The 72,089-nt window shown below is 40.2% G+C and overlaps 4 protein-coding genes across 4 annotated transcripts; 3 read left to right on the top strand and 1 right to left on the bottom strand.

The window, feature by feature from the left end:
- Window positions 1–13,271: 13,271 nt before the first annotated feature.
- LOC148103496 (uncharacterized) lies at window positions 13,272–19,810 on the top strand. The gene is made up of 2 exons (XM_087838124.1): window positions 13,272–13,808; window positions 19,663–19,810. The coding sequence occupies exons 1-2, from the start codon at window positions 13,300–13,302 to the stop codon at window positions 19,808–19,810; spliced, it is 657 nt and encodes a 218-aa protein (XP_087694250.1). The 5' UTR covers window positions 13,272–13,299.
- A 9,921-nt stretch (window positions 19,811–29,731) lies between these two features.
- LOC102778482 (uncharacterized) lies at window positions 29,732–34,564 on the bottom strand. The gene is made up of 4 exons (XM_087838123.1): window positions 34,554–34,564; window positions 31,244–31,358; window positions 31,001–31,174; window positions 29,732–30,355 (listed from the first exon to the last, which is right to left on the bottom strand). The coding sequence occupies exons 1-4, from the start codon at window positions 34,562–34,564 to the stop codon at window positions 29,732–29,734; spliced, it is 924 nt and encodes a 307-aa protein (XP_087694249.1).
- A 1,256-nt stretch (window positions 34,565–35,820) lies between these two features.
- LOC148103495 (Fc receptor-like protein 5) lies at window positions 35,821–47,188 on the top strand. The gene is made up of 5 exons (XM_087838805.1): window positions 35,821–35,851; window positions 36,412–36,447; window positions 36,665–36,925; window positions 37,005–37,250; window positions 46,965–47,188. Exons 1-5 carry the CDS (start codon window positions 35,821–35,823, stop codon window positions 47,186–47,188), a joined length of 798 nt encoding a protein of 265 aa, XP_087694931.1.
- A 19,777-nt stretch (window positions 47,189–66,965) lies between these two features.
- On the top strand, window positions 66,966–70,151 carry LOC148103494 (coxsackievirus and adenovirus receptor-like). The gene is made up of 3 exons (XM_087838855.1): window positions 66,966–67,035; window positions 69,157–69,516; window positions 69,755–70,151. The coding sequence occupies exons 1-3, from the start codon at window positions 66,966–66,968 to the stop codon at window positions 69,913–69,915; spliced, it is 591 nt and encodes a 196-aa protein (XP_087694981.1). The 3' UTR covers window positions 69,916–70,151.
- The last annotated feature ends 1,938 nt before the right edge of the window (window positions 70,152–72,089 follow it).

Below are 72,089 nucleotides of genomic sequence, written 5' to 3'. Positions count from 1 at the left end.
GCACCAGTGAAGAAAATGCATTCATCATCACAGAACATGCCGTGAGGAACACCTTCAGGAGGGTGAACACCAGGAAGGCAGCAGGACCAGATGCAATCCCTGGCCGGGTCCTGAGAGCCTGCGCTGACCAGCTAACACCGGTGTTCACGGAGATCTTCAACCTCTCCCTGGCCCAAGCTGTGGTTCCCACGTGCTTCAAACAGTCCATTATAGTTCCTGATCCAAAGAAACAACAGCCCGCTTGCCACAATGACTACCGTCCAGTAGCACTGACCTCAATTGTGATGAAGTGTTTTGAAAGACTGGTGAGAGATCACATCACTTCTTCACTTCCTGCCACCATCGACTCACTTCAGTTTGCTTACCGGACTAATCGTTCCACAGACGATGCCATATCTCACCTGCTCCACACATCCCTGAGTCACCTGGACACTGGCAGAGGGAATTATGTTAGGATGCTGTTCGTGGACTACAGTTCAGCATTCAACACAATAATTCCCTCCAAGCTTTTCACCAAGTTGACGGATCTAGGACTCAGCTCATCACTGTGTCAGTGGATCCTCAACTTCCTCACAGACAGACCCCAATCAGTGAGGGTGGGAAAACAAGTCTCCCCCTCCATCTCACTCAGCACTGGAGTGCCTCAGGGCTGCGTTTTAAGCCCCCTGCTGTACTCACTGTACACTTATGACTGTGTAGCCACATCAGACACCACCTCCATTGTCAAGTTTGCTGATGACACTGTTGTTGTAGGCCTGATCTCCGACAACATCGAGACGGCCTACCTGGAGGAGATTAGGAACCTGGAGACCTGGTGCCAGGAGAATAACCTCCTCCTAAACATCAGCAAGACTAAGGAGCTGAACGTGGACTTCACCACAAAGCAGGCAAGGAATTACAAACCCCTCATCATCAGTGGCACGCCAGTGGAGAGAGTGGACAGTTTCCGATACCTGGGTGTCCACATCACTCAGGACCTGTCATGGTCCTGCCACATCAACACCCAGGTTAAGAAAGCCCGTCAGCGTCTCTTCTTCCTCAGAAGACTCAGAGACTTCCATCTGCCACTGAAGGTGCTCAAGAACTTCTACTGCTGCACCATCGAGAGCGTCCTGACGGCAAACATCTGCACCTGGTTTGGGAACAGCACCAAGCAGGACAGACGAGATCTGCAAAGAGTGGTGCGCTCAGCCGAACGCATCATTCAATCAGAGCTCCCTGACCTGCTGTCCATCTACACCAAGCGGTGCAAGTCCAAAGCTAGGAAGATTATGATGGACCTCTCCCATCCCAACAATGGACTCTTCTCACTGTTGAGGTCTGGGAAGCGCTTCCGCTCCCTTAAGGCCAAAACAGAGAGAATGAGGAGGAGCTTCTTCCCCCAGGCTATTCGGGCCCTGAACCAGGTGTAGGACTGGACTCTCCCACACACATCACTATAAGACTGGACTCTGACACACATCACATCACCACACGCACCACCACACATTTCCTATAATTTCCTATAATTTATAATCTTTATAATCTCTTTCTGCTGTTTGCACATTTTCATTTATTTATTTATTTTTATTTTTATTTTTACTGTAAATTCCTAAGTTAATTTGTAAATTTTGTAGTAAATTGTAAATACTGTAAAACTTTTTTTCTGTCATTTAATGGTCGGGCATTGTACAGCTACAAGCATTTCACCCCCATGTCATACTGTGTATGGTTGTGTGTGTGTGACAAATAAAATTTGAAATTGAATTGAAATTGGCTCTAATTTTGCCATTTCCATGCCTCAAACTTTTTCGAACTCCTCCTTGGGATTTGGTCCTATAAGCTTAATCTTTGGTCAGTGTCAACTACACGCCATGTTAAATTGCGGAGTTTTCACAATAAGGTGAGGCCGTGGCGCCATGGCGAATTTCGATGACTCGCCATGAAAATCTTATTGCCTCTCATTCTGTCATACATTGTCCGATCTGGACCAAAGAGCACACATATGATAAGGCTCCACCCCTGAACATATTTCAACTGCAATATTTGACATCAGGGACAGCGCCACCTAGTTGGAACAGGAAATGTCATGTTTTACACTTTGGTTTACAGTATAGTGATGGGTGACATCTGCAGCCTCAAATTTCTCCATGAAAGCATTAAGGAGTTGGTCTTGGGTTACAGTGAAAACTGTGACTTTTCGCGAAAGGGTGTGACCTCAGCCAGAGGAGAGCTGCCTCCATCCTCAAAGACCCCACACACCCCCTTTGAATATTGAATTTTGAACAATCAAATGACCCCCTTTCAGCAAGCACAAGAGAAAAAACACTCCAGCAGAACCAGCTTGATGCTTTCTGGTGGGGGTAGCTGTAGCTCAGAAGGAAGTGCAGTCCATTCAGTAGTTTAAAGATTGTTGGTTTAATTTCTTTCCTCTTCAGTCTGCAAAACAAAGTATCCTTGGGCAAGATACTGAACCCTGAGTTGCTCCCAAAGCGTTCATTGGAGTCTGAATGTTATGTAGAAAGCTCTTAGATCAAGAAGAAAGTGTTTGGGTTGTGAAGCATGTTGTATAGAGTGCTATAAATAGAAAAGCAATAAAATAAAATAGTTAAACTCCCTTTTTGCATGTGTAGTTAATGAGTCATGAACCTGCAGTCCATTCAGGCTGCAGATTCTCCAGGATGGCACATCTCCAAGTAAAGTGGGACATGGACGTGGACCTTTTGAAAAGTGTGAAGTATCCTGTTATTTCAGCTAACAACTTAAGACTCAGTCTGACAGATGTGTTGCTGCCTGTTTTGATCAAAGACTTTCACACAACCATAACAGTCACTTAAATTGCTGCTTTTTATAAAAGCTACAAATAGGGCTGGGCCATATTATACCATTCACGGTAATATCAGTATAATGTTATGCAACGATAAGAAAATAAAATATTGCAATAGAATTTGGGTAAAATGCGCATGCGCAGTGCTTTAAGGTCCCAAAGTGAAACGAACACTGTGGCACACATAGAGTTAAAAACTGTCTAAACTATTTAATCTTTAATAAAATGATCAGTGTTACTGCTTTACCAGGTGTAACAATTACGGACTTAGAAGTTAGCAGGAAGTTAGCGGAAGTTATTGCGCTGTTTTCGCTAGTTACCTAAACATGATATACCATGTTCTGCCTGAGATATTTCTGAAAAATTAAAACGTACAGGTCTTCTGTCACCTGACATTTTGAATTTTTTTATTTCAGTCAACAACAACAGCAACAGATTATAATTTAACATAAAGTACTCAAACAGTAACCGAAAAAAGAATAGGCTGAAGCCTTGTGGCTTATAATTATCCTATCCTTTACCCCCATAGAATATCAAATCCTTAACCAAGAAAATAAATAGCATTGATAAATAAGTTACATAACAGTTTGAAAAGAAATCAATAATAAATCAATAAATTAAATCAACACAATTTTTTTAATCAAACCAAATTTCTATAACCTTGTATAATACAAATTTTTAAAATCTTCCAGAAGAATGACAAAGAAAAACACATCTTCAGTTCATCATTAAGTCCATTCCATAATTTCACTCCCAAAACTGACACACATCTATACTTAACATTGGTTCTCACTTTAGGTATTTCAAACTTATAAGACCCCCTTAAATCATATTTTCCATCTCTTAGTTGAAACATACTTAAAATACAAATTGGAACATTCTTTGTCATCACTCGATATATCATTTCTAAAGTTTTAGAATATATAATGTCCATGAATTTTAACATAGATGATCCTACAAAAAACTGGTTGGCGGACTCCCTATATCCAACTTTATTTATTATTCTAATAGCTCTTTTTTGCAATTTAAATATTGAATCCAAATATGTTTTGTATGTGTTCCCCCAAATTACTGCACAATAGGTCATATAAGGCAAACAAAGGGAAGTATACAATAAATAAAGGTAGTTCTTATTCAAAAAATCTCTTGTTTTATAAAGAATAGAAATGGACTTGGATAATTTCCGTTTCACATGTTCTATGTGGGGCTTCCAACAAAGTTTATCATCAATAATTACTCCTAAAAATTTTGTCTCATATACTCTTTCAATTTGAACATTATTTAAATTCAGTTTTACTTTAATATTAGTTTTACTACCTCCAAATAACATAAATTTTGTTTTACTTTCATCCAATGATAGGACATAGTTTATGTCCTTTCCAGAGCAAAATAAGTTTGTATCATCAGCAAACATCACATATTTTAAAGTATCACTGGCTGTACAAATATCATTTATATAAAGTAAAAATAACTTAGGTCCCAAAACAGATCCTTGCGGAACTCCACAAGTTACTTTTCTAAGTTTAGATTTCATGTTATTAATACTCACATATTAGAACCTATTATTCAAGTAACTATTTAACCAAAATTGTACAACACCTCTTAAACCATACCTTTCACACTTCTGTAAAAGTAAAGACTGATCTATCGTATCAAAGGCTTTACGTAAATCAATGAACACATCTATTCCAAACTGTTTTTCATCCACAGCCGTTGCAATATTTTCAATAAATTCCATCACAGCTAGAGATGTTGAGCGATTTTTTTCTGAATCCATACTGATGATCATTCAATAAATCATATTTATCAATAAAAGAATCTAGTTTGTTTGCAAATAGTTTTTCAAGAATCTTTGAAAACTGAGGCAGTAAAGATACCGGTCTATAGTTTGACACAATCTGTTTATCACCAGTTTTGTATAGTGGGATCAGCAATTTTCATTTTATCTGGAAAAATTCCAGTTTGAAATGATTTGTTACAAATATATGTTAACGGTTGAAGGACACTATGAAGAACTTCTTTAATTAGCGACATGTCAAGGTCGTCACAATCCATGGATTTTTTACTCTTGAATTTACTCACCACTTCTACAATGTCACTCTCACAGACTCCACCAAGAAACGTTGAGCTACATTTACAAGAAGTAGAATCTACTTCATCATTTCCTCCTGGTACAGAAATCTTTTTTGCCAAGTTGGGACCTACATTAACAAAGTAATCATTAAATTCATTAACTATGCTCTCAAAATTCTCAAGCACTACATTACCTCTTTTTACAATACGTGTTGGAGAACATATATTATTTAGATTTTTTATTATCCTATTTAATACACTCCAGGTAGCCTTAATATTGTTTTTATGTTTTTGAAGTAGCTGTTGTTAATTTATTTCGATATTTCTTATATTTGTCTTCATTTCCTTTGTTCTATGTGTCAAAAAAATCCTGTATAACCTATTTTTCCTTTCCAGGCCTTGTGTAAACCACGTTTTTTTCTTTTTATAATTTTCAGAAAACTTTTTAATTGGACAATGGCTGTCATAGATTGACAAAAATATATGCAAAATGCATTATATGCATCATTAGTGTCTTCCACATAAACTTTCTGTCTGTTTCAAAATCCGCAATTTGTTCTGGTGTTTTTATTCTACCTCTGTAATCCATTTGCTTTTCCTCTTGAAAATGAAGTTGATTGTTCATTTCAAACACTGAAAAGACAGGCAAGTGATCACTTACATCTGTGACTAACAGTCCACTATGTATCTTGCCCTCTATCTTATTAACAAAAATATTGTCTATCAAAGTGGCACTATCCATCATTATTCTGCTCGGCTTTAGAATCAACGGATGGAATCCAAAACTAAACATTGTATCAATAAATTCTGAAGTCTTATTATGGTCGTTTGCCTTCAATAGATCAATGTTAAAATCACCACAAAAAAAACGTCACCTTCTCCTTGTGTTTTTCTAATATTACAGAAATTTCTTTGGTAAACTGATCTATACAGGATGCAGGTGTACGATAAATGCAGCTAACTAATATGTTTTTAGATCTTTCAACCTGAATTTAAATAGTTAAACATTCCATCAAGTTATCATTCACAGCAGTCATATTGTTAACAACTTTACATTTAAGATATGAAATAACAAACATAGCAACACCTCCTCCTCTTCTATTCTTCCTATTTTGCCTAAACATTTAATCTCCGCAAGAGCTTCAGTGTTTACTGGAATTGATTCTGAAACACTAACAGAGCTGTTATCTATCTGTTATGTCAGTCAAATTTACCCAGATAGTCTTGGTTGAGATCTGGTGACTGTGACAGCCACGGTATATGATCACCAGTGTTGGGTAAGTTACTTTAAATTAGAAACTTAGTTACATTACTAGTTACTTCTATCAAAAGTAACTCAGTTACTTCAAGTTACCTTTTACTTTCAAAGTAACTAGTTACTAGGGAAAGTAACTTTGGTTTTACTCAGAATTCTCTTATTAATGTGTTGCTTCCGTAACTGGATACCCAGCTTGCCTCCACTTTCTCCCATCCACCTGCTGGCCTCCACCACTTGCTAATGTTACTGAATCTGTGGAAGCTCCGTGATAGCCACCGCATGAAGTAACGAATAACGAGCCTATCTAAATCCCAGTAACGAGTAACGCGTTCCTGGTTTTGGCATAATAACTAGTTACCGTGCTCGTTACCACAATAATAACGTAGTTACTGTAACATGTTACTTAATAACGGGTTAGTCCCAACACTGATGATCACACCATTTTCATAATGAACTATTCAGTGACCCCTCTTCAAATACTTTGTCACAGGACAAACATAATCTCTCATGGCAACTTTGTAATCATTTTGCAACTCTTTTGCCTTTTACATGTGGGCCCTAACATGGTAGCAAAGTGCAACAATGTCTCTCTGTATGAGGTCAAGAGTTTAGGGTATGGCTTTAATTTTTTCCCTGTCTGTAAATGACAGTACAATGGCATGAATAATCCTTCACATTTTACCAGTATAAATGTAAAACAATTATATGGGGGCAACATAAAAGACTCCTCTTATGACTAGTCAGTCTGCCCCAGGGCAGCTGTGGCTACAACTGTAGCTTGTCTCCACCAGTGTGTGAATGTGAGAGTGAATGAATAGTGGAATTGAACGGCGCTTTGAGGCTTTGAGACTATAATGCAATCCATTATAGTAATTACACATCATAATAACGCAGAAGAAAAGAAAGCAATTCATTCTCAAGTGCTGTTGATTTCAGGGGATTTTCCAACGTGTTTTGGTTCAAAAGCCACAAATATGTGGCTAATATCTGTTGAAGACAACAGACCAGTGTCTTTCAAGACTAAGCAAGGTCTGCTTGCTTGTTTCATGACTTAAAAACAAATATGTGTTATAAAGTATTATGAAGTACATACTTTGTTGGTGGAATTCATTTTCAGCACGGTGCCAAAAGTGGACTGAATCTGGCTTCGGTAATCCCTCATATTGCTGGCCTCTGCCAGCAGGAAAGTGTGGCACAAGAGCCATGCAAAGGGAAGCTCTCTTGGAGGAAGTGGCGCCTGGAATGTGTGCTGTAAGGATGAGACGATACCCCCAGGCACCGCAAAAGTAATTAGGAGTGTGGTGTACAGGTCCTTCCGCTGAAGGTACTCCTGCATGTGATTCTCCTGTATCTGCCGCCAAAGCTTGACCATAGTGTTTCCTTTGGTTCTGTCTCTCAGAAAGAGCGCAACATTCTTATCCACACCACGCCTGCAAGGACAGTCACAGCCAAGTTCTTGATGTGGAATTGAGTAAGTGATTGAAAACTTTTACAAAACAACAACAACAACAACAAAGGAAACCCTACAAAAACAAACTTATAGCCTTTAAAATACATATAAACATGGTGGTCATTTTAATCACTTGCTAGTCAGGATTGCCGAGAACATGGATTTCCCCCCCCAATGTTCAGCACAAAGTTACGTCCACACACACACACACTCCCCACATGCACACAGCACATTTCCAACCCTCCTCCACCCACCTGCATTATCAGTAAACCCCCTTCCCCACATACACAGGAGTTAACATCAAAGTTTGCGGTGATTTATGGTGGCAGACTTCAAGAAATAGGAAATCTTTCCTTTTCCTTACAGTGCAATTATTTTACATTCAGTATTTCAAATTTTTTAAGCAGATGTTTCTGTTAATCCTCAACTCAACGTATTAGTCATATACTACATTTTTTTTTGTATCTAACAAGCCTACAAACATGCACCGTCATTCACCGTATGTCTGTGTGTGCAGGCGTGTGCACTCGAAATGCGCTCTGAACCTTACTGCCTATGCTCTGAACTAACCATCAACAGCTAGCTGTCAATGACAAAGATCTGGGAACAACACCAACATGACGATATCAGATCGTGCGAGTTAAGTAGGAGGGATGGCAGATAGGTAAACGATGCCAAAAGGTGTGACTGTATTTAAGCAAAAAGCTACTTAAATTACAATTCAGTGAAACTGGCATTGGTCCTAGACAGTAGGCTACATCACTGGAAGCCTCTGGCTTTTCCTCACAGAAGACCAACTCCAGTCAACAAATCATCAGCTAACTTAACAACACAGGTATTTACCTCCTATGGTTAGGACTTTTTTTCTTTTTGCAAGCGGTTGGTCATGACCAACAATTAAATAGCGTAATCTGTCCACCTCTTTTCATGTCTGATTTAGTTAGCACCGACGACTGTGCTAACAAACATACAGCACGTTTGGTATAGAAACCTGGTTGGGTAAGTATGCGGCAAATGGGGGGGATTTCCCAGGATGATTAAACATGCAACTGTTTTGCTGGTAATAATTAAAATGATAAAAGAAATCAACAAGCTATACATGCAAGATAATTCATAATTTTATTGGGGTGGGTTATATTAGCTGGGTCTAGAAAGCATTTGAAACCCCCCCAAAAAAGAATAAGAAAAATCATCCTCTAATATATTGAATTAAATCAGGTAGTCTATTGTTGTTTAATCTCCATTCAAAAAATAAACTATTATCATCACAAATCCATTCTCATCCATCCATCTTCTTCCGCTTATCCAATTCAGTGTCGCACTGGGACATACCCAAGCCACCATAGGGTGAGAGGCCGGCTATCTCCTGTACAGGTCACCATCTATCGAAGGGCTCACACAGAGAGACAACTGCTCAAGAACGGTTCCAAACTTCCTCTAACATTAACATCAACAGGAAAAGCTTTATGGGAGCTTAATAAAAAATAGGTTTTTTTTGTTAGATGTAATACAGTGTTGCGTGCAGCTATTTATCAGTATTTTTTGCACTTTGATGAACACAAAACATGTTTCTTTTGATGTTGGATCTTTTCTGCTGTGGTTTTGGTTTTGAATGTGGGGCTTTTGTTACATTTTGCTTTGGTATTTTTTATTTGTTTTTTTTATGTTACACAGTTGATTCTCGGTCAACAGAAAACTCTGAGAGAGAGATAACGATAAGGGAACAAGTCTAAACAAAGACAGTAGAATCTTACAAAACTCAGATGTTTTCCAGAAACCGTTGGATTGAAAAAAAAAGAAGAAGAATACTTTAATTGTCCCTCAAGGGGAAATTTGGTTGTATCGTTTTCCAGAAACCGTTGGATTGAAAAAAATAAGAAGAATCCTTTAATTGTCACACAAGGGGAAATTTGGTTGTATCAGAAGCAAAAACAAAACCCCCACACATATACAAAAAGAACAGGACACAAAACAGAAGACACATTTTTTTACATATGTACATCATGCACAATAGTTACCAGAGCAGAGTACTGTACGGTTGTTAAAATTAGCATACAGATAGTGTGCAAACAGAGCAGGATACTGAAAAATGTTTAAATAGTTAAGAATATTTAGAATAATTAGAAAAGTGCAGATTATGTATTGTACCTGTGCATTAAAAAGTAGACATGAAACTTCCAATAAGTTAGTGTATATATAAGCTGAGAAAAGTAATGTGCAGTTATAACAGTAGAAGTTGTTACAGCACTGATGTAAACATCTGTTTGTTGGGAGCAGTTCTGATTGTACAGTCTGACAGCTGCAGGGAGGAAGGACTTGCAGAAATGCTCCTTCATGCATCTAGGAGGAGCGTTTCCACAGGTCCTTCCTGCAGAAATGCAGGAAAGTGAAAGATTTACATTACTAATGATTGTTGAGTATGAAGCCTGCAAGTGTGGCTTTTATTGTTGGAAGCTCTCCTTTCAACAGCAGTGTTAAACTCAGAGACAGATGAAGAGCAAAGGGGTGACTTGGAGTGATGGGAACACTAATGACAAAAAAAAATAACTACATGCATTCTTTTTCCATGTGTGTTAGGATTATCAACAAAGAGACCATGGTTCACATGCAACCTTTTTGTTTTATATTTAATTTTTTCTTTTCACCTTTACATCCATTCAGGAAGAACCCTGGCACTAGGTTTTGGTTAGATTGAGAAAAATGTTGTTTAGGTTAAAACAAACTTCTTCACAACAGTAATGCTGTTCATTGACAGATCACATATTTAAATCCCACTCAATAACGTATAACCCACTGAGTCAGGTCATGGGTGTCAAAGGATTACGCTTAAGGCTTCCTTAATGAGCCATGCCAGCAGTTCTGGCTGCATGGCTCATAGCCTGCTCTGTTCATGCACTAAAGGAAGAGAACAGGCTGAAACCATTTAATGCACAATTAAAAAACTGAAACTGAGATTACCGAAAAACCACTGAACAACACAGGAAATCATTCCTGCCTGTGGCCATCTCTCTGTACAACTCATCCACTTAACACACTGTTTACTGCAATACCTACACCCTTTTTGCACATGGTCTTCCTTTTTCAGTTATTTATTAATAAGTGTATTTTATGTATATATATGCATGTACATATTGTGCTATTCTTACTTAGTGTATTGTCTGTCTTTGTTACTGTTTGTTTATACTGGAGCTCTGTAACCAAAAATAATTCCCCTAGGGATCAATAATGTATTCTGATTCTGATTCTAATTCTAAACATATACCAACACAAATCTTAACATAAAACCAGGGTTCACAAAATGGTGTACATATACAGATAGTATTGTGTATTGACTGGTTTCCGGAAAGCATCCAAGCGTTTTCTGATGCTAAGTCAGCGTTAGCTAATGCTGCCCTTCTGGCCCACCCATCCCCCTCAGCGCCAATTGCGTTGACCACCGATGCGTCGGACATAGCGGTGGGTGCGGTGCTGGAACAGCGGATCTCGGGTGTCTAGCAACCTCTCACCTTTTTCAGCCGTACGCTGCGTGACAGCGAACGCAATTGCAGCGTTTTTGACAGGGAGCTACTGGCGCTCCACCTGGCGACTCGTCATTTCCGTTTTTTTCTCGAGGGTCGTCACTTTACCGCGTACGTGGACCACAAACCCTTGACGTTTGCCATGTCCAAGGTTTCTGATCCATGGAGTGCACGCCAGCAGCGCCAGTTGGCAGCAATTTCTGAGTTTACCACGGACATTCGGCACGTGGCTGGTAAATCCAATCATGTGGCTCACTGTCCCGTGCGCTGGTTTCTCCCGTCTTTCTCGGCATAGACTACTCCGCCATGGCTGCCGATCAGAGCGGTGACCCGGACATCCTCGCGCTTAAATCCACCCAGACGGGCCTCATACTGGAGGACAGACCCATGCAGGACGGTGGTCCCCTTCTCGTCTGTGACGTTTCCACCGGCCGCCCTCGCCCAGTGGTTCCCGTTTCCTGGCGTCATCGAATTTTTGATTCGGTACATGCTCTCTCTCATCCGGGGGTCTGGGCCTCTGTTAAACTGGTCAGCTCTAAATTTGTTTGGCCAAGCCTTCGCAAATCTATTTAAGGAATGGGCGTCGGCGTGCATTCCCTGCCAGCGTGCGAAGGTTCTTAAACACACCAAGGCGCCCCTGGAGCAGTTCTTCATACCTGGCAAACGTTTCGATCATGTGCATGTCAATCTGGTGGGTCCTCTGCCGCAGTCACAAGGTTTTACGCACCTTTTGACTGTTGTTGACTGCACCACCAGGTGGCCGGAGGCGGTCCCCCTGGCGTCCACTACCGCAGCAGTGGTGGCCAAGGCGTTTTTGTCGACCTGGGTCTCGCGTTTCGGCCCACCCGCGGACATTACGTCAGACAGAGGCCCCCAGTTCATTTCCGAGCTTTGGTCGGCCATGGCTGATGGACTAGGGGGAAAAGTCCACCGCACAACCGCATACAACCCGCAAGCTAATGGGATGTGTGAACGGCTCCACCGGTCGCTTAAGGCTGCTTTTCGCGCCTCCTTAAAGGATGGCAATTGGGTTGACCGCCTCCCCTGGGTTTTGCTTGGGCTGCGCTCTGCGGTTAAGGAGGATCTCGGCGCTTCCCCAGCTGAGCTAGTGTTTGGTCAGCCCCTCCTCGTGCCTGGAGAATTCTTGCCCGAGAACCCTCCCCCCTGCTTCAATCCATCTGTGATATCTCTCAACCCGCTTTTGCCCTCGCTTTGGGTTCCTGGCCCGGTGCACCATTGCGTGCCTGGCACTTTTGTTCCAAAGACTTTAGAGACTGCTAAGTTTGTTTTTGTCAGGCACGATGCCCACAGGACACCGCTGCGGCCGCTGTATGACGGCCCATTCAGGGTTATCGAACCGGGCCAGAAACATTTTGTTTTGGATTTTGGGGGTCGAAAGGAGACTGTGTGTGTTGACAGACTTAAACCTGCACATGTTCTTCCGGACAGTAATGTAGTGCTGGCCCAGGCCCCTCGCCGTGGCTGCCCTCCTTCGATGGGGTTGACAGACTCTGGTTTTCCCCCCAGGACTACCCCCGGACCACCGGCGTTTGAGCCTTCTTCTGCCTTTCCTGCTCACCTTCACCAGCCTCGTTCACAGGATGGACCTTCCTCTGCCTGTTCTCTCCCTCCCAGGTTCAGTCGTTCAGGCCGTTTGCTTAGGCCCAGGGTCCTTGACTGAATAGAGACCTAACTGTGTGTTCAGGGAGGGGGGGGGGGGGGGGGGGGGTATGTGTGGCGGACCACCAGGTGGCTCCACTCACACTCAAGTTGAAGGGAAGTGCTGGGGTGGAGATTTTGGCGCTTACCATATGTGATGTTCTGAGAGTCAGTTAATAAAGTTGGAGTGACTGAGACACTGAGACCTCTCCTGTCATTATTACATACATCCACAGTATAAACAAATATTAAAATTAGAGTAGTTAAATAGCTGAAACTGATTCATGGATTTTAGGATACTTTGGTGTTTCTTTTGCTCAACTTTTGCTTTAATAAAAGACATCCCTGCACAGACACAACTTCAGCCCAGTTTGAGAGTGTTTGTCATGTCATGTCGTGTCTGGCTTTCTCAGCCTCATAAATATCCAGGGCTGAACCTGGCAGAAGGCAACATAAAAAGAGGAATTGTACAACCTCCTGTTAGTTCTGTACATTTTCACAGAGTATAAGCAGGATACAGCACATAAGACCGGCAATGGAGACCTTAATCACAAAATTTGCTTCTAGAAAACGACGTGCCTACATGGCTATTATTGTGATTTTTATCACCACAATTTTGTTTAGCAGAAACTTTGAATGCACTTGCAAATCACAAGTGCTTGACTGCAGCATTTACATGTTTTTGCCTTCTATAATAATATTCGGTTTAATGCTGTGGACCAACAGTTCCTTTCAGAGAATCTGTAGATACACATGTGATAAAGAATGTAAAGAATTAGGTAAATGCCAAACATTTGGTAAATGGCCCAAATTTTTCATTTCTTTCATCCGTCACTTTTTAAAGGGAGTTTTAGTTAGTTTGCTTTGGGCTGCATATCTGTTTTTCAGTGGAGACTGGTACATCTGCTGTCTGAGCAATCTCTCTAACAGAACTGAAGAGGCACTGTTGCCTTGCAAAGACAAGTGGAAGCTGACTTTTGAGGAGCGATTACACATCACTGAACTGAATTTATTTGGCTTCATGGATAAAGCTGGTTATCATCGGTACTGAAAATATATGAAATGCCTTTCAATGCACAGAGGAAGAATATATAGTGTAAACTGGATCTACAACAGAAACTATAAATGAAATCAAAAAATTAAACCAAAAAACACAAATAAAATGCAAACTACTCATGCTGTGTAATGTAATTGTGTAACTGTGTTAATGCAAACGTTCACATTTCTTTTTCTTTTCAGGACATGGGATCATCCAACACTGAGCACCAAAACTTAATGGAGGAATTTTAAGCCCGACAAGATAAATTCATGTACAAGTCATTTTTTTCTCTATTTCTTTTTTTGTCATTCTTGTTTAACCTGTTAAACCTGTAAAAGTGTGGGATGAAATTTTAACTCTGTTTTAAATCATCAGTATTATATTTACATATTTGCTCTGCACACATGACTTTTTAGCTCCAACACTTAAAAATGTACCAATGTACCAAGATATTATTACTGGAGCATGACTTAAATGCCATAGTGTAACAGGCACGGTACACGATGGACAGGTCATCAGTCTGTTTCAGGCCAAACACAGCCAGACAAACATTCATATCTACAATCAACCACTGATGCCATTAGCCTAGGGAGAACTATGCAGAGCCCACACTGAAAGACCTCAGCCAGCCACTGGATTTAAAACCAGGACTTTCTTGCTGTGAGGCAAAGATATTAACCACCACATGACTGTATATAGCTTTGTACTGATTAAATGTTATTTTTTAGATCATTATTATTATTGTTGTTGTTATTATTATTATTATTATTAATATTATTGTTGTTGTTGTTGTTGTTGTTTTTGCTGGTGTGGGTTTATCTGCAATATTGATATAAATGCTGGTATTGTTATTGTTATGTCATCTATTATAATTTGTATTGTTATAATTACTTTGGTTAATAGGTTATGTATTATGTTTAATGTATGAAGTACTATTAGTGGGTAATTCTGCCTCTTTTGAATAAAAAAGGAATAACAATGAAATGTTATTTCTCCTTCCTACTCTCTCATTCATGTGTATATGAAAATGTTATATACCATATACAGTGGTGGGAATAATTATTTGACCCTCTTTGTAGGTTTGCTCAAGAAAAAAAAGAAGAAAAACAATTGAGTCATCGAGTGAAATAAGAATTTTTTCTCCAAGCAGAACATGGCATGGTTAGCACAGCGGTGAGGAATTTTTTGTAGTTGTTAGGTTTACAAACATTTCATTTCTTTATAGAAACACTCTTATTGCTTTAGGTTTTTGGCTGCTGGTTAGCATCTCAGTGGTTCAGCTCCCTCCACAGATTTTCTACAGTGAGGTCTGGGGACTGGCTACTTCATAACCTAAAAGTGTTTCTCCTTAACCATTACTTTATTCTCATTATGTTTTTGGTTTATTCTCCACCAGTAGTTTTGACTGTGGTCCTAATTGCCTTCTGATCAGTAGCAACTTCCCCATGAGGCAAGATCTTGCATTGCTTAATTGCAAGTTGATTCATAGACAGTTCACATTTCTAAAAAACAAACAAAAAACCAGCTTGTAAGTGTGTACTTACACTGCAATTAAATGTAATTTCTTGGCATTTCATTTCAAACTACAAGTATATTACTTGAAAGGCGAAACACCATAAGTAATAGCATAAATACTTTTAAGTACAATGTAATGTCATAGTAATTAGCAGAATAATATTGCCTATTTATATTTTAATTATCACAAAACCACCTCAGAAAACTTGCGACATGGCGTAACTCAGCACGTCGGAGCAGTATGCATCACGTGATAGAGCGGTTGTGGCGAGACCTGTCGACGGTCTGGTTGAGCATTTGGAGCCTCGCTCCCAACCCGGCATTTCATCTCCGAGGAAGTTTTCCCAGAGAGAAGTAAAGCAAGTGTGTAAGTTCATCTCTGAATGTTTGTAAAGCATTCCTGCGTTAAGCTTAACAACCAATATATGGAGCGACTGCCTCTTCTCTCCCCCTCCCTCTCCTGCTGCTACTTAAATCATGAAACTGATCAATGATCAGCTGATCGGCTTTTCTGTTGCAAGTCCGTCTCTCATGTTTGTTTATTGCCCACTTTGCACCAGAAAGAGGAAACCAGCCAATAAACAACAGCAGCACGTTTAAGCTTGATAAGCTGTTGTTAGAATGTATTTATTATTACTTTCTACACCAGGATCTTTTTCTACGTAGCTGACGGCTGGTAACTGTGCAGGGGCGGATCTAGCAAAGTTTAGCCAGGGGGGCCGATAGGGCATTAACAGGGAAAAGGGGGCACAAAGACATACTTTTCTTTCTTATTCTCATTTAAAACGTCTAGCTTTTAATAAATAATTATCTGAATCTTACAACCAAAGTTTTAATCTGATGTAAAATATATAGAAGTCCATTACTGTATATAGTAACTATTAAGTCTAATATACCCTAGTAAGCTATAGTACTTTTGGGAAGATACAATCAGTGCAGTCTGCAATTCTGTTGAAGAAAGATGTTGAATCTATTTATTATTGTAGAAAAATAATTTATTTCTGTGCATTTTGTTTTTTACACGTGCATTAAATTAAAGTTGATTACGTCGATCAGGCAGAGGGTGGGGGGGTACTTCCTTTTTTTTTTTTGCTAGTAATTGGCAACCCTATTAGTTAGGTTGTTTAATATATACTTTAATTTTAATAAGTACTCTTTAAAACACCAGAATAGGAAGGATGGTACAGTTTTAAGTTTATTAGCTTGATGAGTGTTGCTGAACTATGAAACATTTGCTTTGGGTTTTGTTTTTTTAAAAACTTGACTATGAACTTATACTAAAATGCAGCAAGATATTAAAAAAAACATTTTTATTAATTAAACATTACACTATATCGGATTCACATCGGTATCGGTAGATATGCAAATTTATGATATCGGTATCGGACATAAAAATGTGGTATCATGCCATCTCTAGTAATAAGTACATTGTTAGTAAATCATCTAAGGTTAACTTTATTTATTACAATAATCTGCAGCTATCCCAGTTTGACCAGTAGATGGCAGCAGAAATTAAGTGTAAATCAAGATCAGATTTAACCTCAACATTGAAGTTTACCAGAAGCCAACGCAAACAGACCAGTGCCTCCTTTTTGACTCCTACCACCCTCTGGAACACAAACTTGGAGTAATCAGGACTAGGGCTGCCACGATTAGTCAACTAGTCACGATTAGGTCGACTATCAAAATCGTCAACGACTGATTTAATAGTTGACGCGTCATTGGAAGCTTTGTAAGATCCCTAAAGATGCAGGAATAAGTAGTAGGATTTAAGAGTGTAATAACAGACTGAAACAGAAGATGGCAGCACTGCATGCACAAGGATGTCAGCTGCCGTCAACCCCCGAAGAAGAAGAAATTCTGTCCCAGAATTCATAGTGCGGCCCTGCTCAGTTTCCAACAATGACGGCAGCTGGTTAGTTTTAATATTACTCTTATTATTCTTTCTGGGTCACAAAATAAACGTTTAGCATATTTTCAGGCGAGAATGTAGCTGTGTAAACCTCAAATATCTGCTCAGTTTATCAAGACACCACATATTTTCAAAAGCGCTCCGACGTTTTTGGAGACGTCTGTTACCCACCAGCTCGATAGCTAGCCGGGGGCAAGGCTCACTACAGCCCGTGAGAACACCGGACTCCTGGCAGATCGTTTTCAAACCCACCGCCGTCTTTTGTTACTCAGGTTAAATATATATAAGTCAGTTAGATAACTTAAAAATGTTATTGTTTGGCTTTTTTAGTATTTTATTTGTTCCTGAGTAAATCGGTTTGGCTGAGATCAAAGTTTTAGTTTTTACACAGCTGAATAAACGTCAAGCAGACAACTGATCAGAAATGTGAGATGCTCGAGAATATACTCCGGTGTCCTGTTATATTTTAGATAGCAAGGAGTTTATTAAACTTCACCGAAACAATCTGCAAATTTCATTAAAATTTAATAAACTATCATCTTGTCTTTATTATTAGTTAGCACATACCTTAAACACTTAAAGCTGTAAGCTAATGATAGTTATATAAGCAGATGCTGCTTGTGCAATAAGCTGTACGTTTTACGTCCAATGGATGATGATCTGATTAGTCGACTATTCGCAAAAATAAACGGTGACTAGTCGACTATCAAAATAATTGTTTGTGGCAGCCCTAATCAGGACCCTACAAAACTGGGCAGAGAATGAGAAACACGGGCATGTAAAGGAAGCTCTTAAAACACATGGTTATCCTAATTGGGCTTCAAATCAGAAAAGATTTGATCCCCAAGTGCGATAGGAGAAGGAGCAAGTGCAGTTTTTGCAAAGCTATATGTGGAAGGAAACCGTGACCTATGACAAGCTATTGGCATAAGATGTAAGTACAACTCCTACGGTTTCATATGCAAAAAAAAACATGCGCTAGCTTACGTGGTTGCAGATCTACCGGGATTTAAAAATAGTTACACAAAACAGAGCGTGCCCGCTCCGATCGGTTTTAAAGGGTTAACCTCTTAAGCCCCAAGCCTAACTGATCTCCTGCCTTTTGCCCCCGTATCAGGGGGCGTTGGGGCTTAAGAGGTTAAAGTGCAATTCGAAAAAGATTTTTGAAATGAAGTTTATTAATGTGCAATTCAAAAATGTTTTTTGAAATGAAGACTTAAAAAGAATTTTAAAAATCAGTTTATTAAATTGGAATTCAAAAATTAATTTACAAATGCAGATTTTATTCTACAATTCATTAATTAAGCACAGAGTTTTTTATTTCGATGTGCGTGTATCTCTGGTGGTCCTCCATAAATCACTACCTAATACAGGAAGTAGGTGAACTAAAACAAGTCATCTTTCTTTGTGAGAGGACCATGTTAATGAAACAAACCTCAATGACATCATAGAGATCCCTAAAGATGCTCCTGCTGCTTTTCTTCCTCCTCATCCTAAGCTTCCTTCTCCTTGTCCTCGCCTTCCATCCAATTGTAATTCAACCTAATTGTGTTTCTCCCCCTCCTCTTCCTCATTTTCTTGGAGCTGTGAACACAATTAATGTGAATCTGGATTAATTTGTGCAAACAAGAAAAATCTACAGCTTTTCGGTCAGAGGTGGTCTTGTGATTTAAGCCGGGTAGAGTAGATTTATGTGTTGATGCTACCTGCTTCAGCTCTGGCTGCTGAGTGATATTTACACCCTGGCTGGATTACAAACTTTAACCACGTGCTAAACTTTGGCCCAGCGTTGATACCTCTTGTTAGTATAACGACCTCTTCTTAGCTTGTATGTATGATGTATGATGGTGGATAAATGAAATATACAAAGAAAATTTAACTATATTACAAAAGGACATCTATCTTGGAAACAGCAAATGACCTAGTCCGAAAATAAGTTATACAGGAACAGTCAAAGACACACCTTCTCATGTCACATTTCAATTCATTCAAAACACTTATGCATAGCTGTGTTTTATATCATGTGAGTATTTAATGTACGGCTCAGATCTACAGAATTTCAGAGTTTCTAGAGCAGACACAGAGCTCACGTCACAACAGGCTTCAGGCGCCATTTTAGTGACTTTAACAATATATTAAATTTTAATTTCGGTCTAGCTGACATTAGGTTATTTACGCATCACGCAATTGAACCACATATTTTAGAAGCCAAAGGTTCAAATTAGCTGGGAGCAACTTCACTTAATTATAACAGTAGTTTTGTTAGGAAAACAGTTTCTGTATACCGGATACTAAATTGCGCTGATGTCAACGGCTAACGTATCTAGCTAATCGCTACTGTTAGCACAACATTAACAGCAAGCTACAATGACGAGTAACAAAAACAAAACAGTAATAAGGTTTTAATGAAAATGTTTTACCTTTTCCAACAGTCCCAGAATCCAGAGCTTCAAAGACCAGCAGGTACTGAAGATTATTATCCGTTTTGCTGTCACCGTCCGTGAGAAAGTGTTTTTTTCCCAAAAGGTCAAGGCCCGCCGCTCGCGCACTCTGTCTGCGCATGCGCATCCCAACGACTGACCCCCTCCGTCCGCTCCCGGGAGGGTATAGTATGACGTGTTCTGACGTCACTCTCTCTCTCTCTCCCTGTCTTTCATTTGGCAGGGAACACATATTAACAAAGTGCTCAGTGATGAGCAAGAACAGCAAGACCTGGAGGGGCGTGATTGGGAGGAACGGCCTGATCTGAACCCGAGCGGTGTTTTGTTATTGGACTTCTGTGCAAATCACAGTTTGGCCATAATGAACAGCTTGTTTGAACATAAGAGTGTCCATAAGTGGATGTGGCACCAGGTCGCTCTAGGCCGCAGGTCGATGATCGATTTTGTAATCGTATCACCAGACCTGCGTCCATATGTTCTGGACACTCGGGTAAAGAGAGGGGCTGAGCTGTCAACTGATCACCACCTGGTGGTGAGTTGGATCAGGTGGCGGGGGAGGACGCTGGACAGACCTGGTGCACCTAAACGCGTATTGAGGGTGTGCTGGGAATGTCTAGCAGAGGCCCCAGTTCGATCTTCAACGCACACCTCCGGCAGAGCTTCAACAGCATTCCGAGTAAGACTGGGGACATTGAGTCCGAATGGACCATGTTCAGCGTCTCCATTGCCGAAGCTGCTGCATTGAGCTGCGGCCGCAAAGTGGTTGGTGTCTGCCGTGGTGGTAATCCCCAAACCAAATGGTGGTTTGGGGATTACACAACCACCAATTGGGGACCATTTGGGGATTAGTCGAACCTCGGATACAGGAGGAACAATGCGGTTTTTGTCCTGGTCGCGGAACACTGGACCAGCTCTTTATCCTCTCGAGGATACTTGAGGGTGCATGGGAGTTTGCCCAACCAGTCTACATGTGCTTTGTGGACTTGGAGAAGGTATTCGACCGTGTCCCTCGGGGTGTCCTGTGGGAGGTGTTGCGGGAGTATGGGGTGTCTGGCCCATTACTATGGGCCATTCAATCCCTATACAACCGTTGCGAGAGCTTGGTTCGCATTGCCGGCAATAAGTCGGATTCGTTCCCGGTGGGTGATGGGCTCCACCAGGGCTGCCCTTTGTCACTGGTTCTGTTCAGAATTTTTATGGACAGGATTTCGAGGCGCAGCCAAGTGGCGGAGGGCTTTCGCTTTGGTGGCCTCAGAATCTCATCTCTGATTTTTGCAGATGATGTGGTTCTGTTGGCTTCATCGGGTGAGGGCCTCCAGCTCGCACTGGAGCGGTTCGCAGCCGAGTGTGAAGCAGCGGGAATGAGGATCAGCACCTCCAAATCTGAGGCCATGGTCCTCAGCCGGAAAAAGGGTGGAGTGCCCACTCTGGGTCGGGGATGAGTTCCTGCCCCAAGTGGAGGAGTTCAAGTATCTCGGGGTCTTGTTCGCGAGTGATGGGAGAAGGGAGCCGGAGATCGACAGACGGATTGGTGCTGCGGCTGCAGTGATGTGGACGCTGCACCGGTCCGTCGTGGTGAAGACGGAGCTGAGTGTAAGCTCACAATTTACTGATCGATCTATTTCCCTACCCTCAACTATGGCCACGAGCTGTGGGTAGTGACCAAAAGAACGAGATCGCGGATACAAGCGGCAGAAATGAGCTTCCTCCGAAGGGTGGCTAGCCTCTCCCTTAGAGATAGGGTGAGAAGTTCGGCCATCTGGGAGGGGCTCAGAGTAGAGCTGCTGCTCCTCCACATCGAAAGGAGCCAGCTGAGGTGGTTCGGGCATCTGACAAGGATGCCTCCTGGGTGAGGTGTTCCGGGCATGTCCCACCGGGAGGAGGTCCCGGGGCAGACCCAGGACACGCTGGAGAGATTATATCTCTCGTCTGGCCTGGGAACGCCTTGGTGTTCCCCCCGATAAGCTGGAGGAGGTGGCTGGGGAGAGGGAGGTCTGGGCTTCTCTGCTTAGGCTGCTGCCCCCGCAACCCGGCCTCAGATAAAGCGGATGAAGATGGATGGATGGATGGATTTATTTATTACATTTTATGTGGAGTGAATAAATAAAAGCATGTTTACGGTGGCCCCACAAACAAAGCACATAAAAGCTCCATAGCACAAACAAACTACGAAGCACGTACAAACCCTGTTGGGAATAAATAATTTTCAGTGCCTCAATTATGCTACGCTTTTTTATTAATAAGTGTTATAAAGTTATATAGTGCAGTATTAGGTGGACACAGCCCTGAAAATAAAGGCATGAGACTATGACTACGTTCACACTGCAGGCGAAAGCGCATCAAATCCGATTTTTTTGACCCTATGCAACCCATATCCAATCATGGTCTGACAGTGTGAACGGCACAAATCCGATATTTTCAAATCCGATCTGGGTCACTTTCGTATGTGGTACTGAATCCGATACATATCCGATGTTTTAGAAAGCGACTGCTGTGTGAATGGTCAAGTCGCATTAAATCCGTCTTTTACGTCACTGACACAAGACAGACGCCAATTATCAGCGCCGGAGAAGCACCCGATAAGACATCGCGAACGCTTCCTGCCATCCGGTGAAACTGTTGGGAAGACAACGTTGGAGAAACGTTAACATTTTATTTGTACTGCATAATCTGCAGATTCTGACAGAAATCTGCAATTGTCCTTTGAAGCACCCCTCCTCTAAAACAGCAATAAGGATAATTATTAGGTTATCTACATTATTATGTAAATAACAAAATAACTTAAAGCAAAAATTGGGAAACGTGAAGTCCGAAGTCTTTATATTAAGGCCATCAGTCAAACAATATTGTTTGCTCTGGGTCTAAGCAGAGTGCGTTGTGTGTGACATCTTCTTTTGCGCATGCGGGCCGCTTTGAGGGTTCACACTAGAGCGCGTTTGCTGTCACATTTTATCTGTAGTTTGAACGATCAGACAAATAAATCGGATTTGATCAAAAAATTGGAATTGAGCATTAAGACCTCCAGTGTGAACGTAGCCTATGTGTCCTTGGGGAGTAGAAAGCTGCAGACTCTTGCTCATGCTTGCCTGGGAAAATATAGATAAGAGGAAACCATTTCCTGTGGAAAGTTACTGGAGTGCTGTTGTTTAGACTAGAATGAGAGAGTTTCTGTAATGAAACAATGAGGTAAACCTATGAAAACTGTGGTGAGATTAACAGACCATCTGACACTGACTGAATGGAAACACACAGACTAAATACACTTAAGGAATGATCAAGGAAAGTAGAATCACATGGGGAAAACAGCTGGCAACAATTAACATAATGACAGGATACGTGAAACTAAATACAATAAACACAAAACACAAAGCAAAGAAAAGGGAAGTTTACAACAGCTGACAAAAGGACAAAAAAAACATGGAAACGGAAACATTGAAATCTTCCTATTATATAGGACAGACATCAGATAGAAGGAAGCGACACCCTGCAGAGATAAGATGCAAACCAAGTCATAACATGGCTGTGAAATGAACTGATACCGGATCATGAAGTACCGAGAAACGTTAAAAATCAGACAAGAGATTCCACTGTAACAACGAACATCTGAAAGAAGTGGAGAACAAGTTCTGACACGATTGGAACATCTTATCATTCAGCATTGAAGGCCATTGTAAAAAGCCAATTAAATATTTCATAGGAAAATCGCCACAATCAAAACAATAACAGAGAGTATGGTCCAAAATAGAGTTGTGTGATGATAAACCCTGTTCCACGTGACTGAGGTTTTTCTTTTAAAATAGTTAATTATTAAAATAGAATACAACCGACAGGGGCATAAATGGTAAATGGCCTGTATTTGTATAGCTCTTTACTAGTCCCTAAGGACCCCAAAGCGCTTTACACATTCAGTCATCCACCCATTCACACACTGGTGATGGCAGCTACATTGTAGCCACAGCTACCCCGGGGCGCACTGACAGAGGGCATATGCTAGGATGTGGTACAGCAAAAAGAACAAAAGCAAAATAAAGAAAACCCATTGGGTCATTGTGTTGAGCATTGTTAAATTACTAATGTGTCATTACACTCAGAGGATCAATATGAGTCAAAATATAAACAAATTTTGCATGAGGTACATGACTGTTAAATTGTCTGTCCTGAGCTTTTGTTTCCTGTAACACCCACTCGGCCACACCACCACTTTTCCGCCACCAAAAGAGGGTAAATGCAAATGTTTGTGGGAAGAATATCACAAAAATAGGAAAGGTAAGCCCTGATGGGGGTGATAACACTATGAATGGTCAAATTCCTAAACTGTGATACCTAGCATAAAATTCTCCAAAATTTAGAGACAGTAGAAACAGAATGGGGTTTTCGGGTTTGTCCAGACCTGAAAAAACTCAAATCCCTCTCTGGGAAACTGGTTCCAGAGCACAAGCTATGCATTGAGGTGAGCCTGACTATATCTAGCAGTAACTCTCAACCTCATGCACTAGGCCTCTATTGCGCCTCATGCAGGTGGTGGGCCTACAGGAGGGCAGACCCACATTGTCTCTTCAGGGTCTATCAATCAGGGATGCAACGATACCAATTTTTTCAAACCGATACGATACCGATACTTGGATCTGAGTACCTGCCGATACAGAGTACAAAAAACGATACTTCTACCACACACACACACACACACACACACACACACACAAATGCAATGAATTGAAAGACAGGTTTTATTATATTCCCTGCCAATAAAAATAAACACTTCTGTTTGGAATAAAATAACTACAAATTAGGTTTGAGAACAAATTAAACTTTTAAATTATTGCAGAGTGTCCATATTGTAAACAAACAAACAAAATAATTATTATAAAATAAATAATAAATAAAATAATAATTGGCCCCCTAGTGGCCAATCTAAAAAACTACAACAAAAATGACCAGCCACCCTCTGATTAATGAAATAAGTTGGTATCGGTTCATGGTATCGGTTAACTTTTACGAGTATGAGTACACACACATTTTACAGTATCGGCCCTGATACCCGATACCAGTATCGGTATCGGTGCATCCCTAATATCAATAGTGATTTTTATTCCCCCCTGAAAAATCTGAATAAATCAGACAATAAATTAAAAAAAAAAAACAATAAATTGCACAAAAATACTGGAGGTGGAAAAAAGAAAGGAAACTCACATATGCAATTTATTTTATTTGTCAGAAGTTTCAATAAACACTCCAGTTGAGATTTCTATCATTTATTTTATGGTTGAGACTTTACAGGGTTAAAGCGAAACACGTTACATTTTACAGAGCAGAAATATAACTAGTCCTAAAACTACTACAACTACTATAACTACACGTGTAATGCTTTTACTTATGAAAGAGGTTATAGATGGGATCATAAAAGGGGAAAAAAAGCTTTTATTTTCTGTGTATCCTGGGTATAGACCAGTATAAAGACGTGTTTCTTCCCTATAATTGCTTTCTCACATTCTTCATATTGCATTAAAATAATAGAAGCCTGATTTTATTATTAACATGATCAAAACACCCTTTTAGTTTTTTGCACAGTTCATTTTTATATGCTGATATTTATAGTTATTATAATTTCTACAAAGCACATTACACAGAGCTGGAGAATAAACTGTTTCAGCACGCTAATGTGTGTATGTGATTACAGCAAATCCACACTCGTGCTGTCAGAGCAGAGCCTCTTTCATTCATCAGAATAAGATCAAAGCAGATGACTTCATGACATCTCACTCTGACTCTGGGTTGTAAAATTCACCACTCCAGGTGTTAAAGTGAATCATTCTCAACACTGCCTGAAGATCCTGACGAACCTCTTCCTCAGCTCTCTGCCTGTTTTCAGCTGAGCGGTCATGCACAGTTGTGCCATTTTTAACTTCTTCCTCATTTTTAAGCAAGTTGCTCAGGCTCTCAGGTTCAGCACAGTTACCATAAGCCCACTTTTTGGTTTCTTCTGTGTTCAAGCCAAACAAATTGTGACATGATTTACAAGGGCTCATTTGTTCATCACGACTGAGACTAAATGACTCACACCTGATGTTTCCAGGTACTTCGATGGTTCCATCAAAGTATGCTTTGATGGGGGGGGGCTAGAGGGGCTTGAGCACCCGCCCCTTTCCTGATGGGTGCCCAAAGTGCCCTTTTGTTGAGGCAACTTTAAAAAAAAAAAAAAAAGTATTTATTTTTTTTAATGTGTGTGTGCGTGCGGAGTCCTGTCTGTGCCCCCCAACAATAATATTTAACTATTAATCACAGTTTTGCTAAATAAAAGGATCTGGCTTGCATCAGTCACATGATCACATTTAACCAATGATCGCCCTTGATGGCAGAACGCGCTGGTTACGAGCCGGGAACGAGCTCACAAAGAGCACGCGCATTTTTTGCGGTCCGGAGCTGTAGGAGAAACACAAGTTAACTCAGAGACACAGACTGATGCGACAAAACCAGTAAGTAGGTGTACAGCGTAGACTGTAGTGTACAGCACACAGGAGTATTAGCTTATTACGTACACGTTGGTAAGTTGAAACAAACGAGCGTGCTGTGTGTGCAACAGCGTGACAAACATTACCTGTCCTTTTATTAACTGCACAAGTAGTGCTGGTCATAGCTGCTGGCTACCTGTGTAAGGCTGTCATGGGTCTGTAGCTCTGTCACCGTTTTAGGGAACATATTTAGTTTTAAAGTAAGTTTCCGGGCTTTTCCTGCCTTTCTGGAGGGATTATATTTCACTAAAAAACGGTCTAATATGCATGTCCACATAATTATGCATTATTATAATTATAATATATTAAAAACACACGCTGTATTTTAAAGAACATACATTAAGAAGCAGATTATATTAGATTTATATTTTAAATAAGACAAATTTTTGGTTTTTACAGCAGTAAAACAAATGGAATCATCATAAATACATTATTTCATATTTATTACTTCCCCCTCCTCATTGCTTTATTATTGTAGCTCTAGTAATAAATAATAATGTAAGGATTCTGGATCAGCACCGTGATGCCCATAGTATATACAGTATTCTAAAGAAGGTCTAAAATGTCACTGTGTGTGCATGTGTGTGTTTTATTTAGATGGATTTAAAAAAAAATATTACTCATGATATAACAATGTCCAGACATGCCTGGTAAGGACATGAGGAGGAAACAGTAGAGCTGTGTGAGGCTACTAAAGGCAGTGCTATAACATTTTTCTGTCATCATTTTATTATAGATTAATTGCTGGAGTTGTTAGGTGTGGATAATTAAATTATAGTTTATTGCAATAGCAAGTTGTGCCTTGTTCTCAGATAGACAGCAAGTGGAGAGTGATATATGAAATGATGGGATGGAAGGAAGAAGAGAAGCAAAGAGTGATTCACAGGCAGAGCTTAAATTATTTCTCACAGTTTTTTGTTGCCTTATGGTTCCAAGCGCTGTCACCAATCTTTGCATTTTGTTATTATCTCATGACACTTGTTTAACAGGCTACCATCTCTCCTATGGACTTTTTAATGTCTACAGTCTCAGATCAACACAGCCCTGCCCTCCAGCACTATCCACAGCAACCCCTCAACAGCAACATTGTACCCATCAGGTAAAACATCGGCTACGTTTGCTTTGCCTTGTTGCCCATATTAGATTCTTGATGAATGTGTGTTGTTGTTATTCAGCCTGGTTCAATGTGTCCCTTTTTAACTTTGAGCACCCGCCCCTTTAAACCTCTCTGCACGGCCCTGGAAGGAAGCGACACCCTGCAGAGATAAGATGCAAACCAAGTCATAACATGGCTGTGAAATGAACTGATACCGGAACATGAAGTACCGAGAAACGTTAAAAATCAGACAAGAGATTCCACTGTAACAACGAACATCTGAAAGAAGTGGAGAACAAGTTCTGACACGATTGGAACATCTTATCATTCAGCATTGAAGGCCATTGTAAAAAGCCAATTAAATATTTCATAGGAAAATCGCCACAATCAAAACAATAACAGAGAGTATGGTCCAAAATAGAGTTGTGTGATGATAAACCCTGTTCCACGTGACTGAGGTTTTTCTTTTAAAATAGTTAATTATTAAAATAGAATACAACCGACAGGGGCATAAATGGTAAATGGCTTGTATTTGTATAGCTCTTTACTAGTCCCTAAGGACCCCAAAGCGCTTTACACATTCAGTCATCCACCCATTCACACACTGGTGATGGCAGCTACATTGTAGCCACAGCTACCCCGGGGCGCACTGACAGAGGGCATATGCTAGGATGTGGTACAGCAAAAAGAACAAAAGCAAAATAAAGAAAACCCATTGGGTCATTGTGTTGAGCATTGTTAAATTACTAATGTGTCATTACACTCAGAGGATCAATATGAGTCAAAATATAAACAAATTTTGCATGAGGTACATGACTGTTAAATTGTCTGTCCTGAGCTTTTGTTTCCTGTAACACCCACTCGGCCACACCACCACTTTTCCGCCACCAAAAGAGGGTAATTGCAAATGTTTGTGGGAAGAATATCACAAAAATAGGAAAGGTAAGCCCTGATGGGGGTGATAACACTATGAATGGTCAAATTCCTAAACTGTGATACCTAGCATAAAATTCTCCAAAATTTAGAGACAGTAGAAACAGAATGGGGTTTTCGGGTTTGTCCAGACCTGAAAAAACTCAAATCCCTCTCTGGGAAACTGGTTCCAGAGCACAAGCTATGCATTGAGGTGAGCCTGACTATATCTAGCAGTATCTCTCAACCTCATGCACTAGGCCTCTATTGCGCCTCATGCAGGTGGTGGGCCTACAGGAGGGCAGACCCACATTGTCTCTTCAGGGTCTATCAATTAGGGATGCAACGATACCAATTTTTTCAAACCGATACGATACCGATACTTGGATCTGAGTACCTGCCGATACAGAGTACAAAAAACGATACTTCTACCACACACACACACACACACACACACACACACACACACACAAATGCAATAAATTGAAAGACAGGTTTTATTATATTCCCTGCCAATAAAAATAAACACTTCTGTTTGGAATAAAATAACTACAAATTAGGTTTGAGAACAAATTAAACTTTTAAATTATTGCAGAGTGTCCATATTGTAAACAAACAAACAAAATAATTATTATAAAATAAATAATAAATAAAATAATAATTGGCCCCCTAGTGGCCAATCTAAACTACAACAAAAATGACCAGCCACCCTCTGATTAATGAAATAAGTTGGTATCGGTTCATGGTATCGGTTAACTTTTACGAGTATGAGTACACACACATTTTACAGTATCGGCCCTGATACCCGATACCAGTATCGGTATCGGTGCATCCCTACTATCAATAGTGATTTTCATTCCCCCCTGAAAAATCTGAATAAATTAGACAATAAATTTAAAAAAAAAAAACAATAAATTGCACAAAAATACTGGAGGTGGAAAAAAGAAAGGAAACTCACATATGCAATTTATTTTATTTGTCAGAAGTTTCAATAAACACTCCAGTTGAGATTTCTATCATTTATTTTATGGTTGAGACTTTACAGGGTTAAAGCGAAACAAGTTACATTTTACAGAGCAGAAATATAACTAGTCCTAAAACTACTACAACTACTATAACTACACGTGTAATGCTTTTACTTATGAAAGAGGTTATAGATGGGATCATAAAAGGGAAAAAAAAGGTTTTATTTTCTGTGTATCCTGGGTATAGACCAGTATAAAGACGTGTTTCTTCCCTATAATTGCTTTCTCACATTCTTCACATTGCATTAAATAGAAGCCTGATTTTATTATTAACATGATCAAAACACCCTTTTAGTTTTTTGCACAGTTCATTTTTATATGCTGATATTTATAGTTATTATAATTTCTACAAAGCACATTACACAGAGCTGGAGAATAAACTGTTTCAGCACGCTAATGTGTGTATGTGATTACAGCAAATCCACACTCGTGCTGTCAGAGCAGAGCCTCTTTCATTCATCAGAATAAGATCAAAGCAGATGTATCCGGTCACCTTACGCAGATGACTTCATGACATCTCACTCTGACTCTGGGTTGTAAAATTCACCACTCCAGGTGTTAAAGTGAATCATTCTCAACACTGCCTGAAGATCCTGACGAACCTCTTCCTCAGCTCTCTGCCTGTTTTCAGCTGAGCGGTCATGCACAGTTGTGCCATTTTTAACTTCTTCCTCATTTTTAAGCAAGTTGCTCAGGCTCTCAGGTTCAGCACAGTTACCATAAGCCCACTTTTTGGTTTCTTCTGTGTTCAAGCCAAACAAATTGTGACATGATTTACAAGGGCTCATTTGTTCATCACGACTGAGACTAAATGACTCACACCTGATGTTTCCAGGTACTTCGATGGTTCCATCAAAGTATGCTTTCTTCTCGTTATTATTTGGGTAATAGGTCATCACTGCACCAGATACATATTCGTCCCAGTTGTTAAGACAGGAGGCACCAATCACAATTTTCCCTGGGTTAGGACCATTGGTGGACATGGAGACTCCATAGTACCTCTTTGAACTTTGGTCAGTGTTGGATTTCTGAGAAATGCAGATGATGGAGGAGACCAGAAATTGAGGAGCTAGGTCGCTGATGAGTTCCCGCAGACTCTGCTTTATTTGCTCTTCATTCTCTGGATTTTCCCGCAGGACAATCTGGAAACAGTTACAAATACAGCCAAAATGTTACACCTGCATCCTTAAAATGATCAGCTTTCATTTTCTTATACTGTAACAGTGTTTTTTTTTAAATATCTGCATCTAATGCATGCATAAGATCTTATATTTGTTTTAAATATATAGTTGATAAACAGGTTTGTTTAGCAGATTGAGTTATTTAGCTATACAGGACAACTGGATGCCATTTATTTAGATATTATAAGACAAGGAGTGGAACAGGTCACAAAAATGTATTTAATTTCAAATCAGTGCTTACTGATTTCTAATCAAATTTGCTAATTGACCCTTTTTTTTCCTATTTTGCCATGTCAGGTTGTCACAAAAACTAAATTTAATCTTGGAGTTCACTTAACCGAACCAGCAGCTACATAGTAACAGCATCATATATGCCCTGAAGACTGTAAATATGTCCAATACCGAGTCTTTAAGATTTTATTTAGAACTAACACATTCTGAAGCAAGCCCCTAGCTCTCCTGCTATCCTGATATGTTGAAGTATAAGGTACAGTATACTTTTCAGCCTCTTGTTGGATTTATCAGTGTAAAAACAGTTTGCATTATACTTTCCCTAAAACTGGAAGTTTGACAGATTGACTGAAAATGTGAGAACTGTTATCTTACCATGTCGAGCACACAGGAGAACGGACTCCTTCTGGGAAGCTGAGTCAGGTAGAACTGAAAAGGTCTGGGATATTTTTCCATTAAGGCTTGCAAAATATCATCACTAGAGAAGATTTCATTTGGGGAAAAGGGGGTTTTATTGATTTTACCCAAAAACAAGATGCTGTGAAGAATCTGTTGAGGAAAAACACGTTTACTTATTGTTACAAGTGATATAACAGGACTGTGTCAAAGTTAACCCACCTCATCCACTAAGTGTGTACTTCCTGCAGTGTTGTTAGACCAGCCATTCATCTCATCGATAATCTTGTAGGCATTTTTTCTGAACCCTTGTTGAGTTTTCAGAAATTCTTCTCTTCTAAAATTATAATGATTGAGCAGTTAGGGATTTGAAAAATACAAGAGGTCTCATAACTTTGGCTTCAGTAGAATTTGCAGACATACCTGTTTATCTCTTGGTTAGCCTATTTTGAACATGAGAGAAAACATATTTAATACTGATAGAATAAAATAACTATCATTGGTGGTTGAGAAAACGCCAGTGAAGAAGTGAAAAGCTGCTACTCACCATTGCTGCAGTCTAAGAATGAAACAGAAAGCACAGAGCGAGCAGCTTCCCCTTTAAAATGGCTCCTCGTGTGATTTACAGGAAAACAATTAGACATGTTTTCTTGTTGTCATTATCATCCAACTTTTCTCTCTACAGTTGACAGGAAGTTCAGTGAATTAGAAAATAATCTTGTGTAACTGATAGTTAATTTGTTTTTTTTTCTCTTCCTGTCAATGTTGTGAAACTTGCAGTGGTAAACTACACTGTCAGAAAGTCCTGAAAAAAGTACCGTCTGCTACATTTAGCAGATACTATCATCTAATAAATGTAATCTGGGTAGAGAAATAAAACAGACTGGAAATCTGTGGAGAATATAATTTGTGACTGGAAATAAGTAGACAAGATGAGGATCTCACTGATCTCATATGTTCTGACTACTATCCATGTGCACAAAGAGCAGACCTTCATTAGTTAAAGGACAAAAAGGGACAGAACAAGATGTAAGTTAAGGAAATATAAGTTTGACTATGGAGCACATCTCCTTCAGCGTTCAGAATAATGGATTGCATTTCTCTCAGTCAACTGACTGTTTAGGGGAAAAAGTGGCTAATAGTTAGTGGGCTCTGTGTTTGTGGTTGTTGTTTGTTAATCACACCAGGAGTGAACAAAAGCAGAAAAAAACCCTGTAAAGATGCAGACTGTGAAAGTCTGCTTTATACCATAAATCTTCCTAGCTGGGGTTTTTTTGTGTTTTAAGTTATAAGCACATGTGAAGACTTCTGTCTCACATTGCTGATGTGATCCTCCTTTTTTGTTCCCTATTAATGATCTACTGTAATTTGTGATATTCCCCCCCTAAAATAATAAGGTCTTATTGAAATCATTGCGATACAGAGATTTGATTTCTTGTGCATGCTTTGGATAAAAAAGTAATTTTGTCAAGACCGAATGTTACCAACTGCTCCTCAGTCCAAACTGACTTTATGGTTCATACGTGTCAACTCAGGGAACTCCTGCCGTGACCTCCTCTCTGTGAGACACACGGAAAGAGAGAAACAGAAAGATCATTAATGCAGGGGATTGCAGCAGCTCTTGGGTTTTCACTCTCTGCTGGATTTCGGAAGAACGGTCACATAAATTTCATTACAATTTTTTTGCCTTTGCTTCAATTAAGATGTGTCTTTAAATCCTTTCTTGTTCAAATTGTTTATTCACATAGTAAAGAAGTAGCTACAGAACTCAGTAAGTAGGAAGAGCGATAGTATAAAGACATTTTCTACAATACAGAGGATTTCATCATCCACAGTTTGTGAAAACTGCAGTTAAAAAACAAATCAGTAAATTCACAAATGATGGACTCTTTTCAGAGCTATGCTTCATGTACTGATTAACATACAGTTCAAAGATGTACATTAGGGTGAAGACTGCTTATGTGGATTTGCTATATGAATATGCTCAAGAGTCTGTTTGAGCTAAAAACTTGAAATATATATATCTGTATATTTTAACATAGATAAAATGTTTTTGGATAACAAACGAGTCACTATTTAAACACTGTTTGAATAATCAAAGAGATATTTATAAAGGGCAGGCTACAACAGACATACTTACTGGGAGCTGTATTGTCTATTCTGCATAAGCCACACCAGAAACTCTCTGGCGGATAGCAAAGTCTGTGCTGTGGGAGTGTCTGGACCCTCCACGCCGCACAACCTCGCACTGGTCCCCAGGGGCACGGCAAACTTGTAAGCCCAAGTTTGGCTCCCAAAAGAAAGATGCTTGAGTTGCTCTTGTGTCCAACAAAAAAATCAGTTCTAATATGTTTTATTTGTAATGTTACTGCATTGAAGTTAGCACAATTTAAGTTCAAAAAATTATTAGTCTTTTAAATGAATGGCATCTTGATGGGGACTGGTAAGAGGCTTAAAAAACTAATACATTGTTTGTTTTTTTTGTTGTTTTTTTACATCTTGTGCACTTGAGTACACTTCAATGAAACTCGAAAAGTGGGACACACACAATATGGAGATGATGACTTTGCATTTGTTAGAGAGGAGGAATTCCTACTTCCCATTCATGTACTCTGCAATGTGCATTGTGTCCTTGTAACGTGTTTACTTTTTTCAAAATAAATAGCTGTGAAAAAAACCATCAAAGTATTCACCACAGTATCGTGTTTTTTGTTTTTTTTTTTAAATTATATTTTTTTGTCTGCTTATTCTGTTGGTTTTTGTTTTTTGCCAATCTCCCCCGTCCCTCTTCTCAGCTGTTTTTATTTCCCTCTTTCTTTCCCCCAGTCAAGTCTGTCCCGTATTCAGCAAGTGAAAATAAAATAAACAATAAAAGGTGATTCATTTTAAGCACAATTGAACAAAATAATGTTTTGCTTTCCTGTATTACTAGAATTAAAATGAAAATCAACTAAAATAAAAATAATAAAAAAAAAATAAAAGAAGAGGATTGAATGAATGTTGTGGTGATCAGCAGGAGAGTACAGCAGAAAGTAATTTTGACTGTTCATAATAAATATGTTTATTCATAATAAACTGTGGAAGTGTCATTGACCATCTGCTTATATTCATGTGGTAATAAAACTATAACACCTCCCTCTAGTGGCCACATGTAAAACTTGTGTGATTACGTGAAAGTTTTAAAGTCGCAGAGAATTGTTTCTCCTCTGATGAAGATCCGTTCAGAGGCTCGTCAGAGAGTTTGGTTTCAGTTACATCACTCTTGTGAACAGACCTGCTGACTATTAAAACTCGAAGATTTTCATTATTAATCTTTAAAACTGAGTGACAGATTCTTCTGAAGTTTCAATATTTAGTCATCCACATCACACAGAACACGTTTAATCTGTCAGACATTTTGATATAAGAGTGAAATTAGTTAAAGCTGATTCATAACGTTTTTTATTCATTTATTTAAACTTTAAACAATTTAAAGTTCCCTAAATTTTAAGTGAAATGTCTTTTTGCCTAATTATATCATGTAATGTTTTACTTGAACCTCATGGTGGCAATGTTGCTCACTGTTAGGTTACTTGGAAGACAGTGTATCATATCACAGTGCATCACAGACATCATGTGTTTAAACATTAGGGTGCATTTACTGCATAATTAATGTACTTTAGTGTACTTTAATCATCAGTGTTGGATCACATTATATTGGACATTATTAGTTTCTGTAAACAAACAAACAAATAAATGCATCCATGCAGTGCTGCAACTTTTAAGCAAGAATTAAAACTCAGTGGCTGCACATTAACAGCAAAGAACAGTCTGCAGTCTGCAAAAAGAAAGCATTTTTTACTTCTGACTGTGATTATTAAATATGTTCACTGTACTGTACAGCTGATCAGGATGCCCATACATGTTAAAAATTAGTCTGATCATCATAATTATGAACACTTAATTAACTAAACATATTTTTTTAATAACGAGTTGAATAAAATACTGACATTTTATTAGGAACTGCTCATGATCAGCTCGTTTATTCCTCAGAACAAACTGAGGAAGCATCACTGATGATCTGCTTGTATCCATGTTGGTGTTTAAAGTCCAACATCTCCCTCTAGTGGCCATATATAAACCATGTGTGAGGATGGTGTTAATGTAAAATGTGAATCATAGTGTTCCAGTCAGTCATCAGTGTGTCTCTGCACAGCTGAGTAATTAAAATGTGTTCAGAGGGCCTCAGTGTCTGAATGGTTCCAGTTCAGCTCCATAACAGCAGCGTCCCTGGTTTGATTCCTGTGTTTCAGCTCATATCTGCCTCTCTCACTGAGGGGGACGTAACTACATGGAGATGGATTTGTTCATCAACCAAACTACAGATCACTGAGAGCAGAGGACATTAGATCCTCTTTAAAGTTTGTGAATAAACTGTGAAGTTATACTGAGTACAATGTGCTTTATTGATCCTCATATAAAACTTTTTTTTTTTTTTATAATACATGGGCATTGCAATGTGACATATTTAAGAATAGATTCATTAATGAAACGAATATTCACCACTACTTCCGGGGCATCAGTTGTACCACCGTGTCTGTACTAAGAAAGGAACAGGACATCTTCAGAAGAAGACGGAGGCCTTTACTTGGTGTGACAGTGACAGAAATATATACATGTATTTCATAATGTTATCACATGTAGTGAGACACCCACAGTCTTTGTACTTATAGATCAACCACGGACTCAGAGGAAGAGGGCGGGCTTTACTTGGTGTCAGAGACAGAAATGAAAAAAAGCTCAAATGAGTGAGAAGGACGATGAAGGAAACATCTGTGCTGTGTCTGCTCTGTAAGTAGAATCTCTGTGTTTGTTTGAATTCTTGTACTTTGACTGTCTGCTCTCCTGATAACTGATGATGGAGGAGAAGACATGAAAAACAAATCAGGCTGAATTCAAGTTCAAAACACCACGAGGACCAACTGCAGGTCTGAACTGACTCTTTATCTTTGCTCAGGAGTCGAGGAAACACAGCAGGCAGTGAAACGATCAAATCATTCACTCATTATATCAACACAGCTGCACAGTGGACACATGACTTTACTAGGTTATTTAACTACACTGAATATTTTGTAAATACCCACAGTATAGTCAGTGCAAATAAAAATAATTATTTTAATTATTGCTGTTAAAACAATGTTGCTCATTTTCAGAGCTGCTTTTTAAAAATGCCAAACTAGAGGTACAGGAAAAAGAATGTTCGTGAGATCTTTCAATAGTTGCTGTTCAGCAACTGCTGTTGAAATGATTTTAGTATTAGAGGCATCATAGCGGTCCAGTTGTTAGTGCTGTTTGTGTGGAGTTGTTCTTTATTTTCACCTCAAATCAACCTGAGTGTCATTTCTCTTTAGTTCTGATCTCACTGCTGAGCTGCACAACAAACCAAGGTCAGTAACCTTCTTCTGTCACAGTTTAAACCTGAGAAATGCTCACTGATATGACCTGATTGTGTTGATGTAGTGATAATGTCATATGTCAGCACTCGAGATGTGATGCAGAGGCAAGTTGAACTGAAGGCTTTTTATCAGCACTTTATTGAGCTGATAAAAAACAGATTTTGACAAAAGCAAACAGATCATCAGTTTTTCATTTTAACCCTCGCAGCTCGTCTGACTGTGAGTCCCAGCAGCTCTCAGATATTTGAAGGAGACTTTGTGTCTCTGAGCTGTGAGGAGGACGACAGCTCTGCTGGATGGACTCTGAGGAGAAACACAAGCAAACAACAGAAGAGTCAGTGTGGAGATGGGTGGGGAAAACCAGCTGATTCTTCATGTAACATCACTGTTTTCCCATGGGACAGTGGAGTTTACTGGTGTGAGTCCAGAGAGGGTCCCATCAGTAACATGGTTAACCTGACAGTCACTGGTAAGCTGAGTGTGTGGAGTTAGTGTTGATGAAGCTGTGTGTAAATGGATGAAATGCTGTAGTTTGTCTCTGTGTTGAGGTGGATCAGTGATCCTGCAGAGTCCTGTCCTCCCTGTGATGGAGGGAGATGACGTCACTCTGCTCTGTAAAACAAAGACCACTCCCTCCAACCTCCCAGCTGCTTTCTATAAAGATGGCTCCCTCATCAGGAAGCAGCCTACAGGTCACATGACCATCCAGCATGTTTCCAGGTCTGATGAAGGCCTCTACAAGTGTGACATCAGCGGTCATGGAGAGTCTCCATCCAGCTGGATCACTGTCACAGGTGACACACTCACCTGTCTGTGTTTCTGCAGCTTTCAACATTCACAATGTGACGACAACTTAATGACTGTGTTTGCTTTATTTTAGGGGAACACACCACCACACCTCCACCTACATCCACACTTCCACCTACATCCACACCTCCTCCATCACTCTCTCCTGCGGTTCTCTCTGTGTCGTCATTTGTTGGATCATTCTTTTTTGTGGTTCTACTGGTGTTACTGGTTCTGCTGGTGAGACGATGTGTTCACAGGAAACCTGAAGGTGAGACTCAGGGTTGTTCATTTTAAAAACAGGAAGGATCATGTAGACATCATTTGGAGTTAGAGATCATTTTAAATTCCTTCTCAGCGTCTGTATTTAAATTCTGAGTCTGACTTTAATAATTTTGTAGTTTCTGCGACATCCTAATGTGTTGAAGCTTCAGCCTGATGATGAACGCTGACAGCTCTGTGAGTGTGGTTGGTCACTTACGCCTGTATTTCCTATATTTAATCCATCAAAAACTTTTCCCAGCTTCTCTGCTCTCTCTGTTCCTCCTGATGAAATCAAAACTGAATTTAACAACCAAAATCATATTTTTTTATTCTTTCTTCTAAAACACCCGTTAAAAGTTCTTTTCAAACTGAACAAAATTAATTTTTTAATATTTTCTGTCTTTAGTAAAAGTTTGTGTGAGTCACAGCAACCTGCAGTGTGTTTTCATGATAATGAAGAATCAATTTCACCTCTTCTTAACACCAGCTACATATACTCAGAAGCACAAGACACTTCTGTTTTGGCTAATAATAGTGTTCATGCTGTGAGAACATGTTTGCTTTGAGCTTTGTGGTGAAGCGCGTCAGTGTGGAAATAATGGCAGCTTCGTGGTCGTACACCTTTCTTGTTCTTAGAGACACCTCGCTGTTCTGTGTGCTCGTTGGCAAAAAAAGAAAAGAAGAAAACTGTAAAAAGGTGCATAAAAGTAATTAATATTAAATAATAAAACTTATTTATGTGGCTGTAGTGCAATAATATCACAACGCTGTTGCAGTTGTACCTGCAATAATTTTAATGTGTTTTATTCTGCAGAGAGTGAAGCAGCTGCAGTTGATCCATCACAGAGAACTGAATATGTCAGTTATTGACTACAAACCATCAGAACGTGGTCCAGGTACAGCTGCTTTTTATCTTTCACTTTGGACAGAGACATGCTAGCTGCTCACCTTGTTTCCATTCACCATGCTAAGCTAAGCTAACCGCATCAGGACTTGTGAAACAGACTTCTCATCACTGTCACACAAAACAAATCTTTTGCGTTAGTACCGACTCAGATCGACTCAACGTGATTTGATATGGATCAAGTAATTTGCCATTATTGTCTAGTACCACCTAATGTGAGTGGTCATCTCAACAAAGGTGGATGACAATGCCATAATAGACCTGCTGCTCGGTCTGTGGCTTTTCGTCAGACAGGGTTATTTTTTCTTTGCTATTTCAATTTCTGGGTTTCACAAATGGTGTGACGCTCTCAAGACTCATCGAGGGACGGCACTGACAGTCCAATCGGTGGCATGCAGTTTGTTGACATGACATTTTCAGATGGCCTTGGCCTTTCTTATTTTTTTTGTCATATGCCTCATGTTCCTCTTGTGGATGTTTGTATTGAACAAAGTTTCTATTAATGGGTTCAGTGTATGTAAATGTAACTGTGAACCTAAAGCTCAGGCTGCAGCTCTAAACTAATCCCTAATATGACAGATAAGCTCCAGGGACCAGAGATATATGAGACAGAGGGAGGACAGACAGGGAATGCAGAGGGAATAAATTCAAAGTAAAAACTGAAGCTGAGAGAAGAAACATTAAACTCAAACTAGAAGAAATCATGTGATCAAAGTTAAAGATCAGCACAGATCTGTGAGCTCTAGGTTTGAAGAAGCAGCTAAAGTGTGAGCAGTATGGAAGCTCTGCGATTTGTATCTGAGCTGGTTCCCAGTAAAGTCGGAACTGGGACTGTGTGTGATGCAGAGAGGTGGAGATTGGAGTTCTTTACTGAACTACAAAGCTTGTAATCATGTTTCCTGTTGTTCTAACTTATTGTGTTTGTGTTCAGACTTTAAATCAGAGCCAGATGCCGTCTACTCTTCACTGAAGTAGTCCACCAGTCCAACCACTGATGTCCAGCTGCTGGCCTCTAAGTGGTCCCCCCAGCACCTCAGACCAGAGGACATCCACATGCTAACAAGATTTCTGTGGGTTTCACAAAGGTCTTAGATGGAAAACTGGACTTCTGGTTTGGTTCTGGCTTAACGACACACACGTTTCTTAACTGAAGAAAACAAAGAATAAAGACTAAACCACAACCTCAGCCTAAAAACAACCGGAGCATCAACCAGTGTCTTTAAATCTTCATTTATTTGTGTTTGAGACTGAAGAGTTTTGCTTCTTTGTTTCTTCAGTCAGCTAGAAACCAACCAGCAGCCACTGGCATGGCTGCTGGTTGGTTTTACTGATGGCATGAGTTTGAAAATCTTTGGGTTGCTATTGTTACAGAATTATCTTGAATCACAAACTATGCCACGACTGAACTAAAACACAACATAAAAACGGGTATATGGGTAAAGGAGAGACATGAAATGATCATGAACGATCATGTCCAATTTAGCTTTGGAGACAACAGTCCTGATTTTAGCCATATTTCTTAAATGGAAAAAGCAAATAGGTCACAACCTTGATGTGAGCATCAAAAGTCAAATATTGGTCAAAAAAATAACCAAAGAGTCTGAGCAGCAGCTTTTACCATGGATGAGAAAGAACCCAGATGTGAACAGTGTTCTTCAATAGTTGACTTTAGTTTCCACAAAGCATCATGCTTTATTCATTCCTCCTTCACTTGGGAAACATTCATAGTGTCTCAGTCTGTAGTGTTTTAGTGTCTGATAAACTACGAACTAATGAACCTGTGAATCACACTGGACTTCCTGAACTAGCTCAGCTCACAGCTCCTCCCATTAAACATGTCAGTGAATAAAGTATTTATCTGCAATTATTGACTTTGAGCAAACAATCTTGGTATCAAAATAAAATTTCATCAGAGGTGTAAATATTACAGCAGATGTTACTATGTAGAAATCACGGAGGCTGGAACATAGACAAATAAGAAGTTTTTCCTTGTGGTGGACCACTGGAGGGCTCCACTCACACCCAGTTCTCAGGAAGTGTTGTTGCTGTGTTTTGGAGGGAAAAGTGTTCAGTTGTGTGGTGATAAGTAATAAACGAGCAGTGTCAATCGAGAGCTCTCATGTCGTCTGTGTTTACCTCCACATCCTCACCTTTTTTTGTAGTTTATAGCATATAACCCCATTTGTAAATATGCTACTGTATCCTAAGCAGTGTTGGGTGTAACGCGTTACTAAGTTAACTAAGTTACTGTAATTAAATTACTTTTCCACTGAAAAACTAGAGTAACTGATTACTGTTCATTTTTAGCTATTTTAATTACAGTTACTTACAATGTACTTGCGCTACATTGTAAAATAATTAAACTCATTGAATATCATTATTTAATTTCAATAATTTATCTTCTAAAGAAAACTCTGCCGCTTTAACATCGCTGTAGTGCAGGTGCACGTCATTTTGCGCCAGTTTGCTGCATAGTCGTATTCTACAGCAGAAGATGTTGGGCTCGGCTGACGCGAGTGGCTGTTTTTTGAAATGGACATATTCCCGTCTTTTACTTTTCTGCAACAAGCAGACAAGAACATTACAATAATATGTAAAAACTATCGGCTGCTGTTAATAGCAGGAGTAATCTACTGAAGCGCCTGACACGAGAGCATAGACGAACACTTCTGAGTGATCCTTGTTCATCATCCATCACCGCGGCAACTCCTGCTAAGCAGGCAAAACCTGATTTTAATTCAGCAGCACAGAAAGCGTCTGAAGGTGAGCTTAAAAAAATGATTGCAGGCTACACTGTGGAAGAGATGCTACTGCAGCCCACTGTAGAGTCTCCGTCTTTAAAAAATGTATTTATTATTTAAAGAGTTTAATTTCTATTGTTTGCCCACTCAAGGTTTATAGGGATTTGAAGAAGTATTTAGTTAAATTACTTATTGAGTAATTAAGTTACTTTTCAGACACAGTAATTAGATAAGTATTTTAAATACAACATTGACTAAGTAATTAGTAATTATTAATTAATTACTTTTTTAAAGTAACTTACCCAATACTGATCCTAAGCACCACAGTAATACTTCCCATTTGCTGAATGTGTGGTATTCTCTTTTCAACACTATTCTGCAATACATATGTGTGTAGTGTAACATGAACATAAATAAATGCTCAAAATTATGAGATAGTTGGAAAATATAAAATAATGGGGTATCTAAAACTTAAAGATAAAAATAAATTCTAGCATGACCAATTTCTCTCACATCTCGTTTAGGTAAAATAATGGGAAAAAAACAGGTTAATGACAGACTAACTGACTTTTTAAAATCTAAGGACAAGATTAAGTGTTATGAGTTTGCATTTCTAACAGAGAAGTACTTTAGACCCAGCTTTTTGTTTAGAACATGAAATTAGATAGGGGTAAAAATGTGGACAGGAAAGAAAAAAAAAGAATTGATTAAAATGAAACAGATGGGGATCAAGGGTAAAATGTTTCGGTGGATAAGACATTTCTTACAGAAGTATTAGTGCTAGAAAGGGGAAAGAATTAAGTGCAAATTATCAAGTAGAATTTGTACCCCTTAAGGGAGTTAGTCTAGTTTTATTACGATGATCAATAATATTTTTAGCAATAAAAAAAAGTCTGTGGGTGTCTCACCATGTGCAGATAATGGTGTTATTTGGAAGAGGGGAAGAAATATAGGATGCATTAAAGCAAAATTACAGGAGGCATTACACAAGGTAGAATCTTGGGCATCAGAACTGGGCTTTAGATTGTCTTTATCCAAAACAAGGGGTATCATATTTACAGTGCAGATAGAACGCCATTAAAGTCTATCCACACCCGGATAATCAGATCAATTCTTGATTATGGATCTACCATTTATGGTTCAGCTTTAAAGATATTACTAAGGAAATTAGATACAATTCATCATCAAGCCTTAAGACTCCGGTTTCTGTGTTACAGGCTGAGATCATGTTAACCTTGTCAAAAACAAAGAAAAACGAAACAGCTCAGTAGTTTGGTTGGATAATTCAGGATAAGTAAACAGAAACAGCAATAAGGAACACTATGATCCATCCCACCACTGCTATTCATGTTGCCATGGATCCTTGGACATGTTACTGCCTTACATTTGCTTAAAAAGGGTAGATAGCTACACAGTAAAGAGGTAGGTAAATATATAAAAAAGTGAATATTCAGAATATGTCAGAATCTTAACAGAAAATATTGCAAAAAATGGAAGAATGACAGTTAATTCAGCAGTTTAGGCAGGAAAACTAATGGCAAATCTGATGGCACTAGATTTGGCAGAGGAAGTCAGAGTGAGGAAGGTTTCAATATGTTTAGATTCAAGTAGCACATTACCAACAAGTAGCACAATACAAGTATTGCAGAGCAATCAAGTTAATGTGGGTTCCTGCACATATTGGCATAAAGGGAAAGCAGCTGGCTGACAAACTTTCTAAAAGTGTAGCAAAGAAAATCCAGATGATTGGTGTACCTGGATATAATGTCGAGGTACAACAATCACTTGCACATTACATGACTGTTTCCACTGTTGCAACTATAACTCGGTTCCTGATTAAATGTTCGACTGAATTCATGAACAGATTATAAAGTCATCTGCCTCCATCAGCGTCATCTTTATCTCTGCTATCTGATCATCATCATAATCAGACAGGACACAACTTTTCTAAACATTATTAACATAATCAATCCTCTCTCTCATGTTCATGTTTACTGTCGTTGAATAACACTCAACATACAAACGAGTTGTTGGAGATTAATGTGTTGATCAGCAAAGTACAACCTGCAGGAAGAGAGCACTTTTTACTCCTGACTGACTATTAAATATGTTTCCTGTACTGGACTGTGACAAAGTGGCTAGGACAGAAGTCATTTGCCATTTGTCACTTGTGTATATTGTTATTCTGTGTTCTGTTATCCTATAGTCTATCATAATGCTTTAATGTAAACACAACACATGTAACCTTGGCTCTACATACTATCCCGGGTCTGTTTGTGGTAGCATTGGTTATATTCATTTCATCTGTGCAAATGTACTTAAAGCTAAATGTCACTTCATCATTAATTGATTTGAATCTTTCATTTGTTTATGTAGTTTGGTTATACTTACCATTGTGTGTGTTCCTCTGGACAGGTCCTATGTGTAAAACAGGTATGTGGGAATGGCCGCCCCAGTACTTCCTGATTTTATAGGATATGATGTCACTGATCATGTCAATTGGGTGTAACCAAATGAAGGGGTGTTTCTTTTGTGTGAAATTGTTTATTTCATTTAAAATAACCCCATGAGTCAGTGTAAGTGAAGAGATTGACTTTTCAAACTGTTTAGTTGGGTGAATGAGTTTGTTAAGTGGAAAAATGATTTTATTCCTGTTTCTTTGTCTAGACTGTGTTATTTAGTCTACCCTGTTTTCCCAATGGTGGAGGTTAATGAGATCCAGGTGTGAGTGGAATTCTATATAAAGCAGGTGAAATTTTGACTGAGAGGTTGCTTATGTTTTTGTGAAATAATTGTTGAAAGGCGACGCCAGAAAATAAAGAATACTTAAAAGAAACTTGAACAGTCTGCAGATGCTTTCTTCCTATCACCTTCCATGCTGCTTATGTCACGCTACCTCACATGGACAGCCTGATCAGGATGCCCATACATGTAAAAACTTGGTCTGATCATAATAATTATGAACACTTAATTAACTAAACATATTTTTTTAAAACGAGTTAAATGAACTGCAGACATTTTATTAGGAACTGCAAATGCTCAGCTTGTTTATTCTCCAGAACAAAATGTGGAAGCATCACTGATGATCAGCTTGTATCCATGTTAGTGTTTAAAGTCCAACTTCTCCCTCTAGTGGCCATATATAAACCATGTGTGAGGATGGTGTTAATGTAAAATGTGAATGATAGTGTTCCAGTCAGTCATCAGTGTGTTTCTGCACAGCTGTAATTAAAATGTGTTCAGAGGGCCTCAGTGTCTGAATGGTTCCAGTTCAGCTCCATAACAGCAGCGTCCCTGGTTTGATTCCTGAGTTTCAGCTCATATCTGCCTCTCTCACTGAGGGGGACGTAACTGCATGGACATGGATTTGTTCATCAACCAAACTACAGATCACTGAGGTCATTTAATTTTTATGATTTCTTTTAATCTGAGGGAACTGATAAATGTTAAAGGCAATTTTAATCACTTTTTTTCTCATCTCATTTTAGAATTTAGTACCCACTCACTGTCTTTGAACCAACAGAAGAACCACGGACTCAGAGGAAGAGGGCGAAAACTCTAGTCCCAACCTCTGTCCTTGAACCAATAGAAAGCTGGTGCTCAGAGGAAGAGGGCGGGCTTTGCTTGGTGTCAGTGACAGAAATGAAAAAAAGCTCAAATGAGTGAGAAGGACGATGAAGGAAACATCTGTGCTGTGTCTGCTCTGTAAGTAGAATCTCTGTGTTTGTTTGAATTCTTGTACTTTGACTGTCTGCTCTCCTGATAACTGACGATGGAGGAGAAGACATGAAAAACAAATCAGGCTGAATTCATGTTCAAAACATCACGAGGACCAACTGCAATAAGAAGGAAATATGTCTGTGAAGGTTCTCAGTCATCCAGGTCATCGTAGTCAAAGGAGCTTGCAAAGAAAAGCGTCTGGACTTCTTTAAGTTGCTTGAAGACGTTTCACCTCTCATCCGAGAAGCTTCCTCAGTTCTAAGGTCAAATGGTGGAGAGTCCCAGATTAAGAAGGAAACATTTTTGTATTTTATTCCAAGTATTTACAGAGTCCAAAGATATTCCTTGAGCTCTATTTTTTTTTATTGCATTTCATTTTTGAAACAGTTTCCTATTTTTTGATGTCCAAACTTTATTTTCTCCCTCAAGGGAAGACGTAGGTAATAAGTTCACTTAATTTGTTTGTCCATGTCTGGCTGTCTGTTAGAAACTGAACATCCACAATTTTAAATATATCACTGAGTTGATTTAATTTCAGTAAAAATTTCTGTCAAGGTCAAGGTCACACCCAACGTAAAAAACAAAAATGTATACTACAAACAATTTCTTTCTTTTTTCTGTTATATTTTTTAAATTGTTTTTAAAAGCATCATCTTTAAACTTGACAGCTATATACTAGCCCTTGACATGAGTTACCAAGGCTGGCCAAACATTTGACCCTGATTGTTAGGGCCCAAGGTCAAAGTTGCAATGAACCATGTTGATGAATATAGAAAGAGCATGGAGGGAGCTTTGAAACAAATTATACATTTTTTTTTAGTACAATGCCATATGGTGTCACAATAATGCCATAAAGTGTCACTCACAAACTGCATGAATATGTATTAAAATGTAAAGTTTTCACAAATCATAAAAGCCATAATTTCAGTCAATTCTGCTCCTCATCTAGATAATAAAATACACAATTTTAGTAGGTAAGGCATCAAGGACATTGGTCAAAGGTCAGCCTACAGAGTTATTAAACGTTATAACATGTTATAATACAAAATGTAATAAAATATCCACATTTTAATTTAGCCCTTTCACTATGCTCGGAGTTGTACTCTGAATGCTCTTACTGAAACATGCTGGTGACATCAAAGAGAAAATGAGCACATATATCAGAGATGAGTTTGTGTGTTTGTCAGCTGTTTGTGTGGAGTTGTTCTTTATGTTCACCTCAAATCAACCTGAGTGTCATTTCTCTTTAGTTCTGATCTCACTGCTGAGCTGCACAACAAACCAAGGTCAGTAACCTTCTTCTATCACAGTTTAAACCCAATAAATGCTCACTGATATGACCTGATTGGGTTCATGTTTTAGAATGTAAAATCTAAATCTAAATCTACATGTCATCGGTTCTTCATTTTAAGTTCATCTGACTGTGAGTCCCTGCAGCTCTCAGTTCTTTGAATATGACTTTGTGTCTCTGAGCTGTGAGGAGGATGACAGCTCTGCTGGATGGACTCTGAGGAGAAACACAAGCACAGAAACCAGAGCTGAATGTGAGGAGTGGGGAACGCCAACTAGTTTAGCTCATCCTTCCTGCATTGTCACTTACATCATCCTATTAGACAGTGGAGTTTACTGGTGTGAGTCCAGAGAGGGTCCCATCAGTAACATGGTTAACCTGACAGTCACTGGTAAGCTGAGTGTGTGGAGTTAGTGTTGATGAAGCTGTGTGTAAATGGATGAAATGCTGTAGTTTGTCTCTGTGTTGAGGTGGATCAGTGATCCTGCAGAGTCCTGTCCTCCCTGTGATGGAGGGAGATGACGTCACTCTGCTCTGTAAAACAAAGACCACTCCCTCCAACCTCCCAGCTGCTTTCTATAAAGATGGCTCCCTCATCAGGAAGCAGCCTACAGGTCACATGACCATCCAGCATGTTTCCAGGTCTGATGAAGGCCTCTACAAGTGTGACATCAGCGGTCATGGAGAGTCTCCATCCAGCTGGATCACTGTCACAGGTGACACACTCACCTGTCTGTGTTTCTGCAGCTTTCAACATTCACAATGTGACGACAACTTAATGACTGTGTTTGCTTTATTTTAGAAAAACACACCACCACACCTCCACCTACATCCACACCTCCACCTACAACCACCTCTCCTCCTGGTTCCACCTTCATCGCTCTTCCTCCATCTCTCTCTCCTCCTGTTCTCTCTGTGTTGACATGTGTTGGATCAGTCTGTGTTGTGGTTCTACTGGTGTTACTGGTTCTGCTGGTGAGACAGTGTGTTCACAGAAAACCTGAAGGTGAGACTCAGACTTCCTGATCTTACAAGATTGGGTTTGCTGAATGATTAAAAAAAAAATACTATTTTTACTTTGTTGGATTGACATTCTTTTCTCATTGAAGTAATTGCACGTTGTTGAAAATTCCAAACATAGAAATGGGTTCCAAAATAATTTCTTCATGCAAGTAAGAGTTGTTAAATTTTATTATTTCAGCTATACAACAAGAAGCTGCAAATGATAACTCCACAGATGACATCACATATAGTGACATCAAATCATCACATCATCAGCAAAGGGCAATCAAACAACTCATTGGTAAAATTGTGTCTTTCTGTCACATAATATGGGTGGTAGTTGTGAAATAATTGTTCCTGCCAGACCTTGTGAAGATAGATTTGGGAACCACAAAGATGCTGCTAGGAAAGCTTTAACTGCCAATTACCTGCAGAGGAAAAGGTAAGTCCTGAGTAGGTCTGATCAGGGCAATTAATAGCTATGCCTTGCTGGGATAATAAGCTGGCAAAGAAGGTGATAGAAGCCACTGACATCAAGGCAAGAAAGCTCCTGAACATGCATGGAGGTTTCACCCCAAATCCTGAGACTCTATGCTAAGCGGAAGGAAAGAGGGAGGAAAGGAAGGACACTTCAGAACCACTGTTCAGGATGAGACAACAAACATCCATGAGTTGGTATTATATAAAGTTTTAGTTAATATGAAATGTATAGATAGACATGCTGAACAGACTAAATGTCTTTTTGATATAATGATTCATTTTGTCTTCTCTAAAGTCCGCATTGTAAAACCAAAGAAGCAACTTCCTGTTGCACCAGTTAGGGTGACAATGTTTCTCACTGCTGTGCGTTGCGGTTTGGCTAAAATAATTCTTGGTGAAGTGCAACATTTTGCATTACCAGAAAGATAGCAGCTTTGTAGTTGTTGACCTTTTTCACACTTGACCTCGTTCTAGTCAACTGTTGTTTCACAGCAGAGTTTTAGGGAATTAGCAAAAACATAAAACCTAAAGTCTATCATTTCATTGCAGTTGTTGTTGTTGAACTAATTTACATGTTTTATTCGGCAGACACTGATACAGCTGTGGTGTACTCAGCAGTGAGAACTGAAGATGTCACTTATGGACAAATAGCCATCAACCCAAAGACGATCAGAGGTACAGCTGCTCTTTGTCTTTAAGTCTGAACAGAGTAAAAACCAAAAGAGTAAATGTCCTCACGTTTCCATTCTAATTTAGCTAACCCTGAAATTATATCATCATTTGGCAGTCTCAGATAATCAGATAGGACCACATATGTGGTCCAAAGTTTTGTTTCTGCACTAATAATTACGGTCATTGAGCAGGGATGTCAGACAGGCAAGCTAAACCAACAATCCAGAATACTGGGCTGTTGAATACTGTGTAACACTGGGTAGAACACTACCACTAAAAAAATATAAACCATTTGGTGCAGTCCATCAAAGAATGAACTGTTTAGATATTACATGTTCAATTCAATGTAATTCAATTCAATGTTATATACACAGTGCCAGATGACAACAGTTGTCTGAAGGCACTTTATATTGTAAGGTAAAGATTCTACAACAAACAGAGAAAACCTCAACAATCAGATGACCCCCTATGATCAAGCGCTTTGGTGACAGTGCGAAGAAAAACTTTGAACAGGAGTTTTAACATCTGGCAGAAGAAAGCTCAGGGAGGGGCAGTCCATCTGCAGTAACCAGCTGGGGGTGAGGAGAGGAAGACAGGACAAAGGCACACAACATACAAACCACGTGGTTGTGGTTCCACCACCACCAAATATGAAAGTCAGGCGAGCAGAAACCCAAACGCGTACAGCAACATGAGAGCAAGTGTGGGATGCTCAGATAGCAGCTACTATTTATAACCTTACCGCATAATGGAACTGGCCACCAAAAAAGCAATTAGTTATGCAATACTGAACAAAGAATTTATTCTCCCACAAATCTGTGGGTTCTAGGCTTGTTTTGTGAATTTTATGATTGATTAACCCTTTAAGACCTACCAAAGAACCAAGTCCGCCAGAGCTTATATTATATTTTTACATGCTGTGGAGCCATTTTTGGGAGCATTTCAAGTTGATATACATCAATACAACCATTATAGCCCAAATTTTAATAATATGTGTGTATTAAGTGCATAGTAATTACATAAATTTCAAAAAAGTGCAATAACTACCAAAAAAATTTAAAATCGTTTTTGTTTTTTTAACATATATTTCTAGTTAGAGAAATTTAAGAGGCTTATCCCTCAAAACTGTAAATACAAAAAAGTTGCACAAAATAGTTTCCCACCACAGGAAATTTATTTTGATCTTCTTCATAGTTTTATTTTTGAAATACACCAATTTTTATATACTGCAGGAAAAACAAAAATAAATATTATGATGCAAATTTGCAAAAAAGCAGCATATGCATCAAAATAAACTATTTCCAGCAGTGTAATTTGAGTCCTAAGCATCCCAGAAACGACACAGAAAGTCATAAAGTCAAACATAACTTTTAAAAACACCAGTATAGGCTCATGAGGCCCTGATGGTAAAAAACTACATTTCCACGAAAATGACGTCACTTCCGGTTTTGGGCAGGTCATGGCAGACATGCGATAGTTCGCGCTGACGTCTATTCCAACATAGGAAGTGTTATGAACAGCTGATCGGATCGGCAAAGCGTGTTTCTGGAATATTATGTTTTTGTTGCTGCAAGCGCTTTTTATGCAGTTTTTGCAAAGCTATATGTGGAAGGAAACTGTGACCGAGGACAAGCTGATGGCATAAGATGTAAGTACAACTCCTCCGGTTTCATATGCAAAAAGAATGATTGCGCTAGCTCACGTGGTTGCAGAGCTACCGGGATTTAAAAATAGTTGCGCAAAACGGAACGTGCCCGCTCTGACCGGTTTTAAAGGGTTAAGACACAGGTAAAGTCGTAGTAAAACTTTAAACCAGAGCCAGGCGTCGTCTACTCTTCACTGAAGTAGTCTACCAGTCTAACCACTGACGTCCAGCTGCTGGTCTCTAAGTGGTCCCCCCCCCCCCCGCACATTAGACCAGAGGACATCCATATGTTGACTATTTTTATATGCTTCATATATTTTTTCTAACCAAATTATACTCAAACTTTAAGAGAAAACGCATATTTTTTTAAAAAACTTTAAATGCAATTGGTCATTTAGAAATGTAAGTACATTTTTGACACTAATACCTTTAATAGTATTTGATATCTTTGCATTATTAAAAACAAACAAACAAAGGAAAAAAGTTTTGTTGTGACACTTTTGTTGTGTAGTTCTGTGGGTTTTAGTGAGGTGTCAATGGAAAATTTAACTTGTTTACTTGTGGCTAACTGATGCACATCTCTCTTCACTGCAGGAAACAAACATGATACAGGAAACAGGCATCATTTGATACTGTGAACTGCACAGCACAGCTTCAGTGCAGGGTGTGTCTGTTTGAGACTGAAACACTTTATGTCCTTGGACACTCAGAACCCAACCAGCAGCAGGTGACATGGTGCAAATTGTCAGTTTAATGAAGTGTTTAATCTTGCATAAAATGTGAGAAATGTCCTGTAGTTTCAACATTAATTTTTGCCATTTTTCTCATTTTGTAATGTAATGTAATGTTTTGTAATGGCATAGATTCAACCACAGATCACCTTGCATGAGCCAAATGTTATTTTTTGATATTTAATTTTGTCTTTTCTAGAGTCTTGAATGTAAAACCAAAACAGCAACTTCACTACAGTGTGTTCTACTCTGATGAATAATAGGTTTCATGCTGTGAGAACATGTTTGCTTTGTGGTGAAGTGCATCAGTTTGTAGAAACGGAAAATAAAAGCTCTGTGGTCGTTCACCTTTGTTGCACGAACACCCACGGGTTCATTCTGGTCAACGGTTTGTTCACAACAGAAGTGTTAAGCAGTGGAAAAAAATAACCCTAAGGTGTACACTACTATTACAGTTTCTCCTGTGAAAGTAAGTTGCATGATTCATTCTGCAGACATTGATCCAGCTGCAGTGTATTCAGCTGTGAGAACAGAAGAAGTCAGTCATGGACAATTAGCCATCAGACCAGAGGTACAGCTGCTCACCCAAGCAGTTTACAGTCTTTAATATGAGCTAAACACTTCCTCACTCAAGCTCACAGTGTAAAATAAAATTAGGTAAACTTAGTAAGAAAAGTGATAGCTTAATCACACCCAGATTTGAGTTTTGTGAATTTCATGTTGATTCGAGACACATCTAAACTGCTGGCAGTATTTGAAGATGCTGATATGAGTAAACATATTAGTATATCTTCTGAAAGCAGTAACTTTAATGATGAAAAAAAAGTGCTTATTGATGACTCTGATCTGGTGTCTTTGCAGTATTGATAAACTTTAGTTCTTATTTTGTTGTCACGTGGTTCTGTGGGTTTCACTGAGTTGTTGGATGGAAAATTTGACTTTTTTGGCTGTAGCTAAGTGCAAGAAACAAACACTAAACTGCAACTGCAGACTAAAGACAACAGTACTATCTTTCACTAACCATATATTTGAGAGAAAAGCTTCAGAACCGGATGTGTCTGTTTGAGACCGAAAGCACACTCTCAAAGACCAATGAGTAGGATGAGACATGGTACATTTAAAAAAAAAAAAATTAATTGTTGAATTTCTCCAGCAGTTTAAAGAAAATTTGTTTTCTTTTTTTTTTCTTTTTAAACAGTTTCAAAATCAGTATTTCAAGTTTGTCTGATGGTCAGACTAAAAAAAGCTATTTCGGCATGTTAGACTGGACACCAGAAAATAATCACAGATATTTTACAGCTTAGTTTTTTGTTTTTTGTTTTTTTTAACCTTGGGGTAGAGGAAAATAAACTTGATGCTGTCAGTAGATCTTTATCCTTTGTCAGCTGACCTCACTTTTTATTGTACTTGTGCAATAAAAAGTGAGGGCCCTCTGCTGGTGGAACTTATACAACAGTAAAACTGACATTACAGTGGCCTTACTAAAAGAAAATGTCTGAGCATCAAACAAAATGGGGGGCTACTATTTTCATGTTTCTGTCTTTAACATAATGCCACATAAAGGTAGACATAACAATATACTCAGTAGGTCAGTTTATAATGTGTTTTGAGTTCAGAAACACAAGCATGTCAGTTCTTCAGGTCGTTCATGCACTGAATATTATATAATATATATTATATTTGTAAATTTTTTTAAAAAAAAGGGTTTTTTTGGGTTTTTTTGATTCACCTTTTATTGTTTATTTTATTTATTTTTTATTTTCACTTGCTAGATACGGGACAGACTTGAATGAGGAAAAGAAAAGGGAGAAAGGAAGAGGGGGAAAAACAACGGAGAAGAGGGACGGGGATAAAGGGCAAAAATCCAAAAACAAACTAAATAAGCAGACAAAAAAATACATATATCAATCTCCTGGATAACTTGTTGAGAAAGAATAAAGAAAACAAGCAGAAGAAAACGAGAGCAATACAATAAACAACATCACGATGACCTATGGGAATATAACTGTAAATACTAAATATTAAACATTATTGTGCAGCACGTAATATCGACAGCGCACAGTGTGCTTTGAGGTAGGAGCTAAAAAGGGTGTAGTTTGTGTGTGTGAGCACCCGTGTGTACACCTGTGAGCATGGACGCGCTTGTTTTTAAAAGGTTCCTTCATGTAATGATCTGCTAGAGGGTGTGGGGGGGCCACAGCCCCGTCCTCCAGGGCATGAAGCAGGTATGGGGGAGATCAAGACTCCAGACACCCAGAGGCCCCCAGAACACAAGAGACCAAGGAAGACCAACAGAGGGGCAGCTGCACCACTATCCCAGAAAGAGCTGAGGAGGGTCCCAGATGATGGGTCACTTAGCAGCCACAGAGCAGAAGCCAGGGGGGGTTGCAGTGACGTGCCCGTGAGCTCCGCCGGCAGCCAGCTGTGCCTGAGTGATTGTGCCCCAGGCCGAGCTGCCGAGGGCACCCCACCTCCGAAGTGGTCCGAGCGAGCCCCAGGCTCCAGGCCCCGATAAGCAGCCACCAACGAGTGTGCTGGTGTGTACCTGGACGCCCACCCCTGGACACAAAGAACCACCAACGCACTGATGTTTGAGGGCGTCTGCCACCATCAGGGGAAGTGGTGGGGGAGATAGGCCTCCATACCTTGAAGGCCTGAGATGTCCCAAGAGAGGTGGTGTCTGATACCCAACCTGACATATAGACACAGACATACAGGCACACACAGATACAAACATCCATTCCCACCCTCATGCTCTCATAGGCAATTACTCAACGCTCAACCAACGTGGAGACAGACATAGAGAGACACTGTACACACAATCACACTCCCCAAGCGTACTCTAAGAACCGGGTCTGGGTACCCTTGCACCTGGAGGGGGAAACTGCACCCAGACCAAGGTGGTGTTACCCTTTTCCCTGCAGTGGGGAGAAGAAGACCGCCCAGACTCCGCGGCAGCAGGGAGGCCCCACACTCCAGACCCCAGTCGAACGGCAAAGTCCTCCTCCTGGCCCCCGGCTCCAGCAGGTCGCAGGTGTGTGAAGACTCCAAACCTCCCTCCGCCTGCTCATATGTAGTGTTGATGCTTGCGTATTCTAAGGTGCATTTAAAACCCAGGAGGGCATGGAGCTACCTGCCAGAGAGCAGCAGTTAAGCCCATGGCCCCTCCTGATAGCCCTCAATGTCTACGTGTATTTAAAATTGAGAGGTGGGCAACGACACCAGGGGTGAGGTGTACACCCTGATGGTAATTTGAGTCCGTGTAGTGTGCCCACCCCAAGATCCTATATGTATATGTTATGAGAGTGTGAGTAATGTGAATGTCTAAGTTGTGAGATAAAATTGAGGCACAGGCAGCCAAATGGGGACAGAGGAGGGGGATGCCTCCTCTGCACCCTGGTGACACACCTTTACCCCAAGGCCCTGCATGTGTGGGTGATTGTGGTGGAGCGGGAAGAGGGAGGCAGCTGGAGATGGGGAGGAAAGGAAGGGAGGGGCAAGTGACGCTCCCTGGGGCCAGCTCCCCCGCTGACCCCAGTAGGCACCCCTATACTCCGCAACCCTCCAGGGAAAGGGGGCCCAGGCCCATCCGGACCGGGGCCGAGAACGGCAGCGCCGCCCGGCCCCACAGAGCCCTGGACAGCCCACCTGACCCCACCACAGAGAAAACTGCACCCACCGCGTCATCCACTCATCTTCCAGACTACACAAGACAATAGAAGCCCAGGCTGAGATCTTCCTCCACCTCTCCTTTATTTCCCCCTCCTGCAGAGTGAGTTCCTGAAGAGAGGAGAGAACCTGCAAGGTGTAACAACCTCTCCCACCAGTCAAAGAGCCCCCCAGGTGGCTCGATGCACTGGCAGCACCCTGCGCCAGGGCTGGGCCCTCATACACCCACCCGCCCACAACCCCAGCAACATACAACCACGACCCAAGCCCCCGAGGCCCAGCCAGGGCCCCAGGCCAGAGATGGAGGGCCCCCAGAACCTCACGCCTGTCCCGGACCCACCCAGGGGCAGCCAGACTACCAGGTCAGTAACCCACGTCCGTCAGCACAGACCCTCCTCTAGCCCCACTGCACGCAGCCACGAGGAAACCGTCACCTAAGAGCCAACAGAGCCCCTAATAGGCCATGACCGCTACCCCGGGTTGAGCCCCCCAAGGAAGATGCTCCTGGGGAACCCCCCGACGCCCTAAGCCTGTCCCTACCCCCACACCAATCACAACAGCGAAGGTGGGACCAAACTATGACCCCCATCCCCACTAGGTGATGGAACTAATCAAAGGAGCCCAGAGCAATTGATCTGATGTGGTGGCAGAGGCTGTATCGAGACAAATGTAATCTAATAGATAATTTCTATATTGGTTAGAATTAAGATTATTTTTATTTTTCCAGGTCATGAGGACTGTTTTCTTGGCTATGCATAGGGCAGTGAAAACCATATGGGCTATATTCTTATCTGTAGTGACATTATCTAAGCTGCCCAACGAACACACTAAAGGGGAAGTTGGAATGTTACATTTCAGACACTTTGATAAGTCTTCACATATCTCGCGCCAAAACTTCTGAACTGGTGGACAGAACCAAAGAGCGAGGATATAATTGTCCGGTGTAGGGATGCACCGATACCGATACTGGTATCGGGTATTGGGGCCGATACTGTAAAATGTGTGTGTACTCATACTCGTAAAAGTTAACCGATACCATGAACCGATACTAACTTATTTCATTAATCAGAGGGTGGCTTGTCATTTTTGTTGTAGTTTTTTTAGATTAGCGCGGGATGTCCCCCTAGTGGCCAAACAGACACAGGGTTAGACGAGTGAGACTGGCGGCTCCAGATAAAAAAAGAGAAACTGGAGGCTGCTGTAGCTAGGCTAAGCAAAATGTCAGCAGTGTGGACCGGAACAGCCAACTTTAACTCAGGTTTTGGAAAAGCGATGAAAAATGTCAAGAGAAAATCCACGGGCAGTTAAAATAACAGAGACTCTGACTCATTTTATCGCTCTGGATGACCAGCCAATGCCGGTCGTGAAAAACATAGGATTCTTCTCAACATACTCGAGCTGCGATATGAAATTCCCAGCCGCCCACACATCAGGGAGATAATGGTGCCAAACCTTTCTGAAGAGGTAAAGACAAGCAGTGTGTGCGCGATATCAGTCCTTGGTTTAACGGCACAGTGGACTGATGATCCACGGGCAGATGGGGAGTTCGTTTGCCAATGCCAAATACTTTTGTTATTTTGTTTGTTTGTTTACAATATGGACACTCTGCAATAATTTAAAAGTTTATTTTATTCTCAAACCTAATTTGTATTTATTTTATTCCAAACAGAAGTATTTATTTATTATTTTGAAAGCTTGATACAGTGCCAATAGTTCAGTGATATTTTGTTAAATTACAATGTGGAGACTCTGCAATAATTTAACAGAAGTGCTTATTTTTCAGTTGAAATTTTTTTGTGGTCATTTTTATTAAGATATTATTTATTATCGGCAGAGAATAAATAAAACCTGTCTTCCAATTCATTGCATTTGTGTGTGTGTGTGTGTGTGTGTATGTGTGGTAGAAGTATCGGTTTTTGTACTCTGTATCGGCAAGTACTCAGATCCAAGTATCGGTATCGTACCGGTTTGAAAAAAATGGTATCGTTGGATCCCTAGTCCGGTGTATTGGTTTGACAGTGTGAGCAGTTGTTGGTAGACATAAAGCCCATCTTGAACATCCGATGACCTGTATAGTGCATTCTATGTAGTATTTTGTATTGAATTAATTGAAGACTGGGATTTCTAATTAGATGAAAGGTTTTTAAGCAAATCTGAGACCAGAAGTTTTGGTCTAAGTTAACTGATAAATCCGCTTCCCATTTTGCAATAGGAAGTGATATTGATTCATCTGTTTTAGAAAGCATTCTGTATATTTTGGATAGTAATTTGGGGGTTTTAAGAGTAAGAAACTGAACCACATTTGGTGGTGTTTGTAGTTCAGCTTGACCCGGTTTAAATTTCTTTTTTACTATGGATTTAATTTATTGATATTCTAAAAATCTTTTCTTGTTGATCCCATCCATCCATCCATCCATCTTCATCCGCTTTATCCTAGGCCGGGTCGCGGGGGCAGCAGCCTAAGCAGAGAGGCCCAGACCTCCCTCTCCCAGCCACCTCCTCCAGCTTATCCGGGGAACACCAAGGGGTTCCCAGGCCAGCCGAGAGATATAATCTCTCCAGCGTGTCCTGGGTCTGCCCCGGGGCCTCCTCCCGGTGGGACATGCCCGGAACACCTCACCTAGGAGGCGCCCAGGAGACATCCTTGTCAGATGCCCGAACCACCTCAGCTGGCTCCTTTTCGGCCAGCCACCCTTTGGAGGAAGCTCATTTCTGCCGCTTGTATCCGCAATCTCGTTCTTTCGGTCACTACCCACAGCTCGTGGCCATAGGTGACGTTAGGGACGTAGATCAACCGGTAAATTGAGAGCTTCGCTTTTACACTCAGCTCCCTCTTCATCACGACGGAACGGTGCAGCGTCTGCAGTACTGCGGCTGCAGCCCCAATCCGTCTGTCAATCTCCGGCTCCCTTCTCCCATCACTCGCGAACAAGACCCCGAGATACTTGAACTCCTCCACTTGGGGCAGGAACTCATCCTCGACCCGGAGTGGGGACTCCACCCTTTTCCGGCTTAGAACCATGGCCTCAGATTTGGAGGTGCGGATCCTCATTCTCGCTGCTTCACACTCGGCTGTGAACCGTTCCAGTGCGAGCTGGAGGCCCTCACCCGATGAAGCCAACAGAACCACATCATCCGCAAAAATCAGAGATGAGATTCTGAGGCCACCAAAGCGAAAGCCCTCCGCCACTTGGCTGCGCCTAGAAATCCTGTCCATAAAAATTCTGAACAGAACCAGTGACAAAGGGCAGCCCTGGCGGAGCCCATCACCCACCGGGAACGAGTCCGACTTATTGCCGGCAATGCGAACCAAGCTCTTGCAACGGTTGTATAGGGATTGAATGGCCCGTAGCAATGGGCCAGACACCCCATACTCCCGCAACACCTCCCACAGGACACCCCGAGGGACACGGTCGAATGCCTTCTCCAAGTCCACAAAACACATGTAGACTGGTTGGGCAAACTCCCATGCACCCTCAAGTATCCTCGAGAGGATAAAGAGTTGGTCCAGTGTTCCGCGACCAGGACGAAAACCGCATTGTTTCTCATGTATCCGAGGTTCGACTAGCGGACGAACTCTCCTTTCCAGCACCCTGGCATAGGCTTTCCCAGGGAGGCTGAGGAGTGTGATCCCCCTGTAGTTGGAACACACCCTCCGGTCTCCCTTCTTAAAGATGGGGACCACCACCCCGGTCTGCCAGTCCAGGGGTACTGCCCCTGATTTCCACGCAACATTGTAGAGGCGTGTCAACCAGGACAGCCCTACAACGTCCAGAGCCTTCAGGAACCTGGGGAGGACCTCATCAACACCAGGGGCTCTGCCACCAAGGAGTTGTTTCACTGCCTCAATGACCTCGCCCCCGGAAATTGGCAGAGCATTCCCCTCATCCCCAGACTCTGCTTCCTCCTCGGAAGACGTGTCAGTGGGATTAAGGAGGTCCTCGAAGTATTCCTTCCACCGCCTGACAATTTTTTCAGTCGACATCAGCAGCGCTCTGCCAGCACTATACACAGTGCAGGTAGAGCACCGCTTTCCCCTCCTGAGACGCCTGACGGTTTGCCAGAATCTCTTCGAGGCAGTCCGAAAGTCTTTTTCCATGGCCTCTCCGAACTCCTCCCACACCCGAGTTTTTGCTTCAGCCACTGCCCGAGCCGCATTCCGCTTGGCCTGTCGATACCTGTCGGCTGCCTCCGGAGTCCCACAGGCTAACCAAGCCCGATAGGATTCCTTCTTCAGCCTGGTGGCTCCCTTCACCTCTGGTGTCCACCATTTGGTTCGGGGATTACCACCACGGCAGGCACCAACCACCTTGCGGCCGCAGCTCAATGCAGCAGCTTCGGCAATGGAGAAGCTGAACATGGTCCATTCGGACTCAATGTCCCCAGTCTCCCTCAGAATGCTGTTGAAGCTCTGCCGGAGGTGTGCGTTGAAGATCTCGCGGACTGGGGCCTCTGCTAGACGTTCCCAGCACACCCTCACTACGCGTTTAGGTGCACCGGGTCTGTCCAGCGTCCTCCCCCGCCACCTGATCCAACTCACCACCAGGTGGTGATCAGTTGACAGCTCAGCCCCTCTCTTTACCCGAGTGTCCATGACATATGGTCACAGGTCTGGTGATACGATTACAAAATCGATCATCGACCTACAGCCTAGAGCGTCCTGGTGCCACGTGCACTTATGGATACTCTTATGTTCAAACAAGGTGTTCGTTATGGCCAAACTAAGTCCAATAACAAAACACAGCTCGGGTTCAGATCAGGGAGGCCGTTCCTCCCAATCACGCCCCTCCAGGTCTCACTGTCGTTACCCACGTGAGCATTGAAGTCTCCCAGCAGGACAACAGAGTCTCCAGGTGGAGCACCTTCCAGCACCCCCCCTCCAGGGGACTCTAAGAAGGCTGGGTACTCCGAACTGCCACTCTGCGCATAAGCGCAGATGACAGTCAGGACCCGTTCCCCGACCCTAAGGTGCAGGGAACAAACCCTCTCGTCCACCGGGAAAAACCCCAACGTACCGGCAGCAAGCCGAGGGGATATTAGAATACCCACCTCCAGCCCCTCTCCAGGAGACTGGTTCCAGAGCCCAAGCCATGCGTAGAGGTTAGCCCGACTATATCTAGCCAGTACCTCTCAACCTCATGCACAAACTCCGGCTCCTTCCCCACCAGAGAGGTGACATTCCATGTCCCTATTGCCAGTCTTGGCAGCCGGGGATCGGTCCGCCAGGGCCTCCGCTCCTGGCCGCCACCCAGCACACAATGCACCCGACCCCTATGGCGCCTCCTGCGGGTGGTGGGCCTGCGGGAGGATGGGCCCATGTCTCCTCTTCGGGCTGTTTCCGGCCGGGCCCCATGGACTAAGGCCAAGCAATTAGATATTTCAATCATAAAGTGAAGTTGGTAACCTTTTATTTTTAACGGAGTCATTTACCATCCTAAGCATGAGAGGAGTAATTTTGTTTTGAAAGGCTTTATAGAATTCATTACCAAAGCCATCTGGGCCAGCTGTCCTCCGAGTAGTAGGGTCTGAATTTCTCTTAAAAGATGGTTTTCAGAGATAGGGGAATCAATTTTGTCTCTCAGAGCTCCATCTAGTTGGGGAATAGATAATTGGTCGAAGAAATTGTAGAAATCGCTTTGAGAAGGTTTAATTTTACTAGACTAGTTTTTGTAGAATTTGATGAAACAAGTGTTAATTTCCTTTGGATTGGTGCTTACTTTACCGGATTTCATTTTCACTTTTTGGATTGCTCGTTTTGCTTGTTCTCCTCTAAGTTGGTTTGCCAACAGTTTTTCTGGTTTATCTCCAAATTGAAAATGTCTCTGTTAGAGCTTCAAAAGAAGATTGCTAATTCGCTTACCTAAAATTGTGTTGTATTCATACCTTAATTTCAAGATTTTGTTTGTTTCTATTTCTTTGAGCCTTTTTTCCAATATTTTTTTTCTTGGAAGATTCAAAGGAAATAATGTGACCTCTCATTACGACCTTAAAAGTCTCCCATAGAATAGAATCTGAAACTTCCCCAACTTCCCCATATCAATATTTAAATATCAATATAAGATATTTAATGAAGTCTTGATCGTTCAGAAGGGAAGGGTTAAAATGCCAATTATAATTCTTGGTCAAAATGTTTTTGAAGATCATTGAAACCGGGCTATGATCAGATATTACAATATTAAGGTTATTTGAATCAACAACCAAAAGCAGAAGCTTGGAGGATATCAAGAAATAATCAATTCTAGTATAAGTTTTGTGGACGTGAGAGAAAAATGAATAGGCCCTCTCAGTGAGGTGTTGTAAGCGCCAGATATCAATTAAATTTCTAGTATTGATTAAGTCATTCAGAGTCTGCACTGACATAATATTCGGAGGGGCTTTTGTGGATAGTCTGTCTAGAAAAGTGTCAAGGTAGCAATTAAAGTCACCACCATTAATAAAGTTTGAGGCAACTGTTGGTATTAAGTTGAAAACTTAAAAAAAATCAGGGTTGTCAACATTTGGAGCATAAATGTTAAGCAAAGTTAACGGTAGTAAGTTAATTTGGCCGGTGACTATCTGCCATATGGGTCAGCAATCGCAGAGTCTGAACAAAATGAAACATTCTTTTTAAAGAGAATCGCAACTCCTCTGGCCTTACTAGTAAAAGGAGCTTGATACACTTGAGATATCCAATTTGCTCTTAATCTACGTTGGTTATTAATATTTAAATGAGTTTCCCGAATGAATATTATGTCCGGTTTGAGTGATTTAAGATGCGAGAAAACAATACCTTGTTTGAAATGTCCGAGACCTTTTTCTTTTTTCTTTTTTTTTTACTTTTATTGCCAAAAATAACAAGGCAATTCACATCAACAACGTGACCTGAGACCAAATCTGCTGCATATAATGGTGGGGGTTATTCAAAAACGTAATTTAAAAGAAAAAAAACATATATACACTGTAATGTCCTCTGCCTCTAACGCCTTGCTAGAGTCGACATTCAGACTAAACTCCTCTTCAAAATGACCACGCAGACAAGAGGGTTTGACTTCTCTCCCTTTACTTAGGCCAGTTGAAGTAGGGTAAAACTGAGAAATAACATAAAATGCTCTTAGAAATCATAGATGAGGACAAATACACAAAAACAGTACAAATGACTTGTCTAGCCAAAAACGTTAGCGAATCCTCTCTTTACAAACATTTCTATTAAGTAAACACTGCAATCACATTTCTTCAAGTAGATTTGTTCATTAGTAAGGATGGAACAGAATTACATACCGACAATGCCCTTAAAGACCATCTTAAGGGAGACAATTGCCACTACAGCAGAGAACAGGAGAACAGGAGAAGTCTTTTCCCCAAACAATAGCATGCACTTTCTGATGACATCATAGAACAGAGACAGATTTGCGCATGTTACACCAGGTCATGCCAGAAGGGGCACTAAAGAGTAACTTTCTCAGGGAAAATCTATTTAAAACAGAACACGGTTACATGGTGACAGAACATACACATATACATATACACACATACATACATACATACCAATACCTAAGCACAGATGTAACAATGTTAAGGCTTGAGTGTCCTTTCATAATATTTTATAATTAGTCTCCATTTTTTCTCAAAGGTTGGCACTTTTAGTTGTAGTTGAGCTGTTATCCGTTCCATCGTATAGACATGTCTAGTTTTCAGAAGCCACTGGGCAACTATGGGTGTTTCTGGTTTGAGCCAGTGAATTGTTATCATTTTTCTTGCAGTCATGAGGAGGAGATGCAGGAGAAAGTGCTGTTCATAGGAGAAACCATCAGGAAAGATATCCAACAAAAAGATCAGAGGATCCATTGGGAGGTTGACTGACAATATGTTTTGTATAATGTTCTTGACATCCATCCAGTACTGTTGTATGTAAACACAGTCCCAAAAAATATCTATCTGGTCCCCCCCAGACCCACACCCTCTCCAACACTTATCACTGACACTACTTTTGGATAGAAAGGTTTTCAGTGGAGTTCTAAAAAACCTTAATTTAACCTTCCAGTCAAATTCCTTCTACATTTGACTACCCACCCCTCTATGGCAGCCACAGCAGACTCTCCCATGTGACATCATCCAACATTATATTGAGTTCCATTTCCCATTGTTGTTTTATATGATAGGTATTATCAGACATGTCAAACAGCAGTTTCTGGTAGACCAAAGACACTTGGTTATTCAATGTACCTGACTTTTCAAGCAGTTTTATAAAATGGTTTTCCAACCCGATTGGTTCTCTTCTAATATTGTCCCAGTCTTTGTGCTTTGTAATGTAGTCCCTTAACTGTAAGTATCCAATGTCCGAGACCTTTAAGATTATTTTTACATCGTTACCCTCAGAACACATCTCACTGTTTGACCCAAACATCATGTATCAGCTTGATCAGATATCACTTTCCTTCCCCGTCCGTGTACACATACCAAAAAAAAGAGAAAAAAAAGGAAGAGGAATCACACTTGAACACACTGAAACAAACCCAGTACTAGTACAAATACCCAAACTAGTATTTGTGTTTGACAGAAAGCACATGCCGCATTTTGAAGATGTGTGTGCTTTCTGCCAGCAGGTTCAGAAAGTCATGTAGATATTCACAAGGTATTTAAGATGAGCTGCAGCATGTTTTAAAAGCTGCTCAACATCACTCAGACAAACTGTCTGAGGTTGAATAATTTGTCATAATATCAGTCATCTGAAAAACAACACAACTACTTTTCAGAAACCTTTGACTCCTACATGACATGTGTGGTGTTACAGGGAATTGTTTTTCAATTTTCTCTCAGCTCTCAATTGTTATTTAAATTGTGTTTTGTGTTTCACTGTCAAGATTGTGTCCCCTCTTCATGAGAGAAGTATACACTGAAATCCCCCTGTGTCACCTCACAGTGGCAGTAGGATTTCACCATGCCCATTTCTGTAAATGACAGCATTTTAGAAACAACATGGATGTTTTCATGTATGATTACAGACAGTCGTGCACCTCTACCATCCAGGAGAGGGTGCTGCAACACCCTCATAGTCACTTCTTTCTACAGTCTTCACTACAAGTGTGTGAAAATCCACTGAATCCCACAAACATTCTGCTTTATTGTTTACTGACTGTTTGATGACCACAAACATGTTATGATAGCTCACTTCCAGCACAGAGAAGGGAAGTGAACATGTAATGGTTCCTCTTATTCGTCTCTCAGTCAAACCAAGAGGAACATCTCTGTCTGCTGCTGATTCATCATGTGTGTCTTTCACGTCAGGTTTCTGTCTCTGAAACCATCTTAGGAAGAAACAGGGAGTAAAGCAAACGTTCACATTCAAAGAAGCTGGAGGTATGAAATCTATTTCTTTATTTTTTGTAAAAAAAAAAAAAAAAAAAAAAGGACTTAAAGACAAATGTGCTAATGAATTTTCTGTTTTAGTCTGTCTTGAGTAAATATTTTTCGTTACGGGTGAGATTGTGTTTCATTTAAAAACAAAGAAAAGTCAAACTGGTAAACAGTGTCTGCTGGATTGCAGTGCTATACCATAATGATAATACATAAACCATGTTTAGGACCAAATAATTGAATAAAGCTTTATAATAAGATGTTTCAAACTGTTTTGATTGATGAGACAGGCTGAGCTGACCATAGCTATGTTAGCTCTAATAAGAAGCTTTGATATGAAATCACTTCGCAGTCACACATTTCATGAACACAAAACAACAAGGAGAGAAACGTCAGGTTTGTTAAATGTACTTTACTGTACACACAGGTCATGTCATTGATTGATTCACAGGGTCAGTCTGTAACAACTACAAACACTACTTAACCAGTTTGACCAGGATGTTGACACAAACACACATACAACTCTGTTCCACAAACACAGATCTGCCGATGATCCAGTGATTAATTAAATCATTAAATTATTTTTAAACCATTTCAAAGAGAGGGATTCATGAGGGAAGAAATGTGCTCCTGTGGTTTCCTTCTTTTACTTTTCAACAAATTTGTAGCTTTATTAAGATTTTTACACAAAAATAAACTCATTCTGAAGAGATCGGGAGGGACTTTGTTCAGATGAAGGTAAAAACACAATCAGGTGCGATAGTTTTATTGCTGCTTTCAGTATGCGATCAAGTTTATTTATAATGTCTGCTTTTCACCTTTTAGTTAAAGCTTTTCAAAAGTTTGTGTAGTTTTACCTGCAAATTCAAGTTCTTGTTTTATTCGTGTCTGTCAAGAGATTTATTCTAAAGACACTTCTTCAGCTGAGAGTCAGAGAGTGGAGACACACACGCTGCAGTTTTTACTTGCAAGGGCGGTCACAGAGCGCTCACACCAGAGTGGGGGCCCTGTGATGTACGCGCTCTGATCTTGCACTTGTCTTTATTTATACACAATGAATACATTTGTTCAGTGGAATGTTGATACGTGAGCGTATGTGGTTGTGTATATGTGTGTGTGTGTGCAGTTTGTGGGAAGCAGCTCCTCTTCCTGGTAGGGAGTGAAACTGCTTGTTCAGCTCTTACTATCGCTGTGGGAAGAAACTGATAAGAAAACAACAGAACAAGTCTTATAGTGAACAATCAGTCTAAGTCATAAAAAGGTTATCATGCAGTATTCTATGACATGTAAACTTATATCATTAAAAAAGCTTATACTAAGTACAATTTTATATTGACAGTGTCCAAACATGTCATAGAGGAAATCAAAACCTTTTACTTTTATTCATTAGACTGAGCTGATCTAAATTCATAAACAGAGTGTTGCGAGTTTGTCTCTGCACATCTACCTGTTTAATTGAAACATGTTCTCTTCCTGTTACTTTGTATATGTGGCAACATTTCCTCACATATGTTTACTTAGAGGTGGAGATGTTGGTGTCACACAGGTGATGGGTGTGTTGTGTAAAACAGGATGACACACAAGGATGTACGGGTTAGTTTGATCTGTGGCTGTTTGCTAAGGAGGTCACTTTAACCACAGACTTTGAGCTTTCAACTTGCTGTATTTTATGTTTTTATATTTTTAATTTTTGAATAATAGTAATTGTTATTATTCAGAGACTTTCTGTAGAGCAGATGTGTTTAAACAAGAGATTAGAGATTAGAAGTGTTTAGAGATTATTTTTTTCATTACTATTTTTGTTTCTGTGTCTTGAGTGCAAGATCAGCCGGATTTATCCCTTAGTTTGAGGTATAATTTGGAATAATACCTTACAGGTTTATAATAATGGTTTGCATTTATATAGTAATTGTAAAGCGCTTTTCGAGACCCTCAAAGCGCTTTACAATTCCAGTATTCATTCACTCTCCCATTCACACACTGGTGGAGACAAGTTACAGTGGTAGTCACAGCTGCCCAGACTGACAGAAGTGACATATTGTGTCATTGAAGTGTGAAGTGTCTTGCCCACGGACACAACGACTGAGACTGAGCTGATCTAATTTCATAAAGTGAGTGGAGTGGGAAGTTGTTTCTGCACATCTACCTGTTTAATTGAAACAAGTTCACTACCTGTCACTGTCACTTCTTTATTACTCTGTATGTGTGGTAACTGTCAAGTGTGTGTACTTAGAGGGGGAGATGTGACACACAGGTGAAGGGTGTGTTGTATCACACGATTGTGTGGCTTAGCTTGATCTGTTGCTGTTTGGTGCAGAGGTCACTTTATGTGCAGACTGTTAAATTGTTACATTTTAAATTTTGATTTAGATTTTTTTTTGTTTGAGGGTTTCAGATCCTTCAGAACAACAGTAAGTGTTTAAAATGACGTCTTTCAGTCTTTTAGATAATCTGACAGGTTGATGAAGTCTGTGAGCTTCAGTGGATTAACAGATTGTTCATGTTAATCAATTTTAATCCATCTGAACCAGGATTAAAGCTTCACTTTACTGGTTACAGATGAATTTCACGTGGAGTTAGTGTGAAGTATTTGATTTGCTGTTGGCTGGTTTAATCTGTGAAAACACATCATATTCAATGTGTTTTATCATCTGAAGAACCAAAAGATGTCAGACTTCATGTGTACAGTAAAAAAGAAGAAAATCACCACAATCATGAAGAGCAAATGTACTCAGTTACTCTCCTGTACTCTGATTATAGTCACGTGACTTACAGGAAGCGCTGCATCAGCTGCAGGTGGTGGACAAAGTTCTCCAGATCAGCTGTGGTTTTATGGAGGCTACAGCTAAATGCTGCCTCCTCCATAGTACAATATACATGTTTATACAGTGACGTCATTTTTAAGTCCTTTGGCTGATGATTGATGATGAGGTTATGTTTGTGTTGTTCTCTGGAGATCATTCAAGAACTGAACTTGTTAAACACTCAGACCTGCTTTAGATTTCACCGCTTTACTCATGACGCACTTATTCATGGTCATCGTACAGCGCAGCGTAACATACGTCACTTTAATGCGACTTCCTTAAGATATCGAAAGTGTGGCGTTTGAACGAGTGGCTGAAAAACAAATGTTTCAGCTTTATTTAAACCTCAAAGTTAACCTCATGTAGGCAGTTTTAAAACTCTAGTTTTGTTATTAACTGAAAATATTCACAGTCACCGATAGTTAGAACAAACTAAGAGTCAGATCAGCAGAAACAAACACACGGAAATGTCTGCGGTAACTGCGTCGCTCTGCTCGATCTTGCTGTTTGTTGGCGTCTTCGTGTTTGTCTCTGCAGGTGAGGTTTATAAACCAAATGGTGTTTCCCTCTGAGATAAAGAGGAAACATCTTTTTACATGTTTACAAGTTACTTCCCGATGTGACGGCATCACGAGGTCTGGTGGTGTCTGTGGATTTACCTGCTTGGTCAGAGATGCAACACTGAGACAAAGAAGTGTAATGTGTGTGTCTGTGTGATGTGTTGTAGTTTCAGGCATCAGTATACATCCAGGGGCAGATCTACAGAGGTGGTATGTGCCACAGTAAAATGATCTGTTGCCACCCCGAGTGCCACCGTAGTTTTATATGTTACAATGTTGTCAGTTAAGGGGGAGCAAGAGACCACTCCATGCCACCTCTGTAGATCAGCCCCTGAGTTTTAAATAGTTGTATAAAAAATCAGAATCCTTGTTTACATTTTAAGTTCATATTACACATTGTAAAAGCTGCATGTGTGTAAAGAAATGGTTTAGATTTTACCACCCTAAGAACATTTCATTACATACAGCCCTGTATGCAGCTACAAAGCTTTTAGTTCAGTTTATACAAACAGCTGTAGCTCCATAAAGGCAGCATGCAGAGACTCACAGTGTCTTATAATGAGAGGCTGCTTTCTCTCACACATTATGTTCACTTATTATCAGCACATGTTTCACTGTATAAATGTTTTAAGAAGACATATCATTCTATTCATAACGAGCTCATTATTTACTGTAGATAATGTTTCAGACAGCATTGCTTTAACCGTCTGAAGTCTTTTAAAATGCTTTCCACAAACTCCTATTTTCTCCTGTTTTCACTGAGCTCATGTGCTGCAGCTTCAGTGTCTCCTCTTTATCCTCCCAGTGATAACAGGTCACGCTCACTGATCCAGTTACTGCCATCAGATGTAGCGTATAAACAATGCAGTTTAGTAAAAACAAGGATCATGAACATTGACTAACTAAAATAAGTAAATAACCAAGAAGATAAAAATATACCTTGTCTATATATAGGTCTTGCTGAAGAGGAAGTAATGACTTCCTTACTGGTTTCTTGGAGTAATTTTTGACCAGTCCTTCAATGAGCATATTAAACAAATATGAAGGACTGATTTCTTCTATTTAAAAAAACATCTCCAAAGTTAGAAATATCCTGTCTTAGAGTGACGCTGAAAAACTAGTTCATGCTTTTATTACTTCCAGGCTGGACTACTGCAATTCAATATTATCAGAATGTCCTAAAAACAACCTGAAAAGCCTTCAGTTAATCCAATATGCTGCAGCAAGAGTCCTGACAGGGACTAGAACCCTGAGCCTGGTTCTACTGGAGGTTTCTTCCTGTTAAAAAGGGGTTTTTCCTTCCCACTGTCACCAAAGTGGTTGCTCATAGGGGGTCATATGATTGTTGGGTTTTTCTCTGTATGTATTACTGTAGGGTCTACCTTACAATATAAAGCACCTTGAGGCGACTGTTGTTGTGATTTGGTGCTATATGAAATAAAATTGATTGAATTACTACAACACACTAATCCAGTTAGTTTTTTTCATATGAAAGAAACTATACTGTGGTGGGGCTTGCTAATTTCTTGTTTTTGATTTATGTATGTTTTGTTTTGTTTTGCTTTACTTTTGTTTCATATGTTGTTTGTTTAATTTAAGACTAAAAAAAAAAATTTAAATGAATGAGAGGTAAAACTTGAGGGGGTAGGGACAAATAAGTAAATACTTCTGCCTACTCCTTTTCAAACAAATAATGGAATAATATATTGTAATGATTGTGAAGGCTCATGTTTGAAATGTTTGAAATAAAAATGAACTGAACTGAACTGAACAGTTGCCACCATCAGTTGTAGCGTATAAACAATGCAGTTTAGAAAACACAAGCAATATAAAAAATGTTAATTAATTAAGTAAATGATTAGTGAGACAACAAAAATAAATAAAACTACACATTTGCTGCTGCAACAGGCCACACTGACAACACAGCACCATGGTAAGAAAAAGTATGAATGGTAAATTCTGATTGTCAAACCTGTGTGTACATGAGAGCTTAGTGCTTTCAGTCTTGTTTACATCCTCTCTCTGATTGGCTGCTGTAAAAGTGAGCAGTTGTACTTTGACCTTTAACCTCTCTGCTCTGTGTTGTTTCCACTTTCAGATCAGAAAAACCTCACAGCTGAGCCTGGACAGGACGCCACTCTGACATGTCGAGCTCCAAACAGCAACAACATTATAGTTGTAGAGTGGAGCAAAGCTGACATGGAAGATGAATATGTCTATATGTACCGAGACGAGGGGGCTGTACTTGAAGACCAGCATCCATCTTTTAAGAACCGGGTGGATCTGCAGGACAGACAGATGAAGGATGGAGACGTGTCTTTGATTCTGAAGAATGTGACGAGTAATGACACTGGAACATACGAGTGCCGTGTCTTTATGAGAGAAAGAATCCGCAGGAAGAGAGCTCATCTGAAGATTGACCCCATCAGCATCATCTACCTTCATGTTGATCCTCCAGGTGAGTGAGTAGAGTTGAGTGTGTGTGTGATCAGAGGTGAAGCTGCTTCCTGGTTGTTGATGTTTGTTTCTAAAGATGTTGTTGATGAGACTTTGTAGAAAGCAGCTGGTCTGAGTGATGTGATCAGAGTGCAGTAGATAATGTCTGACAGCAGTTTGAAGAGGAAATGGATTCTGTTCTGTTCTTCACTCATCACCTACCTGACAGCTGACACCTCACACCTGTTTCTCACCTGCAGGTCAGACAGGAGGAGACAACAAAGATGAATGTGGAAGGAAGGAGGATGGATCTGTTGGACTGACAGTCGGTCTGATAGTTTCTGCTGTGCTTCTTGTTGCTGCTGTTGTTGGCTTTTTGATCTACAGAAAACATAAACAGCAGAGTCAGGATCCATACTAACCTCCTGAGCAAATGCAGCACACTTAAAATGTCTTTGAGTGTTTTCGGTGATGATGTTTGGTAAGAGAAGCATCACTACGGTAAAATGCAAAATGGAGTTCAACTGCCCAATATCCAAATTAAAAACCAAAGAGGCTGAGAACCAGGAGCTGCTGATCTATCAGCCTGAGACTGGCAACAATTAAAAAAATAACACAGATATTCTTTAAAATCTGTGGGTTTAGACTCGACATGATAACATCCTGCAAGGATAAACATTCATTTTTGTTCTCTAGTTTAATAAGATAAGATGCTGCCTATTAGATTAAGTTCAAAAGTTCAATTGTTAGTTTTTACCAGTAGTAAGATTAAGCTGTGCAACATCTTAAACAATGTTTCATTTCTTTATATTTTGCTATGAAAAGTGGTAGGTGCAGTTATTACTGGAAATACAGCAGATAAGGTGAAACCAGAGTTTGTTGCCTTTATTCTTCAGCACAGCCTGAACTCACTCAGGCAGCCTTCCTGTAATTTCTTTAAGTAGTCTTCAGGAATAGTTCTCCAGGATATTCAAAGCTCTTCTTTGGATGTTTCTGGCTTTTGTTCTGTTCTCTGTTAAGATGATCCCACACTGCTTAACTAATGTTGAGCTCTGGGTTCTGGGGAGGCCGATCCATGACTGATGGTTACTGTTTAGATTTACTGCAAATGCAGTGTGTTTGGGATCATTGTTATGCTTAATAATGAATTGAACTCCAGTCAAATTCTTTCTCAATGGTATATTGGATCGTGGATCAAATTATAATATACTGGAAACTCATCAGAGATTAAGCGGGTGTTAAAGATGATTAGTTTATGTAAAAATGTAGTTTGTTGTGTGAGATTATTATATTATCCTATGCCATGTTATACCTCTAATTAAAGATTGTGAAATCATTATGGAGTTTTAGTTTGCATTATTCTCCTGACTTAGAAGAAGGTGATAACTATTACATTTATTAAACTGATTTGCATTACATTAGACTGCTGATTATTGTGAATGTATGACATTGTTGATGATGCATTATACTGGTGATTTATAAGAAATACTGTTTTCAGAGAATCGTAGCCTTATTTGTTTGATTAGGAAGAACAGAACATACTGCACAGGAAGCCAAGGTCATAACTTAGGCTCACTGAGAGAGAGAAAGAATGTGGATGTTTAGGCTTTATGACTTTGGAGGAGGGCTGAGGGTATAAGAATGTGAGAAACGCTCAGACACTTCGAGATCAGGCGGACACCCTCCCGCGCTCATGTCCCCTCTGGATGGTTTATGCTTAAAAGTGTTGTATGGAATAAAGAGATTGTTGATTGAGCATTTATACACCAAGTGTTGTCCTTCCTTCAGCCCAAAGATGAAAGAATTGAGAATTTAACAGTTGTTGTTCTGGTTTATGTGCTGAAAATGGTTTTATTTGTGTATGTTTCTATTTCTTAAGGACATGACTTTCAGAAACAGGCCTGCTGCCTCTTCTTTTGTCCTCCTGTTGTCCAGTTTCCTCACTAATTTTAAGGACACACTTCACATGATGCCAAGATATACCAGGTTTTTGGGTACTCAATTGTCTAGTGTAAATATATTACTGTATATCTATGAACAGTGTTGGGGAGTAACGGAATACATGTACCGCCGTTACGTATTTAAAATACAAAATATGAGTAACTGTATTCCGTTACATTTACCGTTTAAAAAGGTGGTATTTAGAATACAGTTACTTTGTTGAAATAAATGGATTACACGGCGGTACTTCCCTGTTTCATATTGTGGCGGGTCAGGACTTTTTGGGTTTTGTTTGACAGTAGTTCCAGGTGGCAGCGTTGCGGTTGCCATGGTTACAGGGTGACGCTCTCGCTCTTTTTTATTTTTTAAAAATAAAATAAATACAAACTGCAATAAAATATAAAATTTTCAGTACTATTTCCTGGGTGAGAGAGCGGCCTGTGGTTGTTGTTGTGCTAAGCTAACAGGCAGAATGCTACAGGTATAGCTCTAAAGAATGTAGCATCATAGGCAGTGTAGTCCGTGCTGCAGGGAGAATGGACTGCCATACACGTTATGTGTCTGTGAGCGAGGGAGGGAGAAAAAGGAAAAGTAGGAGCTGTCATCGAGCAAAAACGGGAGCTGGAAGCATGTAATAATAATAATAATAACCAC

The sequence above is a fragment of the Neolamprologus brichardi genome, chromosome 3, assembly GCF_056152115.1.
Source record: "Neolamprologus brichardi isolate AB-2024 chromosome 3, ASM5615211v1, whole genome shotgun sequence".
NCBI lineage: Eukaryota > Metazoa > Chordata > Actinopteri > Cichliformes > Cichlidae > Neolamprologus > Neolamprologus brichardi.
Note: the sequence above shows the minus strand (reverse complement) of the source record. Positions and strands in the feature narration are given on the sequence as shown.

Excerpts from the sequence above, each read along its gene's own strand:
- LOC148103496 (XM_087838124.1), top strand. The coding sequence starts at position 13,300 with ATGGAGACCTTAATCACAAAATTTGCTTCTAGAAAACGACGTGCCTAC. Across the intron at positions 13,809-19,662 it reads GATAAAGCTGGTTATCATCG|TCCCAGAATCCAGAGCTTCA; the intron begins GTACTGAAAATA and ends CTTTTCCAACAG.
- LOC102778482 (XM_087838123.1), bottom strand. Across the intron at positions 31,175-31,243 it reads GTACACACTTAGTGGATGAG|ATTCTTCACAGCATCTTGTT; the intron begins GTGGGTTAACTT and ends TTTCCTCAACAG. Across the intron at positions 30,356-31,000 it reads TCTCCTGTGTGCTCGACATG|ATTGTCCTGCGGGAAAATCC; the intron begins GTAAGATAACAG and ends AACTGTTTCCAG.
- LOC148103495 (XM_087838805.1), top strand. The coding sequence starts at position 35,821 with ATGAAGGAAACATCTGTGCTGTGTCTGCTCT. Across the intron at positions 35,852-36,411 it reads ATCTGTGCTGTGTCTGCTCT|TTCTGATCTCACTGCTGAGC; the intron begins GTAAGTAGAATC and ends ATTTCTCTTTAG. Across the intron at positions 37,251-46,964 it reads CAGCTGGATCACTGTCACAG|AAAAACACACCACCACACCT; the intron begins GTGACACACTCA and ends GCTTTATTTTAG.
- LOC148103494 (XM_087838855.1), top strand. The coding sequence starts at position 66,966 with ATGTCTGCGGTAACTGCGTCGCTCTGCTCGATCTTGCTGTTTGTTGGC. Across the intron at positions 67,036-69,156 it reads CTTCGTGTTTGTCTCTGCAG|ATCAGAAAAACCTCACAGCT; the intron begins GTGAGGTTTATA and ends TTCCACTTTCAG. Across the intron at positions 69,517-69,754 it reads CCTTCATGTTGATCCTCCAG|GTCAGACAGGAGGAGACAAC; the intron begins GTGAGTGAGTAG and ends TCTCACCTGCAG.